At 40.1% G+C, this 64,352-nt stretch overlaps 1 protein-coding gene across 1 annotated transcript; it reads right to left on the bottom strand.

The window, feature by feature from the left end:
• Positions 1–32,482: 32,482 nt before the first annotated feature.
• Positions 32,483–57,113, bottom strand: SMC3 (structural maintenance of chromosomes 3). Its single transcript, XM_059851951.1, has 29 exons — positions 56,952–57,113; positions 53,012–53,087; positions 51,032–51,070; positions 50,154–50,221; positions 49,727–49,798; positions 49,461–49,540; positions 48,823–48,901; positions 47,353–47,470; positions 46,628–46,803; positions 45,958–46,038; positions 45,547–45,711; positions 45,278–45,399; positions 44,750–44,963; positions 43,027–43,130; positions 42,711–42,810; positions 42,101–42,261; positions 40,675–40,816; positions 40,221–40,371; positions 39,051–39,203; positions 37,999–38,150; positions 37,625–37,783; positions 36,829–36,936; positions 36,341–36,449; positions 35,584–35,831; positions 35,250–35,462; positions 34,335–34,526; positions 33,995–34,172; positions 33,353–33,459; positions 32,483–33,044 (listed from the first exon to the last, which is right to left on the bottom strand). Exons 1-29 carry the CDS (start codon positions 56,964–56,966, stop codon positions 32,973–32,975), a joined length of 3,654 nt encoding a protein of 1,217 aa, XP_059707934.1. The 5' UTR covers positions 56,967–57,113; the 3' UTR covers positions 32,483–32,972.
• Positions 57,114–64,352: the final 7,239 nt, after the last annotated feature.

The following is a 64,352-nucleotide window of genomic DNA, read 5'->3' as shown; positions in this document are numbered from 1 at the left end:
GGAATCTCTCTCCAAGAGTGATTGTCATTAAGATATCACAAAACAGGCTTTAGAGTTAAAATCGTACAGGAGATAGACTGCTCCTCACAACCAGCATAGCTACAGATTCCTGTCACCCCCAGAGTCAGGCAGTGCTCATGGCATCTTTGGAGCACTCTGCAGAGGCTGGTGAGACAGCTGCACATCTTTAAACAACCGAGATGGCAAAGAACAAATCTGAACTGCATCATTCATGCAACATCATTCATGCAACTCCACCCTGGTCCTGCTCATTGCCTGTTGAGCTCATCCCCCAACACAGACATGGAGAAAACTAACAACAAATGATCCTCCTTGTAGTTCCTTAGATGCACAAGACAATTGTACCACAAGCTGCATATTCAATATCAGCTAAACTCCCATTTCACAAGTTTGCATACACACACCCAGAAATGCAGCTATCCTGATACAAAGTAACAGTTTGTGCACTCGTACCTACTGATCCTTTAAGAAAACAAGCCTTTGCCCCCTTCCTGCAACAGAATACCCGATGCTTTCATTCCACATTTCTTCTAAATAGGCAAGAGGCATTTGTAAAACGGGCTAGGCTTGAGCTGTCAGAACAGGACAGATATTAAACGTTTCTAAAGCCCAAAGGGAGACGTTTTCTGGTTTCCCCCTCTGTGTCAAGTGACAGCTCCACTGTGATGGGTCATTAGCGTGACAAAGGGAAAGCAGCTGGACATAGAGAGGGGCAGAGGCTAACAGAGCGATTACATCCTTAAATCAACTATAAAATGTTACAAAGGATGAAGAGGAGGAAAAAAGGGAAGAGTATATTCAGGGGAATAAAGTCAGTTTGATAAAGTGTCTAGCTGCAAATCATATGAAATGAATTCATTTAAATAAAAGAAAAAGCAAGACAACTTACTCTTCTGAGAAAGTAGAATCTAATTGAAGGAGCATTTTTAAATGACTGACATTATTATTTCATGCAAATAACCCATTTTTCCCTTCTAAATAAATTTCTACAGTCTCTATGAAGTAAAAAAGTATCTTTGAAGATCTAGTTCCTCCCATTTGATAGCTGCCAGAAAGGACCAGAACTGGTTACTGAGGTTTTCCCCATCTCCATTTTACTTTCCTCCAAATGAGATCAGGAAGATTTTAGCACCATAGCAAAAGCTCAGCAAGTCACACACAACTCTTACTGTTAGGTGCACACAGCTCTGAAAGGACAAGTGATGAATTAAGAGGAAAACTAAAGGAACATATTTTCCAGCCTTCCCATTGACGGGAACAATATATTAAATTTCCAATAAAAAACAACATCCAGGCAACTGAGTTTTACTAAAGAGGACTCCATTCTCATGTGTTGTATTCCAAAAGTCACTTAGTATATTTCTTCTTATAAATTGTGCATTGAGTTTTTGCTAAAGTTGGCATCACTGCTGTTATGTCTCTCTCCACTAAAATTTGACATTTTCGGGCAACTAAGAATTGATTGATAACTGATAATAAAAGTCAGATTACTTGGAAATGTTTGCAGGCAACACATTCCTTCAAAATTCTTTTGTTCTGACCCCTTTCTGCTTTTGTACCTCTGTGCTCTCTCTTCAGTCTTTTTCTTTTGCCTTTCTGCCAGTAAGCTGTTGGGTTTTAAATCAGAGATTAAAGAAAAAATCAACAAAAGAGAACAAACCCAAGTCCCAAACTCCACATTTTCAGTCATTTTTGTTTAAAACAGAGAACCTCCACTTGATTAAGTAATCTTAAACCTTTGGGTCACAGCTGATATAAAGGAGGGGTCATTGTTTTCCATCAAAAAAAGAAAATAAATTTTAAAATAAATAAATAAATAAAAATTAATTACATGACTTGAAGATAATTATAATCACTGATGCTGATTTTGGAAAACAAGTGAACTTTAAAGTGAAGCACCCTCCATTTGTCCCTGTCCCCTCCATTCGCACACACACATTTGTCATTTTAAGTCCTGATTCTAATATCAGGTGAGGTGTAAAAAGAGTCTCAATAATTACACAGCAAGAAGCCAGACAATTCCAGAAAAATGGCATTTTCCCTCACTGCCTGTTTCATAATATACAGAGACAATAAATGGCAAACGCAAGGAGGAGCTTAACAATGTAGGTTTGCTTCCCACATTCCCTGGCGAGTCCCACACCATGCTGCTTTTACAGCTCCTGTCTCTTGTTTTGGTAAAGCTGCTCAGCTAAGACAACTACAGCCCCCTCTGTTTTGTTTTCATCTCCAGTCAGGGCTGTTAGATTTGTTTCAACACAAACTCCATGAGTTTTCAGAGCCCTATGAGGTAGAGAAGAAACTGAGATTTTGGAGATGTACTTTAAAAGGCAAATAAGTATGGAAAGCCTGTATCAATAACAGTAAGAAGAGAAACAGTAAAACCAGTGTTTCTCCTTGTTAAGTATCAGCTTAGCCTTTGCCATTTATGCCAAACTATTTGCCATGACTAATGTATATAATGGGAGTACATTTCATATTTTATCTCTCCTGAGAGACTTTGAGTTGGGGAGGGGAAAAAAAAAAAAGAAAGAAAATGGAAAAAGAAAATCCCACACTACACAAAACAAACAGACACTGATGCAAATAAACCCACATGTTTAACATAATGGGCTAGAGTTAAAAAAATATATATAAACTGGAGGTAATTTTTCTCAGCAAGTTTTCTCCTTTCTGCTACAGGGAAATAAAGGACTCAAAGCACTCAGCACCAGCCTGCTTCCTCCTCTCTGCCCCCAGAACTGGCACAAACTGATGACAACTTGGGCGCAGATGTTGGAAATTCCATCTTCCTTCCAGAGGAGCTCAAAATCTCCAGGGCACAACCCCTTAGGAAAAAAAAATATTAATTTTGCCTTTCCCCCCATTGTTTTAAGGTGCCTTTTATTCAATTTGTAAACCAAACATATATTCCTGTATCAACACAGGGAGTTAAAAACTGCTCTATTTCCACTGAACAGATATGACCCATGACAAATCATTAGAACCAAAAGCATACAAAGAGTTGGATTTCAATACAATGAGGTCTCCTATAATCACAGAGTTTACTCGTGACAAATGTTTTCAGCAAGAACTCATAGAAAACACTCTTCATGCAACATCTCTACAGTTAACCCACAGCCACCACTCACAGTCCTTTCTCTCAGTTATTTCCAGCTTGTTGCTCTGTCAGACTGCAATGAATCACACACCTGGAATTATTAACAGGAGTCTCCACTCTCTCATGCTGCTTAGCCACCCCAGCCAACCTAACAGCAGGTCCTAAAATTCATCACACACTGACCTGTCATTTAAAACTCATAATTTGCAACAGCAAATTATAAACAAACCTTTCAAACCATATAAATTTTCTCATAAGAGCAGACTTACCGAGAGAGGGGGGAAAAGCCCCAAGCCAACAAACAGTTCCAAACACACATTGGTCTTTGCAGAGATATCCAATACGTGTTTCACTTGCTGGCACTACAGACCCTACCCTGCATTTCCTCTCCTTCCGCACAACAGCACCAGAAACCAGTTATGAACACTGGCCAACACCATTACAACGTTCTTCTTCTCAGTCTTCTGCTCTATCTCATACAGAAGGGTATGTGTTTATAAGTCATCCTCTGATGCACGTAAATTCAGGTTTCCTTTTCCCAGCAATTTCTCATTCTCAGCTCTACAGCTTGAGGGCTTTGACTGCAATAAGGCTTTTAGTTTTGGAAAATAAGAAGTATTTTCCCATCAAACATCACAACAAGCTGCATAGATAGAATGCTTTAACTCTGTAAATCTTATCATTGGACCTTTACTATCAACGCAACTGACATCGTCACTCAGGGGGAAAAAGTACAACATGTAGAGAGCATATTTCAATTTATATTTTATTGTAGTTGGATACTATCAGCAGAGAATTTCAAACTAGAGGTTCAGTAATACTTTTATATTAAAATTACATTATAAATGTTAAAGCAGAGGGGCATTTAAAGAATATAGTACATGCTACCTGTGTTGCATGAGTTCGGCCAATGTAGCTGCTAAGACATTTCAGGCCTCCAGTTTCACTAAATTTTAATCCTTGTTCAAAGCTTGGCACTCACAATGAAGTTTTATCCACTGCCCATGTAGGAAGCCATTTTTTAAAATTACGTTGCTCTTCACCTAATATCTGTAAACCTTCCTAACAAAACTACTGAAGGGGAAGAAAGAAGGAATCCAGAGAGATTTCAAAGTTCCAGTGGGATAATGAAAAATGTTTATTTTATAATTAAAGACTTCACACAGGGAGGTTCTTTGTTGAACACCACAGAATATTCTGATCTACTTGGCTCTGAATTAGCATTCTGCAACTGCACATTTGTTTACTGCAGCTCAGAAAGCAAAAATATGGCAATTGTTGAAAAAAGCCAAGAAAAACAAAATGCTCAGAAAACAAGATCAATGTTTTCTTTCCTGTAATGAAACCATTACCTCATTTTGTAGAAGAATCACTGTTTTCATTCCATGGTATTTTACCAGTCATAATACCTAGCGTGTCAGAAATAAATCTGGAAGAGCAATTCTAGATATTCCCTAACATCTCCCTTTCAATTTTTCACTGTATATTCAGTTTAGATTATAAAATACCAAATTATTGTCATAAAAACAAAGAACAATTTGCCTGTATTTCCAATTCAGGGCATTTATTAATTGTCAGGTAAACAGGCGCACACCAAATTACGCCACATGGTTACAAAACTGTAAGATCGAGTTGCAGGACCTTAGATGGAGATGTTCGGTGTTTGCCACCCTACGTCACATTAACATGACAAAGAACACTCAGACTCAGAACATGGCATCTCTCTCAAATCTTTCCATTAAAGGTAGGGTCAAAAGGGAAGCATTTCAAGTTTTCCTATCTCTAATCTACTAGGAAGCATGACTCGCAAGAATGTGATGCCCTCATACCGTAACACACACCACGTGAGAAATACAACTGTGAAGTATCCTCCACAGATCTACCTATCTGACTTGCAATATGCAGCCACATAGTCTTGGTAACTGTGAGAAAATGAGGGTCAACTTTAGAGACTCGTTTTAGTTTAAAATTTAAGATTGATTTTGAGTAAGTGTAAATTACTCTGTGGTTGCAGAATAATTCACATGTAAAACAGCAACAGCCCAGTGGACTTAGGAAGAGACAAGGAGTATTTCAATTTCAGTGTAAGTCTCCAAATCTGTATTTCCAATCAGAAATAAAAATGTAGGTAATAAGAACCTTGAATGTTTTCACGATTAAGCTACAAACCATGATTTAAAAACAGACTAAAAGAAAATAAAGCATCAAATTTATGGACCACATTCTGCAGAAAGCTTGAAAGTCCAGTTATTTACATATTTATAAAAGCTGATGTGATTCCCAACTCAAAATAACGTTCATACGTTAAATTTGCGGTAACATCAACACACTGTACTTCAGTATTTCTGTACATGTGTGTATTTCGCAAACGTGAGAGAACTGAAAGCATTTCCTCCGTTAATTACATTGTTGGGTTTTGTTAAGAAGGTGATAATAGAGATGCCTAAGCCAGCGCCTTTGCTGAAGGAGTTGTTGCAGGAAAGCAGCTCAAGCCCAGCGCCAAGGCCGTGGCAGCTCCTCAGTGCTTTGTCATACTCGCGCTTTGCTTGAGGGCCGCACACGGGCTCAGTCCACTTGGCGGTCTGGGACATGATATCGAAAGCGGTTCTCAACCTTCACCACTGCGCAGCACCCAGTGTCCAGCTCGTCAACTCAAATCTTAAAGTAATAGAAGGCAATTCTAACAGCTCCATAGCCGGGTATTTGTTAGCAGATTAAAAGCCCTTACCTCTTCTAATACGTTATGACTTGGGGAAAAATCAGATACAGTGCACTTAAACACCTTGAATCAGCACAGATCATCAGCTTAGGCCTTACTCATGCTTCACTTACTAGCTACAGAGCATTCGGTTTGTCTTCAAGCTTCTCATTTAGCCAGACAAGTATCACTGGCACCACTGCATCTCTGTAGCAGAAGCGCTTATTCCCCTCTTTCTGGGTGGAAAACGAACAGCAAAATACCACTCGCATCACTGCACTCATTAATAAGACTTCCAAACCCGCACAGGTTACTTTTCCCGTGACAGTTTTGCAGAGATGCGATCGCTTCTGGCACCCCACGAGCCCCTCGCCCCAGGCCTGCCGGGGGGACGGCAGCAGCGGAACGGCGGCCGGGCAGGCGGCACACACCGCCGCGGGGCAAGCGACAGAAACTTCCCCGGCCCAGCTCCCCGGCGCGGAAGACGCGGTGCCGGGGCGAACCCTCGGCAAACCGACACGGGCGGCTTTTCGGGCAGAAAACTTCTGAGGGCAGCGAGGCCACTGCCGGTCTTTAGGGGAGTCCGTGCCCCTAACAGCGGGAACGGGCCCGCCGCCACACGCAGGGCGAAGCGAGGCTCAGCCCCGCGGAGCACCGCTCGGCCACGGCCAGGGCCGGTGCCGGGCCGACCCACCGCCCGCCCGGCTGTCAGTCTGGGAAGGGGGGAGGGAAGGGGGGCACCGCCACCGGGGAGGGAGAACGACCCGCGCCTGCCCGCCCGCCCGCCCTCCCGGCGCGGCGGAACGCGGGGCGGCTCTTACTTGTGGAGGAGCTGGGGCAGGCTGGGCGGCGGCATCCCTCGGCTGGGGGCCCCGCTGCGGGCATCGCTCTCCGGCGGGTCAGCGCCGCGGGGAGCCGGGGCCTGGCTCATGGCAGCGGCGAGGACCATACGGGGCGGCCCCTGCGGCGGGAGGCGCGGGTGTCCGCGCAGCCCTCGGCCGCGGCGGCAGGAGGGAGGGTGGCAGAGAGAAGGGAGGGAGGGGGCAGAGGACCGGCCCTGGAGACAACCGCGGTCCCCCCGCGCCCCCCCGCCGGGCTGGCGACGGCGGGACAGGCAACCCCCTGCGACTGAGCCCGCCCTGCCGGAGGGCTGCGGCCACCGGCGGGGGCGGCCGGTGCTGCGCGGAGCCCCAGAGGCGCTGGCGAGGCCGGAGGGAGGGGCGGGCGGAGCCCCCGGCCCGGCCCCACCTGGGCGCCGGGCCCGTTCCCTCCCTCCTCCGCCCGCACCTGCCCGACGGGAGGGACCCACGCCCCGCGGCAGCCCGACGGCTCTGCCCTGTGTCCTAGCCGGGCCAGGGTGGCTCGGGCGCACCTGTTCGGGGCAGGGTGTCTCTGGCGCACCTGGCCCTGCCCCTGATGGTCCTGGGGGCCGCGCTTGGCAAAGGACGGGCTGTACAGCAGAGTGAGCAGCCCCAGCCCCTTCAGACTCCGGCAATAATTTACAATCATCAGACTTCAAGGGCGAGGGGAAAAGCGTAGGTACTGTTCTAATTTCTAGCTGGTAGCACCTCTGAAGAAATGTAATCAGTCATCAGACATAGGCTCTGTCGGCTGATATAAAACGGGACAGGAGAGTCAATTAATAAGTAATCTCTACAGCAGACCCCCCGTCTGGGCCCAACCACGATGGGCTTTTAATAAAGGATGTCGATTCTGGGCTCTCTGCTTCCAAACGCATACCTTAGCGCGATCAAGACCTACTCAGGAATGCTTTACCTGCTGCTGTAATAACACAGGACTAAGGAGTGGAATTGCTGCCTGATAATACAGTGTGACAAATTAAGTTTTTCCTGCTCACGTTTTGGGAGGAAATTTCAGATGACTGATGGAGCAGAAATTGCACTCTTGCATTAAACAAGTAACACTGAGAATGTTTCTTCCAGCTCTTGCTCCCTTTGTAAGGTCCTGTTTATTAGAGAGGGACAAGTCAAAGACCATTTCAGTACTTGCATTACCTCTGCTTGCCACACAGCCTTCCCCCAGCACGCACACACACACGCCCCCCCCACCCACCCCAAGGAAAGCAGAAACATCCTGGCTTCTTTGAAAAATTAATCCTAATTCAGGAAGACAAATTTGGAAGGGGTCAGGTTCTCCTCCCCTGCACCTGGCACAGTCATTTACAAATATGTAGCCTTCTAAACGGGAACAAAATGCCACCTCCAGTAACTGGAAAATTTTAAGTTAGTTGCATTAATCACGTACTTTGCACTTTGCAGATGGAGATTACCAACCAGGTGCAGGGCAGTGGAGAATTGGGCCAGATTTCAGTTGCAGAGTTACTTAATGGTAATGTAACACCAAATGAACCTTCTAAAAATTAATAGCCATCAGTACTTGTTTAGACACATTGACTTACACTATATTCTGAGAAATACAAAAAATGGAGCTTCACATCCTTTCCCACAAGGAAAAAAATTTACAAATTATGTGTTTTCTGGTTCAGTGAGGGCCAAGAGGCGGTTGACACTGTGTAGCTATGAGATGCCTGATCTTCCAACAAAGGAAAGGTAAGGTCTCACAGACAGGTGAGGCAACTCATGGGAAAAAAAGTTTAACATGTGGGACCATCTCTGCCCAATGTTTAAAGCAAATCCAGGTGTCCACTGATCATCCACAGAAAAGTGGCTTTGTGTGAATTTCCTGAGTAGCAGTGAAAGCCCTTGAGACCAAGCAACAGCCAACTGCTGCCTGTAATTATTTGAGGAAGTGAAAGATGGTGACTCATGGCTCAGAGGGCAACAGGAGCACAGCTATGACACTAATTCACGGCCCTGGATTAGGAGGTGGATAGTCGTAAGAACGTGTTACTTCGCACAGACATATTACATCACTTGTAATAATGGATCAAATGTGTTTTACTAGGCACTACTATTTCTGCAGTTAATACATCCACTGTACAACTCAGCATTCAGTCTCAGCATGGGGTCCTAAAACTCTGCAAAGATTTTCTCCATTCATTTTAACAGTTCTCATCCCTATGTCTGCTTCTCGTCAAGGTTTTTTGGTTTTGTTTTTGCTTTTTGGTTGTGTGGTTTGTTTTGGGGTTTTTTTGTTGGGTGGTGTTTTTTTTTGGGGGGGGGGTTTCTTTTTCTTTTTCTCTCATATTCCAGTGTTTGGCTTGGCATGATCTGGTATGACAAAAGCACTGACCCGTCACCACCAGCTGGTCCCTGCCTTACCCTAAGGCAGTAGTAAAGGCTCACTGAGGTTGTCCTACAGGGAAATAAGTGGGGGTGGGTGTGAGCAGGCACAGACTGACCAATGTTCATGGACTCTCTTATGCAAGAAATCAATATAAGCAGTTTTTTGGCCAAACCTTATAGTATTTCTGGAGCACTGCCATAAGAGAGAAACAACAGTGGCTGGTCCAGAAAACACACTTTTAGGGTCTGGGTTTGGCAGTAGAACTGAACAAGTGCTAACAGCTATACAAGTTCCTGTTCTCCTAATATGGAACATAGTTATGCACATGGAGAAATCAGAACTGTAGGATTTTTCCACCGGGCTAGAGAATATTCTGTGTTTGTGTAACTGTCAGCTAATAGAGATTTTGTTAAAAATATTGGCAAAACACTGACTTTCCTGTTGCTGACTTTGTATGTATTAAATATCTATGATTTTAGATTAAAACTGCTGATTTTTTTTTTAAGTATCTATGCCAGGGTATTAATGAGAGCTCATACAAAAAACACTCCTGGCTAATAATTTCAGCTGAGATTAATATGTTTACTGCATTTCCCAATACAATTATACAATTCCCACCTCTTACAATGCCTTTTTGGAGTTTCCAGTTGTAGCAGTCTGCATGCCAAAACTGAAATCCTGATCTAACTGCTGTTCTAACTTGCATGAGGATAAATCAGATGCAGCTCTCTGGTGTAAATGAACTCACACCGAGAATATTCCATTTTTAGGAGCAGATCAAGAAAGGCACAGGCAGAACCCAGAGAAAAAGAAAGGGATCATAAAGTAGGACAGTGATGGAGCCAGGCACACACAGATACTGTGTCTCCAAATAGTTCAGCATCAAACAACGAAACCAGCAATGATTTCATTGCTTTAAGAGCTTGTTTAACTGTAGAGTTACACAGTACAAGGAAACACATCTAAGAATAAAAGATGTCAATCTGCCTATTAGTCTGACTAAGGCCTTTCATTGGTTCATGCTTAAATCTGTTATTCTGTGACCTGCAATTTAATCCTTGGAGAATTAATTGCCCTAATTTTAATCTTCTGAAAATTAATATATAATCAACTTTTCATTATCAGGGAAAAGAATCAGTTAGAAAAAAAAGAAAGATGGAAAACCTAGATAACGTGAGTACCTCAGGGCCAGGGCTGGCCCAGCTGTGCATGCTCTGGTGCTCTGGTGTAAATGTCCTGCTCACTTAAGCTGCAATGAGCAGCAGCAGTTTAGGTACCACTGTGTGTCTAACGTGGTTTATTCCTGAAGTGGGTAAGGGACCAATACTCAATGGAGGATAAACTCTGGTTTTTACTGTTACTGCTGTGCACAGGTACTTCAATTCATATTTATAAAGTGTGATCTAGATAGCGTTGTGACGGTTCTGCATCAGCAATAGTCATTAAAATACAAACATGATTTCATGTGGAATGAGATGTCATCTCTGAAATAGGACTGAAGTAACATAAGTATCCAGTTGCAGGAATAAAAGACTTCATCTAGGAAGAATGGCAACATCGTACTCCTTAACAGACTGGTAGAGAGAGGTAGAAAAGCACTCTCTTACTCAACTTCCAAAACTAATGAAGGAAAATTCAGGTTAAAAAAATTAAAAACACTTCAGTCCAGTCAGTTTATGGTTATCAATGCATCAGGTTTTCCCAGGTTACCCTGAACCCTGTTTCTGGAGCTTGCTGTACATGTTTTCTTGTTCTCTCCGATCATTGTTTGGATAGAGAAGCTGAAGACTGAAGCAGAAATTTCCAGTGACTGGGTACGTGAAATTCGCCTTCCGGGTAAGTCTCTATTTACTTCTAGCAGCTTCTCCTGAAAAATATTTCAGTCAGCACCACTTTTGACTTTTTTCTTTTCAGTGATTTTCTTTTCACTGGATGTGAATGGCAACAGGTGGCCACAACTGGTAGGTTCTTTTGCAGTTACTCTGGCTTTGCATTTTCCTGCACCTGTGTAGGCTCTGCTGCTCATGACTGCATGTCATTGAAATGGTGGTATTCAGAAACCAGGCTACATTTATAAAAGACCAGGTAAAATTTAGCTCAAGCCTGCAGATTGCTTTATAAGCAAACAAACAAAATTTTCTTTCAAAATTTTTGAAAACAGAAGTTTCCTAATAGTTTGAAAGGAAAATACAGGGGAGATCTAGTCTTTTAGAATTAGGTAGTAATAGAGCAGATGTTTTTGTAGGAAAACAGAATCACCTGAAGAATTTGATTAAACACATTATGTTAGGAGCAAAATAATCATCCCATGAGTAACCAGAAAATGAAGCTTACGAATGATTCACCAAGAGATACAGCCTGGTTCCAGACTTCTGAAGGGTGAAAAACAAAACTCAGGAGCTGGACTGACTGCTGCAGTGTGCAGATCATGTGCTTTCAAGAGTCAAGCAGATCAAGATGCTGAAGGATAACCTTTGGAGATAAGCTATCAGACACTCAATCATGGATAGCTGAGACTTTCAAATACACTGGGACAGCCAGCTAATGAAAGGCAAACATTGATGAATTTTAAGCCTGATGCAGAACGATGTGGAATAAACTAATGATGTCTTTTTGCAGGTACTGTGAGAAGCTGTGTATTCCCTCAGCACCTTGAGCCAGTGACAATATAATCCTCAGTTCACATATTATAAATTTAGAATATATTGGAATGTGCAACTGATCATACCTAGGAGGAATACAGACTCTTTGACCCCAGAATACTGGCTTATGTCATTAATGGCTTGTATCATGCTCTTTTCTAGCTGCAGAAATTGCAAATGTTTACCATTTTAAATATATTAGCCACCTGCTTAAAGAACAGCAGAATGTAATTAAAGAAAACATAATGGCAACAGTAAAAAATGAATGTTAAACTACTCTGAGGAAAAAAATTACTTTTAAAACAACCCTTGATGTTACTCTCATCTCTTCAGATAACTGAAATATGCATGTTAATAACCTGACTTATCTTTCCATGCCTTCACTATTACATACCTCCATTCATATCATGGTGTAACTGGTCTGCTTCCAGTCATCCTCACTTCTGGTTCTCATCCTTCATGGCCCCATAAGCACAAGAGAATTAACAATAATTGCTTATTTATTTGTTTACCCCACTCCTTTCTAATGTATGCGTGGGGAGTTTTTCCTCTCATTGCCGAAGTGGTAGGTAATAACTATCACATTTTCACTATTCATAAAAATACCCATAATTAATATATGTAGTACAGATTTTACTTCAGTAATTTTTAATTTTAAAGACACTATATTAGAAGTAATATCTAGACCTTAAAAAGCTTAATTTGTCAAGCTTTTAAATACTAACTCTTCTTTATGTGTATGCAAGTTCTAAGGGTATATGCACAGCTAGAGGTAAAGTCTAAACTTAATGGTTTCTTTACCCATGGTAAAACACTGATTTTTGCATAACTGCTGAGTATCATTTGATAATGATAAATACTACTGACACACAAAGACAAGCTGAGTATAAATTAGATTACAAAGTAGGGTCTTTTAATATTTTATACGAAGACAAGTGATTTCTGGAAGTCTGCTTAAGTAGAACAGCACCAATACTGCACAATTTACGCCCCTATAAATGATGTTTGGTTATAGTGAGGATATGGCGGTCCCTTCTATGGCAAACAAATCCGTTCCTGGGACCTCTCACTTGTGAAAGATGTTCTGCAGGACCGAGTTTTTGACAGACCACATGTGCGAGCCCCGCCTGCTGGCGTGAGTTGCCGAGGTGCCCTGACTCTGGGAGGCTGCGGAGCTCGGCAGAGCCAAGGCCAGAGCTGCAGTGCCTCCTGACGGAGCGAGGCAGGGCTCCTTCCCCCTTGTCCGCTGACAAATTGCACAGCTGTGGTGTTACATGTCAGCACTTGCAGTGCGGATCTCCGGAGACAAACCAGGAATGTTCTGCATGCCAGACAGTGGCGCTGAGCCATTACATTGAGACAACCTTCTTGAGGGAACCGTGGGCCCTGAGTGAACAAGAGTGTGGAATCCACTGACATTCTGACCTGCAACCATGTAACCATAGGCAGTCTAGTGCAGCGAGGCCATCTCTACAGTTGAAAGAAAAGAAGTCCTGCAAAAGTGTGCCAAATCCGTGTAGCATTTGCTGCATAGATACTACAGTGATCTCAAACAACTCTCATGGCATTTAGATAAGGTAGGTGAGACTATGTGTCCCTGAAGTCTGAGATATGCTTTCATCAACATTCATGGTGAGCCCGAAGTTATTTGATGATGTTTATCATCATCTGGAATTCTTCCAATGGAAAACATGATCTTGCTGATCTGGAATCTAACTCAGCTCCTGCAATCTATATATTCAGGGTAAGAGTCAACAGAGAAATACACATTGACATTTAATGCAGAGAAGCAAAGGACTCTGAAGTTACCTGAAATGATCTGCTCACCTGTTGAGATCATCTTCTAAAATTAGCCTTTCAGTTTAGAACCTACAGTTCTGTTTTGTTTCACTGAACTACCACAGCTGCTAACCTTTCACATGCTCCTTCCCCTTAGAAAATCTACGAGGACTTCTAAAGTCATTTCCCTATTAGGAAGCTGAAGAATAAGCAATATATAGGATTGTAAAATAAATTTTGCAAATAATTATCATAGAGACTGAAAAATAAAACAGCAGTATTGAAAGAAAATTATGGAGGAATAAAACCCCAAAATGTTCTTGTAACCATGGAGGAAAACACATAACTGTTATTACTGTGATGTCAAATTAGTTTATTGAAATGTGCTATCTAGGATAGGGAAATACTAAGAATAAAAAAACCCTTTTGACTTGAGCTCTGGAGGGCTTCTCCTTTGTTACTTCCCACTTTAGTAGTGAGTTTACCTCTTTCTTTATCAGCAACTTGTGAGGAAGGGCATAGAAAACAAACAGCAAAGATAAATACTGGGGTAAAAAAACCCCATGAATTAAAGAGCAATGACTCATGCTCACAGGTAACACAGCAAAAGCTCCACCATCACAGAAAATAATCTTAAAAGAGAACTAGTAGCATACTGTAGATGAGGCTACAAGAAGATGAATGCATGGCTTCCTGGAAACCTTCACTCACAGCTGGTATGAGTAGTCTGCTGTCAAACTAGAAAGGCGTATAATTTGGAAATCTGGAAGGGTTAATTCCTTTTCCTATATTGTTATTTAATGGTCTGGGTAACGGAACAGATCACACATCTGAAATGTGCATGTGGGATAAAGTGCTATAGGCAAATTGGAGCACAGAAAGAGTCTTCAGAACAATTTGGAGAGATCAGAGAAACTGTGAAAAACACAGGATTCAGCTGAGGAAGGACCAGTGTTAAGTCCTGTACTTAGGAAAGGAAAATATTGTCTGGGAAAGTACAGGATGAAGAATGACTAGACAGAAAACATTTGTTCTGAACAAGACTTGGGGGTATTACAGAGGATCACAGCTGAACATGAGTCAACAATATCATGCAAGGAAGGCATCCATCAACCTAAGCTATATAAATAGGAGTTTTGTCTGATGTAATTCCCTTATTTTTCTTGGATGTGATAAGGCCTCAGTAAGAACACTACATGCACTCCAGCAGGGGTACTTTCACCAGGAAAAGGATTGAAAAATTCAAAAGAAAGAATAGGACTAACCGAAAGTCTACAAAAGAAGAGTCACAAAAAAATGGATGATGGAAAGGCATTGCTCAGTCTAGAAATGAAAAGACTGAAAGCAGAAAATAACATTTAAAGAGAATGGAATAAATTGGTTTTGATCCCCAGGATGAAGAAGATTGAGGAAAGTGGATTTGAATCACAGAGAGGTTCAGATTAAATCTGCTAATTGCAAGTAAGAGAATATGTCAAATTTTGAAACACCTCACGTAGCTGCTTTAAAATAGGTTGCACAAACCATCTGTCAGGAATTAGTTAAACATGATCCAACTTTGGGGCAAGAGGAAGGATTAGGTACACCTAGGTGTCCCATTATCCATGATTATTGAAGCAAGCAAACTCTGGAATGGCAATGAAAAATCCATTGGAAAGCAAGAAGTGCAAAAGTTAATATAACTTATGTAGTTTGCAGGTCCAGCAAGTCTTCATAGTCCATACAGGTCCATGGTTCAGGTGGCTTGAAGATGGCCAACACTTTATACTAATAAAAGGCACGACCATGCATCTAACGAGGATCTTGCAAGTGATACAGTCAAAGCAGGGAAGAAGAAAAAGCTGTTTTCTTAGGGAGAGAGAGAGAAGCAGAGATCACACAAGCATTTTGAATGTTTGTGTTTGTTCCTAGTGAAAGGGAAGTCATACAGTGTCTCTAAGGAATGAATGCATCACTCTCCCAGACACAGAAGCCGTTTGCAAACACAGGCCCTCAACAGCAAATAAGGTTTCACACATGGAGTGACCCTTAAATTCAGGCCCATCCAGGAAACCCTGAACCAGAGCCTAAGAAAATCTTAGTTTAACTGATGCTTGTTTAAATCCAAGTTATTAAATATTTTGGCTAATAGGCAGTTCAAGTAAGAGTCTTGAAGAAGACATGTCTCTACATACAAAATATAAAATAAATATGATCATATCAGGATAGCTTGCACTTAAAGAACCATGTCTGAAAAGTCAGATGCTTTAATCCACTCATAAACACAGGCCCTTTTCCCTCCACTGTTAAAAAAAGATGTGTGATGAGACTGGCCAGCAATCCCAGCGTTAAAGAAGTGGCATAAGCCCCACCCATCAGTCACAGTCCACAAAGCTTTTACTTGGACTGCCCTTGGCTGTGATAGCACATCATTACTAATCTTCCAAACATTGCACACATACAATCTGGAATGCAAGGGCTACCATGCAGTCTGCAAACAGACCAAAGCAAAGTCATTTGATTACTTCATGCTCCGGATACAAGCAAAAACAAAAACAGCCTTCAGCCAGAAAAAGGCTAAAGCCTAAAGTCTACCTAAAATCACATATGAAATTAATTCTGCTTTCTGGAAATGCTCATTTCTGGAAACCTCACAGTGGTCTCCTTGAACCAAAGAAGACATAATCCGTCTTAGGCACTGAAACCTCCCTTACCTTTCACAGTTCACAGAGAAATCTATTAGGCTGTAGTTACAATATACCAACTATTCCATTTATTTTTTTTCCTTTAACAGGGCAAAAAGCTATAAAAAAGAAAAAGCAGCTTTTAAAATCTTATCTTTCCTCTTCCTTTTTTCCCTTTTCCACTTGTTTTTTCATAGAGAACTTGACATGTCATACATTTTCCAGTAAGCTGATCAACTGCCAAAAAGTATGTAGCCTCAGACAAACTTTATCAATCAGCTCATGCTGAACTCAGCCCAAGAGAAAAGTAATACTCCTAAAAGAATTACATAATCTGACTTGATTTTTCTCACAAGCACAGTTGTGTCTTTACCCTCTCAGTTTCAAGAGACATTAAAACTCTAAGCAGAGGCACAGACATTACAAGTGAGGTCAATGCTTGAAAGAAGCAACAAAACGTCTCAAGAGCCCTGTAATTTAAAAAAAAAAAAAAAAAAAAGCCCATTGATAAGGACAGGCAGGAGGAAGGTAAGACAGAATCCAAAGGGAAAAATTAAACCTGAGTAGTTCCAGTTCAATAAAATTCTAAGTAATTGAAAATAAATTCTTAGTAAAGAGAAATATCAGGAAAGTTCAAATTCCTCTGCCTTTTCAGAGGATGAGGTTGAGCTGCATGTTCCCATCTCTCCAAAGTTACCTTAATTTCCAGTCTTCTGAGTTTCTAGGACTGGTCTCTTTCTTTTGTATGGAAGCTACTTTAGATAACATAAATACATAAAAGGCAAAGCAATAGGAATTCAGTTCAAATGCAAGTTACCTCTCCCTAATTCTGAGTCTGGTGGAGGTTTCACAAGATCAGTGATTATTTTTCTTTCTCCTTTTTTGGAGTAAACATGTAAACATAAACAAATTCCTTCAATTCTCAAAATATTCACATAAAAGTTGGTTTGGGTTAAGATAAACAAAATGGAATTTGAACAATGATCAGAAGCAGTTACTTGACTGAAATGTTTTCTTCCAGATGAGCTTTTATAATATCTCCAGCTAAACTGTCTGTACTTTCCTAGGATATGATTAGAGGGCAAAGTATTGAAAGTCCAGCTCTCAAGTGAATGGCCCATACAGGGATTGAATCCACAACCTTGGTGTTATTAACACCATGCTCTGACCATCTGAGCTGATCTCATTTCAGATGGCTAAGGCTCCATCCCTCTGAGTACTGCCCAGCTCCTGTGCTTGCAGAGCTTTCTTGACTGCACCAAAACCACTGCTAGAGCTTGTGAAGGGTTAGAGCAGCCAGAAAGATCAAGTTCACTGGGTCTGAAGGGTGCAGAACTCACCCGGAACCTCCATCACCTCAAGGAAATGGCCCCAGTTACACAAGTTACAAACAGCTCTGCCATTCTCCAGGCAGTGAGAACAGATCCCCTTTTGATCTGCATAAAGGCTGGATAATAAAATATGTAAGTGATACAATAAATTGCTTAACAGTAACCTATTCTTCCTTTGAGATATCTGCTTAATTATTCCAGCTGCTGGTGAGTTTGTGCTGGGAAACATGAGGATTGGTGGCCTATGACATTTTATCAAAACCAATCTGACTACAGATGCTGTTTTTTAAATCCTAAATGCTTAACTATAAGCACCACAGGTTAAATAAAAATCTTTTTGTTTTTTTACATTAGCAGCTCATAAGACATTTCTGAAAAGAGTCCTAGTGTGAGGCTGCACAGAGAACCTTTCACACTCTCTTCACTTGGAGCAATCCCATTAAAATATCTGGCCCCCTTTCTGGATATGGCTCTGAATGACTTGCTTTGAGCCATTCAAAAAATTGTGGTAGACCTGGGTGTTGAAAGTAGCTCTCACAAGGGCTGATCCAGAGCTTATTTAAGTCAACAGAAGTCTTTCCAATTGATTTCAATTAACTTCTGAGAAGGTTCTGAATCTCAGGGCACTGCCCTTGCTGTGGCAGCATGCTTTTTATACTGCTCATTCTATACACCTATCATATTTCTTCCAACAATTCTTTCCAAATTAAATTGCCTTAGGGTGCAAGGGAACATTTCAGAGAGATAAGGGACTGTAAGCTATCTTATTCTCATTGAAATCAATGTGACTTGGATACCTATCTGCAATGTGTGCCATTTAAAATTTTCCACTTAATCAGGCCAGACCTTTTTGCAATGCCTTTCCCCATTTTTATCTCTTTTCTTTTCTGTGGATCACTTTTGCAAGTCTTTTTTGATGTATAACAGGAAGATGACAGGAGATCTGAGCACAGATGGACACTAGACATTGCCGAGAGATTGATACATGAGAAATCTTTCTTGGAAAAGTACAGTTACAAAAAAAATATTTATTAAAAATGAATGAAACTGGTTATTAGTTCAGTTAAGAGATGTGATCCTCCAGTTTTATCCTCTGATTCCAGTAGCACACACAAAAAAAAAAAAAGCTGGCCTGCTGCCATAAAATAGGCCTATCATTTTCCAGTGGTTTAAATATGGGTCAAAATATTTAATCAGACAATATTAATTTATTTTAGTATTCCATGGGGAAACCCAGGGTGTCTTTAACACAGAACTCCTTCTAGCTTTTGAAACAAAGAAGAAATGGAAGGACATCCACTGTGATTTATTTTCTCTGGATGATCAGTGGAGAAATTGGATATGCATGACACATTCATTTAGTCCTCACTTCCCTTTGATGATTAGGGCTGAATTTTCATTCTGGTATATGGGGATTTGTGTGTATCACTCCAAACAACAAGTGTCATACATCTAAGTCCAAATGTAACTTTCTAAGAGTGAAGTTCAGAGACAAGAATCTACGGTGTAAGTGGCCAAAATAGAATATTGCAATAGCATGCAAGTAATACTTATGCTCTAACATTGAAGCCTGAGCCTCACAAAGGCTTGACTGAATTTGTAATTAAGATCCTTTCTCTAGCTTTGGTGAAAAAGCACATTGGAAATATGTGCAGCCATCAACCTAATTAAATCTATAAAAATTGATTAGCCATTTCAAAACATCTGTTACTTGGTCCTTTGCACACTATTGCAAATAACCTCAATAATGAGGTGTGACCAATTGCTTTATAGTGGGAGCATTGCAGCCTCAGGCAAGGGAGGCTGAAGAGGTCTAGCTGTAGCTCAGACTGATTGCAGTGAAATGCTGGGTCTGTGTAGTTAGGTGCTGGAATTTCATTTGTCTATAACAATCATTTCTTTATTAATATAACCTTTTAACAGAACATCAGAATTGGATAGAAATGTGAGTAACAGTTTTTCCAACAAAATCCTTTACTATTTGGGATTACTTGGCATTCACCAAAAGAAAGAAATTTTATGGAACTAAGCTAATGGAATGAAGAAAAGAAAGCTATATAATGGATTATAAATGTTTGTAATTGCTTCTTGCAAACCCAGAGGCAATTTGAAAGGCTATTGCTGTGGCATAATATTTTCCAGTTTCCATTCAGTCCCAATGTCAAGTGATACAAGCAATAAAACTCTCCCTACCTTCCCCAGTAAGACTATTCCATACATCACATTGTGAGCAAGTTTTATTTTTGGACTGTGATGAACACCTCACAAGATCAGGCCAGCAGCAAGGCACCAAGCACGTGGTGGTGATGCATCACATGGATTCAAAAACACTGCCTTCCACCACTGCAGCACCAGCTGCACTCATTGAAATGAACACATCATTAAAAACACAGCACAATTGCACTACTATATAAAACCTAAAGAAATCTAATCCTCACTAAATAATCACACTGCACTCAGATACTAAACATCTGGTGGATCTATTTTAAGATCAGACATGAAGCACCCCTGGACAGGTCTCAGCACTAGAGGAGTCAGATGCAAGTGCTCACAACCACACGAACACTGCAAGAATGAGAAAGGCTGACCTTGAATTTGCCAAGCTGCACCCAGCAAAAGAGAGGTGGCAACAGCAAGCAACTCAAACTTTGAGGATGCAGCAGCTGTGCAGTTGCCTCAGCTTCATTTCCAGATAACCATCCTTGACTCAGCTCAGGAGAGGAAGCTGATAAACTCAGTATCTGAAACACCTCAAATCTTCTGTGTACATGTATTTTATGTGTAAATCTGGAGAAGGGAAAATAAAAGCAGCATTAAAAATATAACTTATTGGTATCTAAAGCTTATGTCTTTATGTTTAACAAAACTGAGCAATTTTACTCAGGTGGAAAAATGCCATGGCTTCATTTCAGCTGGGAAGCTTAAAAGAAATTCCTTGAGGGAAGTGAGAGAAAAGCAAAAGTTTTTAATTGTCATGCAGAAGGAGTGAAACAGAGAAAACATTCTCTTCTGTTATTCCTCCTTTTGTAATTCCAGACATTAGTGTTTGAAAACCTTGGCAGTTGAAGCTCCTGTGCCAGCAGGAAGCCCAGACTGCAGTATACTGAGAAAACTTAAGTCTGATAATCCTCACTCAAAATTTCTGTGCTGGGCATTTAATATTGTAATTTCCAGTTCACACAGATAAATCTCGGCTGGAAGAATGAGATAAAACAAACCCATTCTGACTGAATGGGCTGTTTCAGCTCTAATTCTGCATAACAGATTGCATAATACACTCAGGGAAGCTGTTTTCCTCAACATCTTCACCGAATTTTCCACTACAGTGGAAACGGTAGTACTAATAACAGCCTATGCTCAACAGCAAGGGATGGGCAGCCCTACAAACTGATGACAAATGCACTGTGTGGCTGCAGGCCTTCCCCGAGGCTGCTCTCAATCCCTATTTGTCCTCCCACAACCCAGACTATTTTCCTGACAGTCTAAGCAGTGGGCGAGAGGTATTTTCCTCTCACCAGTCCAGCTCAAGGGCTACAGGACAGGACTTCTGCTGTTATAAATGGGACTCCTTTAAATGAGGAACAAATAACTAGCCTTAAAACTTTTTTTGAATGATCCTGATAAGACTTTTCATAAGGGCATAGTTTGTGATGCCGTTATAAGATATCAATTTTGGTGGAAAGAAGGTTAAAGCAAACAGAACACCCAATTCCCAAACCCAGAAAAGCCATCTCAGAAACTGCAATTGGGATCACACCAATGAATATGACTAATGGACACTGGATACTCTTCAAGTCTTGCTGCAAGAAGAACTGTCAGCTTCCATAAGTTTTGTTTGGCTTTAAATGTGTTTTTTAAGGAATTGGGTTTTTAGGTCAGAGCAGATATGCAAATCTGGAAATAATTTTGCTTTTCACACCAGCTATTAATACATTCTACAGAGTGTTATTTTGGATTTTATTCATTTCCCTGCAAATTCTGCAATTAGATGGGTTAAATGGCACATTTTGCATAAATTATTACACTGATAGGGGTTGAAAGCACTTGGCCCACAGGTTTGTATCTCACTGTACACCCAAGGCCTCTGATAATCCTTCACATGCACACTGTGCATCAAATGTTGCTTCATTAGAACCATACTTCAATTTTCTTACCAAAAATCTTTCAAGGCAGCCAATAGCTGTGTGGTAAGCCACAATATTCAGAGGTAGCAAAGGACCAGTAAACTACTCTGGAGAAGATTTCACTGCCAACACTCATCCATGTTTGCCTGCAGCTGATTTTTACTGCAACTACCTTCCCTCTTTGGTTCCTTCCCTAAAAACAAATGACCTAGATCAATGTGTAAGAAATTACAGAAGGGTTGAGCTTCCCACAGAGGTATTTTCATCATCTTACAAAAACAACCATGAAAAATGAGATATTTTTCCAACTCCTTTTTAGGACAGGATTGTTATTTGCGTATTTCATCTGAACGGTTTTAAAGTAAAATTATTTATTTAAATTTAAGAATTAATTTAATTCATTTTCACAGTTAACTATTAAAAAGTCTCCAAAACAAACAAAGGAAAACGAAACACTTAACAGGTGCAGTACAGACAGCAGAAATACCTGACTGTGCATTCCATTAAGTTCAACTTTTATTTCTATTGCAGTTCACAGCTTCATCTTCTATATCCTTATTCAGACATAACGCTGCTCTCTTTTGCAGTAAAGTGACAGGAAAACAGCTGTTAGCTGTTTTCAAACACGTGACAATTCCCAATTAATTTCAAAATTAAATAAGCTCTTTTCCAGTAATTCTTTGATGTCATCTAATTTTCTGCCAGTTGGTAAAGTCTGGGAGACAGAAGTCTCAAAGTAATCTAAATTTTATGGTTCTGAACTTTTCTCCCTTACAAGGAACAAATAATTTTTTGCTTTGGTCTTTGAGGGATTATTAGTACAGAGGAGCTATTCTAACAATAAAGGGAATGTTTGATTTTTATTTCAACTCATAAGTCCATCTCTGTTCTTGAAACTATGATCCCTTATGCTGTGGCATATACTGAGAACTGATAAAAAATTGTCTCAAAGGCTCATTAACACTTCAACACTAGAAAAAGCACCAGGAAAACACATTAAACTTTTTATCAGTCACTCCAGCACCAAACCCCCATTTCCTCACAGTATGGTTACATGCAGTGGATTCATTTTCTCTTCCTCTAGGTCACTCCACAATAACTCCTGGTAAAGTCAGAGAGGGAGACTTCAGAGGTTTTTTTCAAGCTAAATTCTAGCAGGAAAAACCAAGGCTATGTCTGTGCTGCCTGTTACAGAGGGCCAAGGCTCCCTCACAGCAGATCTACTAATTCTCTACAGTGTGGTCCTACAAGTGCCTATGAATGTACACTCTGGGCCACGTGTGAGGGGGTGGCACAGCATCCAGCTTCATGTGCCAAGGCAGGCAGTCATGTGGCCTCACATACCTGTGACTGCTCTAAGACTAACCTTTTAGTGCAGCATAAGCAGTACCTCATCTCAGAGCAGTAATCTCATCTGTTAACAGACAAACACAGCTGAGTCTGGGCAGGCTCTGATCTTTAGAAGAGGCTGGGTGAGAACAGGGGTGAGAACAGCTATTTGTATTTGATTATCAGCCTTCAGCATCAACCTCTTCAGCTACTTCACATCCAGACAGGACTGCTTGGACAAACCTCTGAACATTGCAGCCAACACAGGTGCAAAAACATGTAGTCAAGCTGAAAAAAAAAAAAGGAGAGCTGAAAATTAACAACCCTTTGGAGTTGTTGGGCTAAATGATATTGTGCATAGAATTCATATAGCACTACACATAACTTTTCCTTATCAGAGGTATTCCTGATCTAAAATAACACAAGAATTACTTATTTTCCAGACATGCTACATCTGCTCTGTCATCTACTTGGTACATGTAGGAATTTCCTCCTCTTCCTCATTGCTGGTCAACTTCATTAAACCTCATTCCACCGATCCCTCTGCTAGCTCAGTATCACCTCTTCCAGAGGTGTTAATGTAAATCCACAATGCTCTGTACCATCTTTTAGTCATATTACTGCATGGCAATTTCAGGTTCTGATTGGGAAGTTATTCCTGGCCCTTTTGGGTACATACAACTGCTTTGAAATATGCTTTGCAGGCATCTTTAAAGGCCAAAAGGGAAGCATCAAAGAAAAAGAACCTACAGCCTTCTATTTAAAAACAAAGCCCCATCATTTCCATACACTCTCACTTTTTTTTTAATACTTGACTCATCATCTTGTAACAGCACTGGCAATACTACAAAAGTCACTTCCCTGAGGAGCTGCCCAGGCACTTGTATATCCCTGTGATGGCTGCCAACAGCAGTAAATAAACTTTCCAGTCTTACACTCATACTAAAGATCTAGCTATTTACAGGAAACCTTCCAAAAGATTCCCCAAGTGCTTGCAGACATTTTACTGTTACATAAAGTCTTTTGCATCTACACACTTAATCTAAAGCATAATTAAACTCCATAGAAAAATTCCCATTAATCTCAGAAATCTTTGGATCAAGTTCTAGAGTTACTAGTTTACAAGGGTTGACCTTCATACCTGTTTGGCTGCTGATACTTATATCACTATCATATATTTTTATTTCAGGCAAGGAGCACAATGGGATAAGCCAAGATAATTTTACTTGGCTTTCTATTTTTGTTTCATCAAAGCTTCCCTCTGTCTCAGTATGTTTAAGTGCATCTGCATTTAACATTTTAAGACCTATGTTCAGTTCATTTGGTCAAGTGTCCTCTGCCATTTTAGATGCAAACCAGGAAGTGCCTCATTTATATTTGAAAAACTAGTCCTCTTGTTAACTTTGGGCTTAAATAAAGTACTCTGCAAGCACTGGCTCTGTGCGTGAAGGAAGTTCCTATTATCGCATTCTTAGTGTTACTGTAAACAAATCTCTCCTCCTTGCATGGCATCTCAGGCCAGTGGGTGCATGGCATACTGGAGAATTACCCTGGAAAACTGAGGACTGAGCCCTCAAGGGCTCAGCAGCGAAGGTCACAGACCCAGCCTCCAGACCTTGACCTTGGCTGACTGTGTGACAGTGCCAACATACCAGGCAAGAGGAGAGTGGGGGAGAAGGGTCAGCAGACATTGGAGACAGATGGCCTAATTCATCATACACCAGAAATAAATAATAAAAAAAGCTGTTCCAAGCTTTACATGCACAGCAATGGTTGTAAATTCCACAACTGTGGAGACTTGCCAAGCCATTATACACATACCCATACTGCAGTCACTGGGTATAGCTCCTGAAAGGTGAGCTCAGGAGAAATCGCAAAGCATGAAGTGTGCTGAGATCTCAGGAAATTGGTTCATAAAATGATCAACCAAGCCCTAGAAGAAAAAGAGCATGCAGAATTTTGGGACTGATGTGATATTACAGGTTATTTATAAACAATGCACTTATGCAATGCATAAGTTGTCCATGGATGTGATACTAAGCATTTTATACTTAATAAGCTTCTTTCAGTAATAATTTTTAGAATTTATTTTGCTCTTAATAGTTTCCAAATTGGAGCTATTTGATGGCATGTCCTGCTAAATAAAGTTCTCTTGTCACCAAGCAGTGTACCTCATAGGGACTGGCAAGGCTAGTGATGTCACTTTGGGAGGATGGACTGAAAACCAAAAGAGCTTTTCCCAGATCATGTATTTTGGTTTCTCTGCAGAAAGAGCAATGGAGCATCCTGGATGCTGTCTTTCAAATTTTGGCATCTAGAAATCCACAGAGAGAAGGAAATAGGGTGGCATCAGTAATGGTGCTTGCTGCACAGGCTGACTGCTCAAAGTGGTCTTGTGAGCACAGCTTCCCTACAAAGACAACAGCAGCCATTGAGCTACTGAATGTCAAAAAGCAAGTGCCAGAGAGCTTGACCATGGCCTTCATCCAGCCCTTTAGCTCTCTTTCTGCACAGTCCAACATCTGTGCTCTACACAACAGCGAGTTATTAATACAACCTCCACACTCAGCCAGTGTGAAAACCCACACACAGATCCGAGGGCTCCATTCAGGGGTTCCTTAGGAGCACATGGTATGGATAACTTTGCAAATTCTTGTCACTAATCTGAAACTGCAACCCATGGAGCAGCCTTTCCTTTTGCTGCCAAGTGACCTTGGAGGGATCAGACAGGAGAAGGAATTCCTTTCTGTACAAGTAGGTTCCACCAGAAAAATGCATTTAACAGTTCAAGTATCCCTATCTGACTGCCAGTCTCCAAGTTGGTGGTTCTGGGTTGGTCTCCTAGAAGCTGGTGCTGAGTCAGAGAACAAGCACAACACACCCCCTGCTACCTCAGAGCCACCACAGACACTTCTCTGGAGCTGTTACACAGTCAAGATAAAAACCACCCTGAAAACCTGGCTGTCTCCTTTTATCACACCAGCTGTATGCATCCATACTTTTCCTTTGTCTCACTGCACATTCCAGAAACAAGCCCAAGCTGCATCACTCAGCAACTCAAACAGAGGAATTAGACAATGAAGCCTGGGTGTAGTGTGCTGAATATCACCAGCGATCCCATTCTGACAAGGGAACATTTTATTCAGTGAAGAACTGCTCTACATCCAGGAAGTACCCCAGCTTCCTGAGGAAGAGGGATGAGGAACTACAAGACAAAAGCAGGCGAATATTCTCTGGTTTTCCCTTTTACTCTATCTATCCACCAGATTATTTCTTAATGAAAACAAATCCTTCTCCTCCATTCAGCTTGTGATCTCTGCTTTACCCTTACATTCAACACTGAGGGAATATTTATGTGATCAACCTTGACATCTAATCTAGGAATGGTTCTCTTATGGCTTGGACCCTTGATGTCTTATGTAGCAGATTAAGATGTCTCCCCAGGACACGACACCAAATGGGTCGTTTTGGATTCAGGTGCCTCACACTAATACAACGCCAGTTGTTTTATTTCCCCTCCCTCTTTTGAAGAAGCACAATTATAGGGGTTCCCCCTCTCTTTTTCACCTCAAATTTGCAAGAGGCCTTTTACTAGATTTGCAAGACACCTTTCATCTAGATACACAGACCATTGTTCCTGAAAGCTTTGAGATATATCCTGAAAGTACAGTTGTGAACACACCTTTTTGAGTGTCCCTTATTAAACAAGGGATTTAAATGTTGCCATACTTCCAAGTTGTGCATGAATCTACTCAGGTACCCATCTGAAACTTTTTTTTAGCATCAAAGACATCTTACTAGCTTCAGCATAAATATCGTTGTGGGGTAAGAGGATTCATGAAGGCAACGAGACTGAGTAATTTAAAACTTGGTCTCACAAGCACTGCCTTGTCCTCCAGAGTATTCTTCTGTTGGAAATTTGTTCTCTGAATGAGCCACAGAACAGGACCAGTCAAGTAACATCAGCTTGAACCTCATCCCCAGCATGTGTCTGGCATGGCTCACGCAAAACTACTAAGGATCAAAAATCCTGGAGCACTGACTAGAAGGTGGTCAAAGAATTGTCATGCATAAAAGAAAGAGGCTTGACAAAAGATTGTTTGAAAGGGGCTGTAGCCATAATAATGATTGAGTTTCTTGGTATCCTTTCAAGAGAAATAATCCACACTATAACTCCTCAAATATCCCCAAAGTTGTTATCTAGGGGCAAATATACATGATACTATTGTAGGAAACACAACTGGGAAATAAGTGTTCAAACCCAGAACTGACATGGCACATGTCTTTTTGAGCCTTCTTAAATAAAAAGTGCTTTTTAAAGTAGGTCAGAGATATCACCACTGTGCATCGTGAGAACTGCGTGAATGCCTCCTCTGCATTAGAGTGCTTTTACCATCTAAGCACACAAACCCTATGCTGTTCTGTCCAAATTCAGACAAAATTTTGAATACAGCTGTAGGCTAAACTTCAGAAGACTATTTCCTAACTATGTCTTTATGTATTCTAGATGTTTATATATATGTTATTTATACCTTTTAATATTACATATTTTATAACTTATATATATTATAAAATTTAATCGCAGTTATGGAAGCAACATAGAGTAACCCCAGCAGTTTTTTGTATCTGTACTGTCAGAGACTGAATGTAATTACAAAGCAGTGAGAATGCAATTTATTCCCAAGTAACCAGAGCTGCAAACTACAGCTGTACTTGAGAGATCCCAGCTACTCAATATTTACAAGTGTGAATTCTTAAACTGGCCCGAAATTCATTCACAAGCTGACTTCCCCCAGTTTAAGCAAGGGGGGGTTTTCCTCTCCACTGTGAGGGCCTGCATCCAGCTGGCCAGATCTGAACACCGAAGGTCACGGATGCATTTTTATCCTTCTAAATGTAAGCAGAAAAACCTGTGAAGGAACAGAGGCAGATTGTCATTGTGCTCAAAGCTCCAGCAGCATCTGCCTACAACCTTTAATGATATCAACAGCAATTAGATGTACTTCTGACTCAAACACATGCTCTGTCTGGAATGCCTCCTATTTAAAGCCCAGTACACGCAGATTCTATATCATTGACATCCCGTAACCCAACAAACATCTAATAGGCATAGCTGCAGAAGTGAGGTCTAAATGCTCATCCCACCCGATGTAAATCTCATTTCTAGAATGGTGGGAACTGTCAGGCATCAGAACCTGAGAACCTGCATGTCATTTCTCATCATTACATTTCCCCACAGAGGAATTAAGCCATCCCAAATGCACGCCATGACTACACTAAGAAATTACAAGCTCTTATCTGTATTAGCAAACAGAAGTTTGAGATACTTAATAAAAAAATAAAAATAATGTCAAGGACAACTGAACAATTATTTTTGCTCTTCACTATTGCTGCATTATGTAAGAAACATTTGCCTGAGACAAAATACATAGGCAGAAAACTAAAATCAAAAAGCTGAACTCAAGGCAGTCAAGGTGACTAAATCCAAGAATTGTCTTCTTGTGACTGCAGCCAAAGTATGGGGAACTAAAGAGATTGAGAAGGAAAGAGTAAAAATGACACTAAAGGATGAAAAATGCAGAGTAACTCAAAATAAGGATCTCAGCCTAATTTGACTTCCCTCTACACTTCAGTTGACTGTAAGAGGGAGAAGAGGGATGCAATGCCAGGACTGAGGTGAGAAATACCTCCAACTAAAATAGTCCCCAAATACATTTATAATTGCACTTGAAGGAAGTGGCTACATATTTGCTTTTCTGTAAAACCAAATTCTCTCTTTCATAACCCTCCTGGAAGTTAAAATGCTATCACTGGTGAAGTGAACTTTAGCACACGTGAAAAAATATTTTCATCTTGTTACTGGGAATATTTTTATTGGCTATTAGTGAGACTGTAAAAGCATCCATTGTGCCCAAGGAAGAAAGCAAGCAGATGCTGGAAAAGAAGATCAATGTCTGAAGACTCTCAGCTTGCAGAATCAACAGCTATTTCCCCCCAGATGAAGAACTGTTATCCATCAGAACCTGGTGCTCCAAGCACAGAGCAGCTGTTCTTTGGCTATGCTCTTGTGTGCCTATGGAAAAATACACTCAAAGAGGAGCAGCTGAGAGGATCCTAGCAGTTATTGACTTCAACAGTCAGGGTAACTAATTTCATACCTCAAATTTGACAGAAGAACTTTAACAGGAGCAGCCCACCCCCTCTGATCATCTCTGCCTTGGGAATCAGCATCTCCCATACTCACAAGCTCATCTGCATGAAGAGAACAAGGATCTCATTCACTAGAAAAAAATTATTAGTAATTTCTCACAGAGGAACCAGAATCATGTACCTTTGTGATATTTTTTCCAATTTTTACTTTATTTGAACAATGTTTATTTTTACATAAATTTATATATACTTTTTTCTAGATTGGCAAAATTCTACCCAATAAGGACATTTTAGCAAATTACTAAAATGTTAACGGCTTTTATAAATTTTTAAAGCAAAAACACTGAATTATTTCCTTTTTCTTACATTCATGTCTATGTAAAACTATCTTTAACTAGTATTTCTCAATTTGTTCAGAATCCTCACAACAGCTGTAAGAGTCTCTGGAATTCCAAAAATCCTCAGGAAAGCTATGATTTAACCCTCAACTTTAACGATAAAGCAAACTCCCATTTTGCATTTAGTCCAGTTTGGCTCCATCTCCTGCTCAAAGTTACAAACTACATATTGTAACATTTAGATAAGCTTAAAAATATGAACCTCAAAGGTGTTAATCTTACAAAGCACTTGAAGAATGTTTGCTAGAGATGAAAACTATCCTAAGATATTAGAAGTGATCAGTGACTCAGGTGTTAAGTTTCACATATTGATAATTAAGAAAAAGAACAACTGAACACCTGTATTGGTGAAACAAGCGGCACTCTGGATATCTACAATTCCTGAGATGTCCTATATTTAAAAGCAAATGTGTAGCTTCACTGAATTCTGCCTTTAAAAATTACAGGTGGAAATAACAGGACACTGAAGAAACTCAGGGATGCAGTAACTCTCAACAAAGCTTATTTTTAAAACTCTAGAAAATTTAAAGCACTGACAGGCTGAAAAGGCAACCTGTAAATTCTGATATTGTATGGAGCAGATATGAACCATCACAAAGAGAACACAGGACCATCCACCTTGGAAGCATTACTCCAGTCACTGCATTCCACAGCAATCTGAAGCAAACAGAAAGGAAAACTTCTCTGCTACTCCTGATATTAACAACAGTCTGGGGGAAAAAACTTCCTTTACGTTATATGTACTGTTATTTTTTTCACAACAATACTTCCACTTTCGTGTAAGAACTTTCCTTAAAAAAGTCAGTAACAAATGAGGTTCTACTTTTTCTACTTTCATGCAGTTCTCTCCCATGCAATTAATTTTTCAAGACAGTGGGCTGATGTGGATTTTGCTACATAATCTGCCTGACTTCATTCCTGTCTGAGGCTCTTTAATTCTAACTGCAGTTTCTAACTTAGCAACCCAAGCTCACTGCAGGGCATTCACAGCACTTCAGAGGCTGTACTTTGACATCTTGAGGAGATGCTGTCATTTCAGCCTTTCCCATTCCAGTCCCCTGCGTAAGAACATTACTGCCACACACTCAGTACACCCAATGAAACAACTGGTGACATCATGTTTTTTCACATTGGCTACACAACAGAGAAGTAGCACAGCATTAAGAAGGAGCATGTGGGAAGGAGCATGCTCACAGGGCAACAAAGTGTCAACTTAGAAAGTAGCCTCTAAAAATCCCTATTCAAGTACAGAATGAAGTTTAGCAGCAATTAAACAAAAAAAGCCCACCCCCCCTCCAAACTTACCTTGAAGATGGATCCTGAAAATCTTGATAAATCTCCCAAATTTTGTGCAAGTAGTCCAAACCTGATTCTTTAGCAGATGAGAAACTGAATGATAGCTAAAGAACTACTTTTCCTCTGCGCTGTTACGAGTATAGTGTTCCGTTGTTTCCATCAGATTGCTGGTTACCCATTTTCCTACCGTGCTTGTTAACCCAACTTAATGCTACACCCAATCCAAAGATCTCCTGACAGAGCTGAAGTTGTTCAAGTTACTAAGCTGTATTTAGGCTTCTCTAGGCTGAGCATTGTAGAAAAAAAACAATATCACCAAAACAAAACCCCTTGCTCTAATCTACTTCCACTTTAATGAGATTATATGATAAAATTCATGATCACTCTTAGATGGATTTAGTATGACACTTCTTAATAAACACAGCAATTAGCTTCATGGCATGTGAACTACTTCTCTCTTCCAAAATTCAAACAACCATTGTACTGATATCGTAGCACTAGCAAGCCTAATCAGTTAGCTGAGAACAGAGCTTGCTACTACTACAGCAAGTATCTGGTGGGCATGGATTAGACACCTCAAGTATGTCCTAACAAACACTGGACCAAACGCCACCAAATCAGTAATCTGAGGTGTCAACGTGTGGCCATATTCTTTGGGTCCTTCTCTGAAGTCACTAGCTTCACCTGTGAGTAATTCAGGAACACTGGTCTGCAGCAGACACCCTAATGTTCATATTGAGAGCTCTGTATGAAGAGGACAAAATTTCAGATTCTTCAGGGTTCTCAAATATAGTCTCTTTCCATGCTAGAAATTTTGGGGGCATTTGGGACACTTTGTTTCACATTTTGTACTTCTCTCTTCACTGAGAGGAGTCTTCTCTGCAGCTATTGAGTCCCTGGAACTACAGAAAGCTTTATTTCACAACATCCTCCTGCTCCTCCTGGCTTAAGATCTACTGCAGATAGTAATTTCCCACATGTCCATCACTACCTGGCAAAGTTGCTCCATATCAGCTTCAGTACTCTTCCCTCACCCTACCTTGGGATGCAAGGATAAGCACTCCTGAGCCCAGCCATCAGTTCATGCTCTCCTTTCCTGCACTTCCTGAAGTTCTCAGTGGGGAGCAAGAGTGTGTGCAGATCAAAACCTATCAGAGAGTTTTATTCTTCTGCTTTGTTGAACGTGCCCTACACAGAATAAATGCAACATACAAATTCACTGTTTCTCACTGTACTACCGAAAGTCACATTAGCTATTCTTTAAGGTTATTATGTTTTTATAGGTGTACTATTTTAACATCAATGGATTCTCTTTTTACAACTGCTTTGGTCCCTACAAAATTCATGGTTTGTGGTAAATCCTTAAGTGTTTCAGGAGAACAAATCAAACTATTCAATATCCATTTGCCAAAACTGTAGACAACAGGAAAAGATTTCACTTTTTGACTGGGGACTGTCACTTGGCTCAAGTTATAGTGTTCTTGTAATGGGATGTAATGGAAGGGTTGTTACATGGGACAATGTGCAGGAGAAGAAGGGGGCTGTGATTTGTTTTGACACAGTTCTAGGGTCTTTTCAGGATTCTCTGATACTTACTTTTTTTCAGTTCAATAACCAGAACACTATGGATTTGGACAAGCATAGATTTGGGGCAGTTTTCTTCTGGCACTGGCAATGTGCAGAAGAGGGGAAGAAAGAAGAGCAGCTTGGGAAAATTGCTTTGTCTCATTCTGAAACATGCCACTTCAATATGACTGAAGTGTTTATTCCATCTCGGTGAATTCCCCTTCAGAAAGACAATATAACCCCAAAAACTTAATATATACAAGTTACAGCCATAAACCCAACCATTTTAATTGAAGCCATTAAAAAAAAAAAGTGTGAGGCAATAAAAATGATGAAACTCTACTTAAGAAGAAATAGCTAGCACTTTCTGAAGAGCTGTAAAACAGCAACAAACACTTTACAAAAGATTTGAAGGAAGAGAATATAATTTCCAAACTACAGGTATTGTATAAAGGTAACATTAGGTAACATCTTATAAAATACAGCAACAGAGACAAAATGGATATTCAAGCTCATTTGAAATTAAGCCTTCTGGGGTCTTGGTTAAAATGTGTGTTCAAAAACTATTTTAAACAAGGACTAAATACTTCATCTTTTAAATGTACAGGTCCCTGGCATTAACATAGCACTATACACATCTTCCAAATAAGCAGTAATTACAAGTTCCTTTAACCATGCGTGGTGTCATCTTCTACGAAGTCTTTGGCCATTTCTGCTGTGATCACATCAATATGACTGACCTGGTGGAACAAACAATCATTCAGTTATTACAATACCTCCTGCAGAATAAGACAGACATTTCTGAAGGCTCCAGGACTCAGCAACAGGTCTATGATCAATTTATAATCCCTTTAAAGAACGTGACATGGGACATCAGCAGGTATTTAAATTCTCTTTCAAGATCGAGAGAACTTTTTCTAGAAGACTGTGTCACAACAGAAATTTATGAACTGAAGTGAGTCTGATTCACTCTGAACTCTTGCTAAGTCTCAAATGCACAACTTATTTTAATTATGGTGTTTACTGAGAAGCCTATCATACTACTTACCTTGTTTCTGAATTTTACACCATAGAACTTGTCAGCTGACTCAAGCAGTTCCGGCCTAAAAGTTGTTGTAATAAACTGAGCATGTTCAGCTAGTTCCATAATCATATCTAAAAGGGACACAAAAATTCTTTATTAATGTAGCATTTTCAATAAAGTGAGACAGACAAAAATAGCAAACTCTTTCCCTTATTCAAAATGAGATTTTGGTTAATGAAGCAAAAATCCCATAAATCAAGGAATTATCTATACTAGTTTTATTTCCCAGATAATACACATATAAGTATTCTTATTAATTCCAGTATGAACTCTGACAAGTCCAGCCACTCAGCAAACCTAGTATGATATTAAACTTCTATGATGAAAAACAGCGTAAGCACTTTTCTATTCATTTTTAAAATCAAAATAGACTTCAAAACAGGACTGTTTTTTAACACATTGAAGTGCACTAAGGAGATCCTTTAGATGCAATAACAGAACAGAGATTCTACATAAAACCAACTTCATGAAAACTTCCCCCAAACATGCACTGGGCTTTTCAAAAATGTGTTTTTATGATCAAAAGCTTTATTCTTAAACATCAGGGAAGAGAAGACAAACGATTACCCTCAACCAAAATGAAGATTATAAAAGGCAGACAAGTACCTGACACAGCTTTTCTATGCTGGGCATCCAAGGCTTGGTCAATTTCATCAAATAAGTAAAACGGAGCTGGATCACATTTCTGGATGGCAAATATTAGGGCCAGGGCCACTAAAGATTTCTGTCCACCTGAAAGTTGCTGCATTTCTCTCATTTCACCCTGCTTTCCTGTGAACGATACCTAAGAAAACAACATAACAGCAAGATGATTTCAAAACACTAAACCACAGCATCACTTGCTATTAAACAAACAGGATAGACTAAATGCTGTCTTTTTAAAATATAGTTAAAAGACAACCCAAACAAACATTCAAAGGACTAAAAACCAAATATTATTCTTTACCCTTATGCCAACTCCAGTGAACTGATCTACAGATGGAACACTGCTCTGAGATCCAGATCCCCTTTCGTTTTCAGTACTGCCTTCACCTTCATCCTGGGACTGACTGCCTTCCACATCTCCTTTCTTCATCACCAATGTGGCCTTGCCACCAGGTACTAGCTTTTGGAATACTTCACTGAAATTTTTTGACACCTGAAAAAGGAAGTAATTTTTACCTACTCATCTTTACAAAGTGAAACCTACTCATTTTTACAGAGTGAAATCAAATGCAGACAAGTGCTTTTGCATGAACACAGAAAGTATCTGCTTCAAAGAAGAGATTCATGCTCTTAAGCAGAAGTGAGAAATGCAGGCTGTACAAAGCTTGGCTTAAAACAAGAGTCAAAACAACTGTTTTTGTAGTATGAGAATTTTCAAAATTTTTTTCAATAAAATGGTACAATTAAAACATAGACCTGTAGCAAAAGTAAGATTTACTTAGTAACCTTCAGTTAAGTAAAAAGCTTTTAAAGAGAACATTCACACATTTTGTAGTTAAGATTTTTTTGTTAACACTAGAATTAAATTCACTAAATCTGAATCCTGATAGCCTCAAGGAGAAGGGATTTGGTACAGTTTTTTTGCCACAGTTCCCAGAAAGGTTTGTACGTAAGTATATAGGAACTCACTTGAGAGAAAGTATTTAAGACGTTTAAAGCAAAGCTAGAGTTGTATTGGAGACGGGCACATATTGAAAATGGTAGCCTTATTTACTTTTCAGTATTTAAAAAACCCACAAGCCTCAAGTTACATGACACAGCCTTCTCCTAGTACAGATTTATTTAGTATTCTCTTCTTCTCATATTGCTGCTACACCATGGGACAAGTTGATTGATTTCAGCACCAGTGTCTTTATAATTGTTCCTATTTTGTTACCTGTTTGAAAGTCAGCTGAATAGCCTCATATTTCCTGAGCTCAAGGACATTCATCAGCTCCATGATGGATTTGTAGCCCCTGTCCAGTTCCTCTTGTCTTTTTATCAATTTTTCCTTCTGCTCTGAGAAATTCACAAACTGATCTAAAGCTTTTTTATTAACGTGACTGTATTTCTTCAGTTCAGTATTGCACTGCTCCAGCTTGCGGAATAACTGTAAACAGAAAGCATGAACACATCAAAGTGACTTGCAATTCCAGCCACACTTGACACACAAGATGCAGGTGACGCTAATGTTTCAGGTCATAAAACATGAAATCAAGCACACCAGTTACCTGCTTTAAACTTAAAGTCTGATACTTTTCAAAAGCCTCCTGTGGAAGTGAACCCAGCTCTCGTATTTTCTTCATGCATTCCTCTTTCTTCTTGAGGAGCATGCCTTGCCTGTTTGTCATTTTTTCAAGTTCTTTTGTATCATGGTTAATAGCATCCATATGCTCCTTTTCCATGTTCTTCCAGCGTTCCATGCTCTTCTGAAGTTCTTTAATCCCTGCTTCTGTTTTGTCAATAGAGTTATCCAGATCTGCAATATTGAGCAAGAGTACAAAACCCAAAGCTGTAAGTTTTACACACCTCTATAAGATCAGCAATTATCCAATAAAGTATTTATGAAACAAGACGATAGACTAAAGAAGATCTATTAAGAAAAAGAAAGTTAAAGTTCAGGTAGAAGGCTGAAAATCCCTCTTTTCGTCCCCATGAGTATAAGGCTTAAAAAAACCCCATACAAATGTATTACAGTCATATTGTTCAAGTCTAGAAAGAGAAGCAAAGGAAGTTTCAAGCCAAACAGATGTGATGGCCTATTTGACAGCAGCTGAGTTTTAAACAGGTTAGACAAAATTCAGGAACAATTATACAAGATCTTGCTTGTATGGCTAAATTGCCTTTCAAGTACCACACCCTCAAGTCGGAAGCCCATTACCACCAACACAAGTTAATTACATTGGGATCTATTTCTGAATCAAATGTGGTATGTGTGAACTTTCAAAACCCTGGAGAGTTTTCTTTCCAAAACATGATGTTACCAACCATCTGACCGTGCCAGTGTATCCTTCACTCGTTTGTTGATAGCCTCAAGTTCTGATGTTGTGGCAGTAAGGACTGTGCCACCTTCTGTCTCTCGAAGCTCATTCAGTTCCTATGGGATAAATAAATGCCACCAGGCTTCAGCATGAATGGGAACATAAGCCAGACAAGCTATCTTCTGCTACTCTACATATAACTATTACATACATATACTATTCAATACTTTCATAATGATCTAAGAGAATAGTTAGATTTTCAAACAAATCTGTCATTATGATAGTCCTATTGATACATAGGCCATATATTCACAGTAGCTTTTGTTAAAAACTTGCTGAAATTCAAATGAATACTTAACTCAGTTTATACATAGGGGAGCAAACCCCACCACAGATAAAGCAGTGTAACAAATAAGTATTTATGATTTACATGTGTTAGCCCTAGAAATAAACCAAACCCCAACTGCAAAAGCACATTTAAAAGAAAACCCTTACTTGCTCCACTTGGTCCAAGCGTTTTCTCAGATTCTCATTGAGGTATGTTTCAACTCTTGTGATAATGCCTTCTAATTTAATCCTCTCATTCAAAAGCTGTCTGTTTTCCTGAAGAAAGTAGAGAAGTATATTAATTGCCTTACCTGACTAGGACTATTTTTACCTTGTTATAGAAAAAAAATTATTACAACAACAACAACAAAAAAACTCTCTTCACACAATTCTGTGTATTAAAATCCCACAGTTCTCTGGACTGTTCCTCTAATTTTAACTGACAGAAAAAAAAAATTCAAAGTTGTCTAGTATAAAAGTCAACTGTACAGATCAGTTTATTAATCTTTATTTGTATCAGAATCCAATTCTTAAACCCAGAAATGCCTTAGAAAGTATATTAAGAAGCAGTATTTTTCCAGCAACGTGTGTCAATCAAAAGGTTAGTTTTGTCTCCCTACCACTCACATTTAGAAATTTTCCTTTCTCATACTGTGCATCCTCCCTTCACATGATATCTATTTGTATTTATTGTTGCAAAGTCAATAGCAAGAGCAAGAATATTGTGATGATTCCAACAAATAGCCTTAATCTCACACAATCAACTGGCAAAATTCACCTCCTGTTTGAGAAATACTTGCAAATGCCCTTTGCAAATGACAGAACTTTAAAGACACCTACCTACTACTGACAAAGCACTAGTTCACTGACACTATATTCATAAGTGACTTTTCATACAAAAGGACAAAAGTTTATTGCTAAGAAAGGTATCACATTTAATGGCAAGATATTTTTATTTTCTTACTTGCTGTAGTTGTCGAATTTCATCATTAAGAGCATCCACACGTTTCTGATCTTCAAGGCTGAGCTGAGACAACAAATCTGTGCCCAGTTCTGCTTTTAATGATTCTCTAGTGGACTCCATGGCATGTAAACTTGCCTCCAGGCTCTGCAAGCTACGTTGCTGTGGGACAGATAGACAGAATCACTCTCCAAAGCAATCCCTAGATTTATATGAATTTCATCTCTTCATATCAACATATTTTTGTGACATATCTCTAATTATCTCTTAATATTTCATATTATGATGGTAACCAGAAGGGAATGCAAGTTTATCAGTAACATTAATGAAACAATTAAAATAAACTAAATAACAGCTCTCAATATCCCCATACCAACCTTAGGCATAAATGTCTTTTCAGACTGCTGCCTTTTTTCCTTCAGCATTTTCATCTCTGACAAAATACTGTCTCGAGAGGCTTTGAATTTTCTCTGCTGTGTCTCAATTTGCTGCATTTGGTTCATTAGTTGGTCAATCTCATTATTAATCCATACTGTGGGCTAAGGAAAATTCTGTCCTTGTTTTAAAAATAATTTTATTCCTACTAGTACCTTCAATTTTTTTCTATCTGACATATTCATCTTTCATCAAAATAGCAAACAAATCAAAACTCCACCAAACCATAATGATCACATGTAGAGGAAAAAATCAAGAATCATCAACAAAAATAACTTGAGCAGCTAATCAACTTATCAAGTAACTTATCAATACCAAGAACTAAGCTAAATGAAGATTTCCTTGCTTGTTTTACTACATGACATTCGGAAGAACACAGGGATACATCTGAACAAGCAACAAAAGCTCAGATCTTATAAAATACAGAACAGATATCTCTAATACACTGATGCAAATCAAAAAGCAAAGGAGTTCAGTTTGAAGGACAGAATGATTTGAGTGACGTGTAAGAAAAATGTACAAACCTCCCTTACCCTCGAAATGTAGATATTGGATCTCAACAGTGCAAAGAGACTGGAAAGACCAAATTGTCAAGCAACTCAGCTTATGACAACACAACGCTCTCCCACCTCCCCTCCACAGCATAAGTGGACCATGTAACACATCAATTCAGGACACAAGTACTAAAAATATAGACTGAGTCAGAAGAAGCAGTGAAGATTAACACAGATAACAAGAATATCTGGTTATGGCAGTTACTACAACAGACTCTAACAGGAATAGAAAGCCTCACAATCTAGGGTTTAACCTCACCTCTAAGCTTTAAAGATCAATATCAAATACAGTAACACAGAGAACCAGGCTGCACACAAAACAGTCAAAACAAATGCCACAGATAATATGTAATAAGTCAGTCTCCTGTTTTCTGTTACTGTAACCACAAAAGAAAAGCTTTGTCATCACACAACCTTTCCCATTAACAACAAAAGGATATTTTCAATGTTTCTACGTAAGTTTTCATTGAGCTTTGCTTCGAGTTCACCAAGTTCCTCTTCTGCTTTTCTAACATCTTTTTGCAATTCAAGCCGAGACTTCCGGGTGTCATAATAACCTCCAGTCAAAGCACCTCGATGGCTGACTTGATCACCTAAGAGCAGAACAGAATGAGATGTAAAATGCACACTACACACTTGCCATAAAGCCCAGCACAGTTTCCACAGCGCAACTGAGCAGGTTATCCAGAACATTTCACCTAAGCTACAAAAGCACTGTATGTCTCAGCAATCATGTATGTTTACAGTAATTATGAATGTTTATTTCTCTATTCAATTTAAGTGCTATTTCCTTTCTCAATATCATCACAGACTGCTAGGATTTCCTTTAAGCATTGGCTTTTTTTTTGTTGTTGTTGTTTTAATTAACTTCTGAAACCATGTAGCTTGAAGGAAAAAAAAAAACTTACATTAAGGGGAAAATGCAAATGCCTAGCATTACCAGTTTGAAAAAAAAATCTCAAGTCTTCTATGAGGAAATAAAGAAATTAAGCAATTAGCAGCATCTGTGGTTTATAGAGTATGCTGATACTGAAAAATTAGTAATTTCTTCCTCAGACACCCTTAGGAATTTTTTCAGATTGACTTTAAGAACAAAGAGACAACAATAAGCCTGCAGGCAATTAACAAAAACTAGAGATTATTTCAGAGAACGTAAGATGTAAATATATCTGTTGCACAGAAGAATTCACATTGTCTTTATAAGGAATTAAGGAATGGCCTTAAGGAATTACGGCTATCCATTCACATCCTAAACACTGGTTTGAGCTTAGGGAAAACACCATAAACACGGCAGGAAAACAAATGCCTGTTAAACTGGATTAAAAAAACTGTATGAATGCAAACCTAATCTGCTTTGCAATTCTCAGGATGGAGATACATTGCTACAAAAATTTAGAGCGTAAGAAAATTCCATACCTTGTCAAGAAATCATGGTTTTTTAAGCACTGTACTTAACCAAGTGCAACCTTGAACATACATCTCAGTCAAGTATAATATTATTTTTAATAATCTTATTTCAACAGCACTAAACAGACCATGTTTAATGAGCCCCATGTTCCCAGCAATCCTATTTTTGCAATAAATAACCTATAAAGAATTGCAGTATTTACCTTCCAGAGTGATACAATCCATTGTGAAAGCTCTAGCCAGCTGGGTAGACACTTCCATGCTACGACAAATTAAAGTCTTCCCAAAAACATGTTTGAAAGCTTTATCAAATCTTGGATTGTATCTCAGTTTACTGATCATAGGAATAGCATCCTAAAGTGAGAGAATTACAATTCAGCAATTGAGGTAAATCTTAATATCAGGTTACAATAAAACTCTACTTATTAGTATTGCTTTTTCACTTGTAAAGTGCAGTTAATAAGGAGCAGATACCTTGTAGAAAAATGTTTTTCTATTGAATAGTGTTTTTTATGTTCAGAACTATACATTTGAAGTAGTATTTAACTGCAGACAAACAGAAAAGCAAGTGGTGGGCAATAAGCAATGTACACAGTTCAAAACATGAGGTTTTGTAGTTATGAAGCAAAAATAGGTCCAAAAGTAATTCTAACTCACATTAGTCTCAGGATAAGCAGTATCTCTAACATCCAGCTTGTTCAGAGGGAGGAATGTAACTTCTCCAGGAAGGTTCATTTTGTTAAATTCCATGAGGATCTTTGTACTGACCTCATCAGAATCCACAATGTGATAGAACAACCTAACAAGCCAAACAAGTAGGCAAAACTTTACTATACTAAAAGGACAAATGTATTTGTATACAGACAATATTCATGCAGATACCATTCCATAACACATCACTATAAAGTTGCAATGCGTTTCCAATTCCATAGCTTAGAAAAAGCAAGTGGATACTCTTTTCACTTTAGTTAAAATAGGATTAGCAAACAACTTTACATTCCACTGTCCAGCCAGGAGCAGCTCAGTATGTGTACAGTGCCACTGTGTCCACACCTAGGTCCTGCATTTCCATCACATAACATTCAGCCCCCCTCTCTGTATGGATCTCCAAAGTTTGTTTCTGCTGCCTCTATACACCACACACAGAGACAGAGACCCCATCTCCCTGTGCACTATGAGGGACTGAAATAAGAGATTTTTCCTTTGCAAGTTGAACTACTGCTGCTTGTTACAGTGTTTCCCAAACTATGGGGCACCGGATTCAGAGAGAACTGGGAAGTGCTTGGAAGAGACACCCTTGTTCACACTGACACGAGTTTAAGAAGAGACTGCATTTCCAATCCCAGTAGCATCAACATTTCTATGTGACACTTTGCAAGATCATGTCACCTCTGTCCTCTTTCCTGCTCTTATGCCATTATCTACCCTTCATTACAACAAGAACTGTTATGAGTACTCATGAGTTGGAATAGGGACTGATGACACAAAAAGATTATCTTAATTAAATTTGAAGTGTTAGATATTGCAGCAAGAGGTGGATCGCCCAGAAAGCAATTACTTCTTCTAGAAAACATTTTACACAGACTCATTAACACTCAGCATCTTTTCAGATAACTTTTAGACAGCAGTTTTTGACAGTTTAGAGACCATTCTCAACCATTACAATTTCTAGTACAAGTGAAATAATTCCTACTATTATTGAAATATCAGCCTTGCTACTATAGAATTCTCCACACTGGAAGATGCTGTCCATTTTATTCAATATAATTCAGTCTCACCACCAATGCCCCTGGCAAGTATCAGGAGTGTGGGTCTAGGGCCTCTAGGGCCTTTTTTTTTTTTCCCCTCTCTGGTTTTGTTTAAGGTTTTTTTAGACAAAGTCAGGAGCAGCTAGGATTATCATTTAAATAGTCAGAATTCTTCTTAGTTCCTTCACAAAGAAATAACAGTTTGATCATGCTATACCGAAGGCACTTTGACAAAAAAAAGGCAAGATATCAAGTTCAAAAGAATAAAATTTCAGTAGAAGCTGTCAGCAACAACTAAAATGTGACACTGCACAAAATAGCACATAATAAATTACCTGTTCCCTGCAGTGACTTCAACACAGGTGTAGAATGCTGGCTCACATTCAAAGTTATTCATCACGATTCCATGATAGCCATTCAGAACATGCTGGTTTATGCCTTTCCGACGGAAGTGCTCCAAAACTTTGTTTATGCTGTCTATACCATTCAAAATGGCCTGTTAAAATACAGTTAATTACTGTACTGCAGTTAAAATGTGTAAGCATAATATTCATTCTAGCTTTAACTTTGTGACAGGTGTAACCTCCTTTATGCCAAACTCCTGTTAACTAACCTACATCTCTAACAGAAGATACCTAAATAAGAGACCATCACTTTTCAGTTTTGTTTGGGGTTTTTTTAATCAAAATGATATCAGAAGAAATTTTTAAAATATCCCATTTCTGCCTAGTCTCCTCATATCAACTACCTTGAGCTCATAAAACTCATTTTCAAGTAGTGCTAGAGCTATAAATATTTGAAAAATTCAGCCCAGAATATAATTTGTCCATCTAAATTATGACAGAAAGACCATAATTCTAAAAGTAACTATCATATCTTTCAGATAAGACTTGTCCTTTAAGAATGAGATTCCACAAGGAATTATCAAGAGTGAGGTTATATTACCTTTCCTGTTGCTGCTCTGAGAAGCTGCTGTTTCTTTTCTAGATCCTCCCTCTTTGCAGCAAGAGCTTGTTGTTCTGCATTCTCTTCTCTCCATAGGTAACTACATAACAAAACCAACAAAATTTTTTAAGTGTGAAGGCAATCTGAATGTTTTATTATTATTTTCTTAAAGATTGCTAATCTAATGGGAAGGCAAAGTGCAGAAGTTCATACATGGCCATATTTAAAAAACATACCTACATGCCATGTTAACAACTACACAGTTGGGGTCCTTCACATTAAGTGAGATTGAGACATATTTCAATTAATTACTAACTTTCTTTCACTCTGTAGTTCATCCTTTTTATTTTTCACTTCATAGTATTTTCTGTCCAATTCTTCAACACGAGCCTTCACTTCATTAAGATCCTGGTCCAGTTTCTAAAAAAAAGAACAGTAAGAAATTACAGCTCTCTATATTAAAAAAAAAAAAAAAACACCTTTATTTTATTCAATACAGAACTACTAAAAATTCAGAAAATTCCTACAAACATTTTAACCAGCTTACAACAAACTGCAAAAGCACTAAGAACAAAAACAGCTTTGTAAAGAAGCAGCAACAAGGTGTAGGTGCCACACAGATGGCAAGGCAGGCACTGAGTTTAACTCTGCCTCTGGGCATTAAAGTGAAATGGATCCCCCTAAGTCACAGCAAGAACAGAAATCAAAACAGTAACTAACATACATATAACTTCTGTGTAATCATACTCTGAAATGACATTTGTGATAAGTACAACTAATCTTGTGTACCATGTCAACCTGCTATTAGTCAAAAGCCTTAGCCTGCTCTCCAGCAGTACTAGACTTTAAAGACAGCTGCTGTCAACAGTGTGCTGTTTAAGCCAATGCACAGACATCCCCCCTTTGCTCACTTAACACCTGCCATTTTCAAAGCAGTTCAGGGCTAGCACTCGATAGTGTTTACGTATTTACATGTGTATGAGGAGGAGTAACTGTGTTCTAAAAACACAGCCAGCTTGTTCCAAACTAACCTTGCAAGTTCTCAATCACATTCACCCAAGAGGCCTTCTCTTTGAACAACAAAAAGCTATACAACTTTTCACCAAAGCATAAATCAACCTTCCTTGAGGAGGAAAAGGAAACCAAGACACGTTTATAGAAAGGAATCAAAATCCACAGAAAATTTAACCCCTTCAATTCTACAGAATTACCATTGAGCAGTATAGCACAATTGCAGTCAGCCAGTGATAAATGCTATTTTCTTGATTCACAAACTCAGAGAATCACAACTTTGCTAATGTGGATTCCAATCAAGCAGTATTTTAGCAGAACACCATCATCTTTGTACAACTACACTCCCGCATGGTGTCAGACTGACCCTCAATTTCGGTAGGTATATCACACAAATACCAAGAAGACCATCAGCATTGGCACTCTCTGTTCTCTCAATATAAAAGCAAGGTTTTCACAGCTAGAGCTCCTAGCAGGAAGACTATCTTTGGATTATTTTGCTGTACTTGCACTGTAAGAGCCGTTTCAGAATGGAAATGAAAATCTAAGTTATTCAAGTAACAGATTAATCTTCTAATACGCCTATGGATGTAACTTCTAACCAGCTGCAACCATGTTACAAGGGTGCAGTGCCTGCTTCATAGTCAAAAAGACCCTGTTGCTTGGGGAAAATGAGGGAAGTCAAAACAACCAACACACACTTCCATAAGAGTGTAACAAATTATTTTCTATGACATGGCTATGTTCAACATAGACAAGAGCAAGGCAGATAGAAGATTATTCCTGATAACTCAGGCCAAACACATTGCGGAAAGTGCAAGAAGACAAAGCCAACATATAGAGTGAAGACAGTGCAATGCTAAAGGAGTTTAAAGTTTATCTGTAGATGTCTTTAATAAGCATTTTTCAAAGCCAACACCCAACCAGAAAGTCACATCTTCCTTATAAATAGGCATTGAAGTCTGACTGTCCAAGATTGAGTATTTAACCCTTCTCTCAAAAAGACTGAGAATAAGCTGCAAACTTACACTGTACTGTTCCAAGTTTTTCTCCTTGTTTGCCTCAGTATCCTCTAAGTCCTTGTGTATAGCTGCAATCTGCCGCTTCTTGTCATTGATGGCTTGATCTAAAGACTTCAGTTCTTTCTTTATCCACTTATCCCTTTCCTCTTTGGAAGTAAACTGGCTCCCTCGACCTTGCTTTGCATAGAGATCTGTTCTTTCTTGCGTAGCCTGTGCAAGTCTGTTTTGAGAAGGAAAAGACATGCTGTATTATAAAGAAATCTTGAATTTATTAAGAGCAAGCATTAAGAATTACTATTGGAATTTTCAAGAAGTGCCATACCAGGCCCTCAAATTCGAGCACCAAACCAGTAACAAAAAGAAAAGGATCATGTATAAACAATAAAATCATCCACAAGAAGTGGTTAAGCTTAGAAAATAATTTTGCCAAATACTGTTCCCACACCAACATAAAGCAGGCTTTTTACAGACCATCTCCAAGTTGTTAACTGCAGATGGATAGCACTGATAAAACTTGCATAAAATGCCACAGACCTAGCAATTCCCCTCTCTTCTTTTTCTTTTACGCTGTTAAATTTTGGCTCTGTTTCGGCCAATTCCTTCTGCTTTTCCTCAATTTTCTCAAGAAGTTTTTGCCTCTCTTTTAGCAGTCTTTTCTGAAAGTCAAACAAAGCAGTATTTAAAGTTAGTATTTAATAAACCTTACAAAATAGTGACAGGCTCCAGTCTAAAACCAAAATTTAAGTGTACATGAACACTTCCTTGTGCCAATGGCATTTTAAGACTTCACTGGTGTTACATACCCTTTGCTCACTGTTGCCAGCTAATTCATCCTGTAGATCTTTTGCCTTCAACTCTAATTTAGTCCTCTGTTTAATTTGCTCCTGTCTTTCAGCACTAAGTTGCTCCTTCTCTTCTTTCATTGCAGAAATCTTTGTCTTCAGTTCTCGAACTTGCCGTTCTATTTCCTATGCAGATTTAAATATGCATTATCTTAAACACTGAATGAACATTTCACAAGATCATTATTCTGTAGATCACCATACCTTAGATGTGTGAAAAACCCCAAGCTTCCAAACAGGATGAAAGCATTCAACTCAATTTAATATAGACACAACCAGCCCTCATCCTCTCCCTCCCCACCTCCTCCAAAAAATCCCCAAAACCACAAAGCAAAACACACCGCTGGAGAGCCCTTTTTAAAGTATTTTTACCTCCATTTTATCTCTAGCATCTTGCTGTGCATCTCTTAGCTGCCTCGATTTTTCTCCACTTGTCTCTCGTTTAGCAGAAAGCTGTATGGAAATATCACCAATAGCTTAAGTAGCCCGATTCTGCTTTAGTAGAGGTTCCAAAAAGCAAATAATTTATTTAGTGAAGAACAGTGATGCTGAGGAGTACATACAGTGCAGGTAGTTCGGTGTGCAGCTGCAGATTGCTGCAGATTGAGTTCTGGGTGGTGGAAGCCACAGGCAAGAGAACTAATGTCCCTTTGCAAAACAAAGGGCATGGGAACCTGTGGCACTCAGAGCTCAGAGACACAGCAGCAACAGAAGCCCCATTGCTTCTAATGTGATGGGATAAAAATCCATTTTCCTTTGCTGGGATCCCACCTTCCTTTGTTATTTAGTTATTGCACCAGGACATCTGAGACTCTGCTATGGGAAACCCGGTCTGACTGTGAGTGTCAAGCGAAGCACCTGCGCTGGGAAGGGGTTTCAGTCCTAGTTCAGGTGGTGCAGTTCTGACTGCCAGAGTGGCCCCTGGATGGCTGGACAGGAAAGTTTCCTTAACACTGTCAGGATACCATCATGGATCACACGGACATGGTAGTAAAAGCAAACCAACAGCTCATTACATTTTGTACTAGCCAAGATATTTTACCTCATCAAGCTTAGCTCGGGTTTCATTCAGTTCCTGATTATAAATGGTGTATTCCAATGCTCTCCTCATTTTATCCCATTTCTGGTACTGTGCCAGCTCCTCTTTCTCCTCTTCTAGAGTATGCAGTCGCTCCTCAATGTATTTCAACAACTCGTTGATTTTCTCTCGCTTGCCCTCTTTAGAAAACATGACACAATTGAAATTCAGTTAAACATTGTAACACAATCCCCCATCTTTACAGCCACTGAATCTACTCCAGTGATTCACAATTTGTCAACATACACGAAATGTAAAAACACCTCATGTCCAAAAGTTCTCCAAAAAAACATCCCAACAGCAGAACTGTTGATACTTGTTATGTAAGATAACACAAGCATGTACTCTCTTTGCTCACACACTTAATACAGACTGTACAACATGAACTTTAGTGTTTGCACAGCAGTAGGTATCCTGATTTCTGGATCACTGCCAGCTGACATCACTCATATGTTTTGAGTAGTAAATCTACCTGTATTAGCTTAGCTAAAAGGTTTTATTACTAAAAGCACACAGAAAGTAACTTATTAAACCTTTTGAGATATTGGAAATTCAAGGAAGAAATATGACAGGCTCAGCATTGTTTAACATACCACAAATAACATCTATCTAGCTTTACTGAAAAAGCCTGAAGTTTTAGAATAAATTGAATTAGCATGGCATAAAGCTGTAGTTTCTTCAAGTTTTACCTGTTTCTTTCATTAGTGAAATACTCTCCTCTTTACGTTCATCATACACTCTGGTACCAGCTACTTCTCTTAGCAACTTCAATCTTTGAGAGTCAGGAGCTGTGGCCATCTGGTTGATCTGAAAATTCAAGATCTATGATTTCAATAACCTGCTCTGGATGTATGGCTAACCACAACAGAGCAAAGATTGCACTCTTTTGCTCTGCCTGCTTGCCTGAGGTGTTGGCAAGAAGATTCAGATACATAGCATACACCACACTGCTTTCCTTCTGAGACAATTATTTCAGGACAGCAATTATTCTGCTTATAATGAAATTTGTTGTTTTTCAAATGTTGCCATTTCTTGCTAAAACTCAGGATACAAGTACTATGTACACTGAAAAAATCACAAATCACTCAAAATTATATTTAGAGAAACTCAAGCTTGTGCTTTTAAGTCCTGGTGCTAAATCAAATAGTTTAAATGCCTCCATAAAACCACGCTAAAATGCAGGGGTTATAAATCTTAGAATAATTCACATCATGAAACACTCATTAATATGACATCAAATCAGTCATACAATTACACCCAACATAAAACTCACTTCCTTACAATAGAACTTTAGTGGCCGCATGCTTTTCTAAGAAGGTAACTGTTTCTAATTTGTCTTATTTTAAAACCAGTTTGTGTATTTTGGCTGTTAAGTACTGTGCACCAATCCCCACTATAAGTGACTTTCCAGCTCAAGCTGTTTCTTTCAAATGCACACATTCAACTGTATAGGAAAATTTATGGTGATAAACATCTGGCAGACTGCATAATGGGTTAGCATTCCTGACATCAAGTGCTCCTCAAGTCTTCTCCACTTGCATTCCTCTCCAAGTATGCCTTCCAGCAACCTTTGGAGGTTACAGCTCCCAGGCTCTTTGCTGATCCATCCTGTGAGCCATTACAAATAGTCTGCTTTGTCTCCAGATGTGGGTGTCCTTTGAAAGCTCTAGAAAGCTGCAGGGTCTTGAAGACCAGTTAAGACAGCCCATGCGACGAGCCCTTTTCCTAATGTGCGCTCACTTCTGGTACTTCTGCATTTTCCACTCATTCCCCATTGACAGTATTTTAAACCTCTTAAATTTTCAACCATTACTTTGCTGCCTTATCTACAGGCCCAGAAATCTTTGAATTTATACTGAACTATTTCATACGAATCAGGTTTGTTTTGTATTTAAATACACAGAAAAAAAACCTGATTGTAAAGATCACTATGATAAAAAACTCTCTGCTAAATAGCAACATTTACAGACATGATTTTTTTATTTTTTTAAATCAACATAAAGTACTGAAACAATAATATCTGCCAAAGAAGCATTGACATACAAGAACTATTTCAAACTGAGGTAGATTTAGGTTTTGGTTTACTTCTGAAATAAGTGAACTAAGTTTGGCATCCAGGAAACATGATACCCTTGAAAAAGGGTTAAAAAGAATCTTACCTTTCCTTGTTTGACAATATAGTAGGGATTACTGCGAGAAAATCCAGCACTTTCAAGAAGATTCATGACATCATTTTTCCTGAAATGTTATTATGAATCCATTAAAAACTTACAGTAAAAGTGAGAGCTATAAAAATGTATTACAGTAGCACAACTATGTATCACATAATATCACCGTTTGCAATGCATCCTCTGTTTGAACAACCATCTTTATATGAAAATGGCTAATTCTAAAATGAAATGAGAGAATAAAAATGGTAAATATCTAAAATACTATAGAATTGGAAAGAGATTAAGAAATAAGAACCTTGAAGCACAGAGGAGGGAAATACAGACAAGAATATCACAAGGAAGGATATAAAACCACTGAGAGTGTGGTAATTCTTCTATTAAAAAAAAAAAACTGAAAGAAATACTATGCAAGCAGTTAAACACCACATCAATGGATGGATTAAACTGCAAATTCAAAGTCTGCTGTCTATTGTACAAGGACTGATGTTCCAGCTATCAAACTACTGGCAGTCAGTACTACACAACAGAAATAAATTATTTCATGCTAGGGATGCGAGTGTTGGGTTTGAATAGAATGTCACAGAAATACTACTGCTCTCATTCAGATAAGGAAAAGAAGTACCTACGTCACCATTTTCTTGTCTAAGAAATATTGGTCCTTCTTGGCTCCAATGACTCTGCGAAGTGAGACCTCCTCTTTATCAATCTTAAGAAAACAAAACCCAGTAAATACATATACCTACTGCAAGCAGCTGTAACAAACCCAGAACGTTTATGACACCTTTTAGCAGACATGACTCAAAAGCAGGTACCGTGCTGAAGCCTTCCATAAGACTGAGATCACTTGAGTCTGAAATGGTAATCTATGTCCAAAGCAGTTCACTGAACTTACCGGTAACCTGTTGTCGGAATTGTCAAATATAATCTCCACAAATGCCGAAATAACACGAGGACCTGTACCTTCCTAAGAGAAGAGATGTTCTGGTTAGACAGCTGCCAATTTTGAACTCATTCTTCTCCTCTTTTCCCTGACGACCCCACTTCCCCTTTCCTCTCAAGGACTTGAGATGCAAGAGCATCTACACAATTTCCAGCACACACTTTTATTTCTGATAATCTCGGCTACACATTCACTGGTGTGCATTAGCAACATAACGTAGTACTGTGTAATAAATTCCCTTTTGCTAACTGAAACAAAGAACACTACTTTTGAAATAATTGGTTTAAAACATCCACAGCCCAGCAATTTAACTTTTTTTTTGTACTATTCAAATGCATTAGTTTATTCTTTAGTTTTGCTGCTATATACATTCACTTACATGCAACAAAGCCAGTCTCTGCTCTGGGCGAAGATGACTAAACTCATCACTGAGGACAAACTGAATTGCTGTAATAAAATAGGAAAGAAACAGAAAATTTATTCTTTCCTTCAGGGAGATGTGTAACATTTTCATTAACTCAAAACACACTGGTTTACTGTTGTATAATACAATCAAGCTATTGCTAAAATCTTACAATATTTCTTCATTAAAAACCTTAATCTGCTGGATCTTTATTACTCAACCTGCTGTACTGCAGGATTTATCTGAACAAGTAATTGTTGCCACATTACTGTTCACTGCATAATCATTAACAATTCTGAACAATTAGGGATTCATGAGCTTCCTTCTACATATACACAGCACACAGGCTAGGCTAAAAATATTGCTAAAATACTTAGCATTAAACAATTTATAAACACAACTGTCACAAAGCCTACTAACACCTTTAATTAGCATCTACTCCTCCATTAATGCTCCCACCTCACAAAATCCCCCTCATAACCTTATATTAAAACAATGTCTAAGCTGTGCCAAACTGCTATTGAGTAGAATTTAGCCACTGATGTCTAAAACAACAGCAAATATCATAATAACCTTTCATGGAGGGCAACTTTTAGAATCAGTTTCCTCCTGTAAATACATTTGCCAGCTTAAAGTCTTAGAAGGCCCTTAGTAAGAGAAGCTGAATTCTAGATAAAAACCTGGACTAAGTATTAAACAAGTGCATTGAGATCTGCCTTTCATCACTGTCAAGTTATCTCCAATCTGCCACTCCTTATTGAGGAGGATCATTTGTTAAACCAAGTTCTAGCAAAAACAAGCAAAGAAACCTGGTATCTTCAGCATCCCTCAGCTAGTAAGAAATCCATGCTTACCATAAAAAAAGTTGCTTTTTCCAGATCCATTTCTTCCCACTGAAAATTAAAACACAAAGTATGACATAAGTTACAGCTGACATAGGCTAACATTGCAACGTACCTTAAATGTGACGCAAAAATATCCAAGAGCAGAACCCAAATATAACACTGCCTGATGAAATCTCCAGGGACTGAGATGAACTTGGTAGATGGATCACTTGAGTACAAGACAGTAGCCTTTTGCCCACTGAAACACATTACCTTGACTTACAAACTCCAAAACTACTCCACAATGAAAATAATAACTAAACCAATCCTATTTATTGCCATCTTTTTGGTTCTTATACTGATAATCTGATGGATAAGAACAGTAAACCTAAGTCAAATTCTCTTGGCTCCAGAACATCTATCCAGAGGAAACCACGTGCCTATACATTCAGGTTGACTGTATGAACTTCATGTGGCACATTAACTTCTTAACACTCCACTCATTAATCATAAAAGACTGGAATAAGTACTACTTCTATATAGAAAACTAAAGGTGTAAGAACACAGCACTACATCAATATAATCACAATATTTATACCGCAGTGTTTCAGCAAGGCCCAGTGTCTTCTCTTTAAGATCAGCACCTGCTGGATCAGTTTCAAATCCACTTGTCTTCCAGCAGCAATGAACATCCCAGGCTTTTCAGCTCTGCCTGCCTACATAGCATTCAGACTCACCTCATTGCAAAAACTATTATGAAGTCTTTAAAAAAATGCTAAAAACTCTCAGTGAAAAGAGATTTTTTAGTGTATTTTAAAAACATTAATACCTGGATAAAGTTTTAGCCCCTGCTGTAATAACATTACTAAGCAAGACATCTATGCATGTCATATGCATGGTTTTTTTTCTCATGCCAGAGTTAAATCCTGGCTACTATGATTTTATGTCCAAAATTGACTGCTTGCTATTGGGGTCAGCAGTCTCAAAAGCTGCTGCACAATCACTGAAATCAATGCAAACAAAAAAGGCAGAGCCAGGCATCCATAGGCAGAAAGAGAAGAGGTGAGAGAATGGTGGACAACATGCTATTAAAATAGGAATTATTCACATAACTGCACTTCAAAACTTGAACTTTTTGACAGTCTATGTGGTATTCACATGCCCTCTGAACAGAGAGAAACTATGACACAAGCAGAGAAGAAGGAAAACACAATTCTTACCTCGCTTGCTGTGCCTATGTTGTGCTAAAGTAGAATGCAATATAGAGATTGTTTACCCAAAGTAAAGATATTTTGTTCCCTTGGCCTATCAGGGCCAAGAAGTGTGTGTGTGTGAGACTGTCATGGGACAGTAACGAGAAAATCAGAGAGGAGTGCAGCTCTGTGCAGTTGTGAGCAAGAGTGAGTACCTAACAAATTCAGTTTAGATGAAATGTACATAGTATAGTATAATAAAGTAATTCATTAGCCTTTTGATCATAGAGTCAGATGCATCATTCTCTCTCCCCTTCGTCAGAGTCTCCGTTGATTTACAATAAGTCTACAGTCCAGAAATTAATCCTTTAAAACTGCAAGAAAGACGATCTTCTTTCTCTGCAGGAGTTTATAATTGCTGGTGTGCTTATTTATAGAAATGATGACACTCGCACAGACCAAAAAAATTAGAATCCCATACAAATTCTCTGCTGCTGCTCCTCCAAGGACAACCTTTAAAGGAGGTCTGGCTGATAGAGAGATGTGCACCCAGGAAGGAGTTTATGAACCTCACTCAGTTTCTGAAGACTCTTTTCTGTAGCTTTGTCCCAGCAAAGTGAACGTTAATAATTGTTTGCTGTAAGTGGAACACATGCTGTGGGACATTATAGACAGCTGTACAGAAGTTACCAAAACAGAAAATATAATCATCAAATGTAACCAGAATATTAAAAACTATAAAGGAGACTAACATGAATATTATCTGAAATAAAAGTGCAATTTTAACTAGTGATAAAAGACAAGTACCAGAACTTACCAATGACATTGTGTTTAGAGCTGAATGGGTCCACAATGGTTTGGTCCCTGTAGCTTCGAAAGCCCTGAATGATTACCTGGTGAGAAGAGAGAATTATTTTAACCAAGTTCTCTCAGATTTTCTACTATAAGGTTCGACAGAAAATTTATATCAATTAATATATGCCTACCGTTCCTGCACACACTCAACTTTCCAGTTTAAGCAGAAACTTACATCAAATTTGCGCCCCCACCTACGCATCGATTTAGGGACAGATTTCTCCCCTAGTAAGAGATGCTGGTATTTGTGCAGGCCAAAGCACGGCAAGCAAGAGAGTTTCAAGAGAGTTTTTTGTAACAAACTAGACAAAAAAAAGTATTTGCTTAAAGTATCATATACTTAGTTTTCTTTCCTGCATAATAAGCACTTATTTTCAATTGTTATAATGCAATCTACTTACAGCATGAGAATTTTATTGGCAAATTCTCCAAGCAGTGCCATTGCAGGCTGCAAAAACTGTACTAAACCACCTATTTCACATGCAATAGTCTCATTTTACTATGCAATCTAAAGGGAAGCATAAAAAAGCAAGCTTGTCTTGGCTCCAATTCACAGCCTAAAGAGACAAAAACATACGCAAATAACTTCAAGAGCTATGCAGCAGTTATCTGAAAGCAGCACATGAAATTTCCAACCCTTTAATTTCAGCAGCATTTTGAGGTTTGCCAGGCCTAGCAATATATCAGGTACAGAGTTACAATATCCTAAAACTTCAGCTCTGCATAGCAACAAAACTAATCCACCTTCCGGCACCAAGCAACCTGTTCCACACACCAAAGCCATGGTGAAAGCACAGCAGCTTTGCTCTGCTCAGTATGACAGAAAGGCAGCAGCCACCTGAAGGTCTGACATCTGCAGATCTTTCAGCAAGAACACTTGAGACAGGACTACAGTTCTCGTTTAATAGCTGTGTTCTTTGCCCAGCTCTTCCCCAACAGAAACAGGATACAGTTAAAGCAGTGACTGTGTTTCACTAGGATACACTAAAAATTACTTCTTAAGAAGACACAAAACCAGCTTGCAAGATACTTCCCAATATTATTAGTGCTGAAGCTTAAGATAAAAAATTACTTAGATTTTTTGTTTGTAAGGTCTACAGTGCTATCACCATTTTCTATTTGTCTGAACATGTTGTTCCTTCTCTCACACCTTCAAGTATTAAAGGAGCCCATATTCCAAAAACTGAGCATAATATTTTTTATTCAAGAAGCACATACAAAACTTTAGCAAAAAGCCCAGAAGTAGTACTGCAAACATTTAAACAAGCCTTTCCTCAATACTACAAAGGCCTCTATTAAGTGTACATCTCAGCACCTCAGGAAAAAACTACCTTCAGAACTGCATCCATATTCTGTCATATTCTGGTAGCACTAAACAGTGGGGGAAAAAATCCTGTCCACAAAAAGTACTGGACAAAAGACTGGGAGAAGAAAATGCCCATATTTATTAATGTCAAGTTTGATCTTCAGTCTTTCTCCGATTATGTGGCAGGTCACTATCAAGTATTGTTGTGGAAAACTCCTCATCACCTGTTTGTACTTTAAAAAAGTACTATTAAAACCATCTCACTAATATTGAATGAAAATGCCATGCCAGACAGCAAATCAAACACTGGAATTTATAAAAATCAAAATGAAATAAAACTTTATGGCATTAACTAACTTTTAGTCAGAACTCAAGAGCCCTTCTCTTCCCAGGCACTATGGCTTTCTGGTCAAATTTTCTATGCAAAATTATTTCATTTCTCAAATCTGAAACTAAGAATACAGGTAGGCAGCAAATTACTAATCCTTGACCATCAAACATCAGAGTGAAGCAGAAACTATTTTGGAAAAGGAACAGGGTTCCAATACAGCTCCTTCAATACTCTGCCTACCTAAACCTCTTCTGAACTGCAGTTGTCTGTGCTCCCTCTCCTTGGGCCAGATACAGTTTTCTTCAACCACCTGCAGTGTATTCAGATCACTGCACTGGAAGCAATCAAGGATTTCAGAATTTAATGGACCAAGCCACAGAAAGCAAGTTTAAGACAATGTAGGGACTGAAGACTACCTGTGGCTGGGAACACAAACACCCGACCTCCCCTAAAAAACCAGTCTCCCTCATCTGCCAGATGCAGACTTTAGCAGCAAGCTCAGTGCCAGCAGCAGCTTTCAAAGGAAAAGCAGGAACAGAATATCTTAATCAGGTCTTGCCAACGACCCTAGGCCACAGCAACTAAATTCATTCATTTTGATTTAACATATTTAACAATAAAAAATATTTTTAAAAACCCAAACATTTTGAGACAGTACTGATTCCAAACTCACTAGATTTCAAGGGGAAGGGAGAAATTAAAAAATGGGCAAAAAAGTTGGTCTCTACTACTTTTTATTTTTTCACATAATAGATAAAGAACATCGAATTGGAATAATTAACGTTACTTGATTCTCATAAGAACCTGACAGTCTCTACAAAACGATAAAACCAACCAATTATTATTTCTTGAATATTGCTACAGAAGCACAAACTTTTACCACCCACACACTTGGGCACCATGGGAGTGGGATACAGGCAGGCTCTGAATACCATCATCTTCTCCCCAAGGCTTTCCCTAGATGGTTTACCATTTCATCCATTCTACATATTCTGAAACCTCATGACTTCTTCATTGTCTTGTATCAAGTCAGATTAAGACTTAAACATTTTTAATGTTCAAACTCCAGGAACAACTTCTGAAAGCAAAAAATAGGATACTGATGGAATCAAATTAATTCTCATCCTTTTTATTCTCATACCCACACATAGTTAGACACTCTTCTATAGCCCCTATAACAGTATGCTATTGGCCACATAAATTTCCTTCTTTTTGTCTTCCTCAAAATGAAACGTTTCCCAGGTTCTGAGCTAATTTAGACTCAGTCTATAGACCTCCACTACGGTCTGCTTTCAAGTAATTCAAATCTGGAGAACAAAAATTCTTATTCAAAGTCTTTAAAACAATGTGCCCATCTATGATGAATAATCAGGAGTGATTTACACAAGTACAATGGAAAGGCGTTTGAAACACTGCCCAGTCAGCCAAACAGTAGATGAACACCTGGTATCTATGTAGAATATACACCTTCAACGCTAACAAAGTACTCTTCTTAAGAAAAACACCCGCAGGGTGTGAGAAACAGGTCAATTTTGAGTCCACCAGGAAATGAGAATCCTGGTCGGCTTTATATCAACTCACATTTGCAGCAACACGAAAGCAGTAATAAAAATCTGCTCCTAAAGCAGCTGCAGGGAAATTGCAGAAGTAATATAATGATGACCTCAAAAACTATTTGAAAAAGATGCATACTAGGATCTTTTTAACTGAGCATCAGCCACAGATCTTTTGGCAAGGGTGAAGCATAACAGGTGAAATGGTTCATGCCCGGGGGCCTGAGACAGCACCCCAAGACAGAGACCCTACAATCTGAACAGCTGAAAGATGCCTCTGACAGCTGAGCAGAGCAGAGCCCTTTTGTTTGGGTAAGAGCCTTCCACGGCCGGGACACCGGAGCTGGCGTACAAAGGGGCCCCGCGAACAAGTCTCGGGTCCATGAAAGAGACCCCAGCACCACTTCACACCTGCAATGAATGAAAGGGGAGCATAGAAGGAGAGCCGCCAGTCCAGCCGGCGGTAGGACCTGACCCGTGGCCAGGCCGGGGGCACCTCCCTCAGCCTGGACCTCGATCCGCCCCCCGGGACAGAAAAGATAGAAGCGAAGGCCTCCGAACTCGCCGCAAGCCTGCGGGACTCCTGCTGCGGGCCGGGCAGATGTGTAGTTGCAGAGCCCCCATCCTCGGAGAGGGGCGGGCTGGGCCAACCCCCTAGGCCAGGCACAGGCCGCACCGCACACTGCGGGCGGCGCAAATCCCGCCGGCTCACCTGCTTGATGTACATGTTTGCCGAGGATGCGGTAGGCCCGCCAGGCTGTGGTTCAGCCCGCCCTCGCCGTCTCTTTCCGGTCCGAGCGCTCGGCTTGACCGCGGGTCTCCGCCGCCGCTTCCCGCCCCTTCAGCCGCCCCCCGCTTCCCGCACAGAGCCCGCTCACCCCTCACGCAAACAAAATGGCGGCAGACCCTCCCCGTCCCGCCCTGGCGTGAACCATTCAGCGCCACTGGGAGGGAGAACTGTGGAGCAGAGAATGCGCTCCTATACCGCCGAAGAAGAGACACCACTCGGAGCAGCGAGAATTTCCTTTTTCCGATCTTCTAAAGTGCCTCGGTGGTCTTTTGGAGGGCGCTGCGTGGCGGGGAATGCAGGTCACTATGCCTCCCGGGCGCCGGTGTCCCCCCGGGGAGCTAGGAGAAATGGTTTCTCCTGTCGAGGGGCGGATTGGGCGCCAAAGGCAAGTTGAGACTAGCGGAGCGAGTGGCGGCGCTTGCCTCTAGGGGGCGCTGTCAGGGCCGCCCTGAGGGGCCGCTTCCGCGGGAGGTCAAATAAAGGCTCTGAGGACCCGGCTTCCGCTCGAGGATCTAAAAATTATTTTTAAAAACAAAAACGATAATAAAAAATAGGCATCTGCAGCCTTAGGGCTGCGCAGACGCGCCCCTTGCCCCAGGGCACCCGTTCCCTCAGCCAGCTCCTCCCGGCTGTGTAGGGCGGGGAGCCGGGCTCCGCATCCACAGGGAAAGTCTGGGCGAAGCCGAACAGGTGCCCGGGGTGAGCTGGGCGAACAGCGATGGTGCGAAACATCCTCAGGAAAACAGCTTGGCTGAGGCCGTGCCTGCTCCTTTACCTCGCCGAGACACTATCCAGCTCCCCGGAGGAGCTGTCAAACACACAAAAATAAGCTAAGTGGTGGGAGAGAAGCATTAATTTTCACCTAATCTCTTCCACTTGTGGTGATTTCAGCTGTTGTTGTGAGAGCAGTGGGGGTGCGGCATCTCAGAGAAAATGCAATTTTCGATTGGACAGTGCTCCTTCAAAACAGCAGCTGTAGCCAGCACTTCTAGACATGCAATAGCATTCCTCCTCTGAGCCTCTTAGCACTAATAAAAACTAGATTTAAACAGAAAGGCCTAGTTTCTACCTCTCCTAGAATAGTAGATGGATGAATTACCTCTCTTCTCTAATGGGAAAATCTCACCAGTCCCAGACATTCTTAAGTGCCATGTAATTAAATGGTCTTACTAACAGCCCTTCAAGTGGCTATTGTAACAGATTTTACCAGCGCCTATAAAGAAATGGTCCATTGTTTCTTCGGAAAACAGAGCTTAAAAAACTAAAAGTGTTTAATGGTTGCTCCTCAAACAAATTCAAAATGAAAATTTCCTGCGTGTCTTATTTGGCTTTTAAATAGCTTAGTTCAATGTGACTGAGGGAAAAAATATTTTCTCTATTTGCATTTTCAAAATCCTTTTCATTTTAGGATTTCAGGGAATTTTAAATCCTCAAATAAGTCTCACAGCATCTTTCTGGGATTAGTTTGTGATACTGAATTTACTCTTCTTCGCTTTTTCTGGGGTGAAATGAGTTAGAGATGCTGGTAGTTCAGGTTCCCAGATGCCTGGCCCATCCAAGGAGACTCTTTAAGAAAAAAACGAAAGTCAGATCCCCCGCTTTTCCTTACTACACAATTAAACAATCTTGTAAGAATTAAACGAATTATTTACATCTATTTTTGTGTTAACATTTTTATGTTAACCAAGTCTTCTTGAAAACCCTGTGCCAGGATATCTCCTCGCTAACAGTCTTCTCCAGCTAAAGACACAGGTGGATGTGGACAGACCAACCCTGTTTCTCAAGGCAGTAATAGGCATGGAAATGTTCTTAAATTGGCAGGTTCTAAAGTTTATTCCTCTTTTCTTCGCTTTTAGAGGTACAGGATGTCTTGAGTCATGTTTTAGAGATTTCCTTTGTTGTTCAGAAGCTTATTTTCACTTAATCATAGACTCCCAGAGCAAGGAATTAATCCTCCTGCCCTAAAGAATGGGTTCAGAGAAACCAGCGGAGGAAAATTTGCCTTTTCTTTTGACTGCTGCAATGACATTGTTGTGCCTGAATACACCAAGTCTTCTTGAAAACTCTGTGTCAAGCCAAACAACCCACATCTGGTGCTCCAGACAGTTTCCTGTTGTTGAGGTGCACCAAGAAGCGCATCACTATTATGAACAAGCACAAGCAAGGACCTGGGATCTCTTTTATCCCCAGGTGTTCATTCTCTCTCGAGGACTTTGGATATACAGCACACTCTGGCAGTTTGGAGAGGGCTTGTGTGCATACAAATGTGCACAGACACCACATTATATTTATTCATAAGAATAAAATCACATCCCACTGATATTCCATCAACAAACATTCTCACCAGTGTGATGTGCTTGCAAAAATAGCAACTGTATTCATTAAGGATTAAGTGGCAAATGATTGTCTGGTTCAATGACTGTTTCAAATACTCAAATAAGGCCCCTGCACACAGGTTTTGCCACGTAGCTTTTAGAGATTGTACTTGAGGGAGTGGAGTGGTGGGGTAGGTATTATATTTTCTGATACTCTTTCAGTTTTGTAGTACTTGCTGAAAATATGCTTCCAACCCAAGTGTGATGCATGTAATTTTTATTCTGTCAAGCTTCTGCGGCTGTAGGAGTGCAGAAAGCTGGCAGTTTGTGAAACAGCGCTCTATATTCAGAATCTGCAAACATATAATCAGTGCTTGCTACGCGAGGAGTTCACCTTGCTTCAGTAGGTGCTGCAGAGATTTTTTTCCATAGCCCTGCTTTATAAGCAGAGCTTTTGTATAAATATGCTTGAATTAGACATTAGCATCAGAAAGGCGGAAGTGGGAACACTGCTTTAATTTCATCTAGTCTTCATCAGCATAAAAATATGTCAAGCGTTTCCTTCATGAAACTTAATGGGAACATATAGATAGGATTTCAGTTCTGTAGAATTTTTTTCTCTCATCTCAAATACTAGAATTTCTCTCAGAAAAAAATGTTAAACCTATTGTAGGGAGGGACAAAGCACTTTAAGTGTTATTAACCTCTTCTATTACCACTTTCAGTTGAGAACCAACACATGTATAGGCTGCTTTCATTCATGAAAGGCTGCAATCACTGAGGTATTTACTGCCTTTTTCAAATGCCTGTAGAAATCAGTAGGTTCACTGCAATATCAGTCTCTTGTGCTCCATCGTGTGAAATCATTACGGGAGGCAGAACTTCTGGAGACAGTCTTCTTAGTGCTGGTGTTGCAGCAGAATCTCAGGAGCAAACTTGGATTTTGGTTGACACTTTGATTAGACCCTGCAGAAACCAGTGTCCAATGGCACTTTGAACTCACAAACAGGTATTCTGACGTTCTACTTCCAGGCTGGGGAACAAAGGCAGTGAGAAAGTATCTTGCCCAAAGTCAAGCAGGGTAACAGTGGGACAGCCAAGAACACCCAAACCTGAATCCTAAGGAAGCAGGGCCATAATGCATCTTTCTCTCACCTCTGAACTCACTAGAGATTCCAGCAGGCGAAGTGAGAGAAACTGGTGTGCTCTTGGCAGACCCTGGCACATGCATCCATCTCAGTGCAGACAACCCACCAGCTTTTGAAGGACAAGGAGCCCTACTGGTGAAAAGAATGCAAGCAAACCACACATGGGCTCCCTTTCCAACAATTTCTTTTTGTCTTGAACAAATTACTGAGCTCTGTTGCTCTCAAACCCTGTAGTGACCCATGCCTTGCAAGGCACAGTCTGACCCCTCAGCAGTACCTGCAGAAATATCTGTAATTTTGACAGTGAGCTTGCCACAAAACTTAGAAGTGGGAGCCCTAAGCCTGCAAGAGCCTTAAAAGAATCTCAGTTTGATAAGGTGTGGATGTAATTACAGGTTCAGATGCTGGCTGCACAGCATTAGCTAGTGACATCTCTGTTCCATGGTGGGTACCTGTTTCCACCACCCACAGACCCTTTTCTTGCTCTTTTTTGTCTCCTGCTCCCTGCCCCTACCACAGTGTGCCCTGAGGGGTGCCAGGGTGATCAGGAGAATTGGCTGGGAGGCATCTATATGAAAAAATATGCATGAAAAGCACCAGAGGGTGTTTTTTTTTTTTTTTTTTTTTTTTTTTTTTTTTTTTTTTGCTTCTCCTTTTCTGTTTCTAGTCACTTTAAACAACTCAAAACAATCAGCCTCTTTTTAAAAATTAAAAAGTTTCTCTGGATCACTATGATCCTTTGAATGTGTAAAGTTAAATAATTTTTGTTTATGGTTAAGTATTCATCCACAAACCCTTTAATCCAACATTTTAGGAAAGCTAACATGTTTGTCAAGAAAAGAGTGGTGGGGTAAAACATCGGCATAGAATGAACAGAGAAAAGCTTCTTTTTGAAAAGAGCATAGGTTATTTCAAATGAATCTGCTGCAGGTTTACTAAGGAAAACAGTTGTTTTGCTCATCGTCTTTCAGCCGAGTGTCTCTGTGAATAAAATGTGGTTGTGGTTGAATGAATTTCCCAGTTTAATAACCGGTTTATGAAACGCCGGCATTGTGCACACGCGGGCGGGCGCCGCGCCGGGAGCGCTGCCGGCAGGTGGCGGGGGCCGACCCGGGTCACATCCTGCCCCGGGGGAAACCAGCCGTGCTTTCCTTTGCTGCGATGCAAAAAAAGCTTTGTTGCATTTGGAAATGTTGTGAGAGAAAGCATTGCTCTCTGTTTTTTCTATTTTAAACTCCGGAGAAGGGAAGGGACCTGCATTGAGCTGTTTATGGGGTCGGCTGTGCTGGAGGGCAACCATAGATGCAACTTCCCACCTGGTTTTGGATAGATAAATATGAAGGAGAAGCGAGTCAGGGACGCTGGATCCCACAGATCTGTTGCACCCAAGCAGCTGCCCTAGCAGTGAGAGTGGCAGCCCACAGCATCCCTTGGCTTCAGTAGGGGCTTCCTGAAGAGAGCCTGAGTTGGCACCAGCTCACAGGCATCAGGGCAAAGGGTGGCTTCTTTCAGGGTGCTGTGTGACATTCCTGAGGCCAGCACCTGCCCATCCATCAGTAGGGCTGAGGGACAGCCCACAGAGGACAAGATCAACTGGTTCTCATCAAAATAAATCATAAACAAAGGTAGAAATCTAAAAACCTGTTTAGTCCCAAGCTGCAGGCGAAGGATGGCCAGCTCAGACAGCAGTGCAAGACTAGGAAATAGGGAGGTGAATTAAAAGCAGTCAATTTTACTTCCAAGAAGTCTCCTAACGTTCAAGTGAGCATTAAATGCGATGCCAACAGTCGAAGAGCCACGCAGACATAAATACACGTCCCCCCATCCGCAGGACTGGCTGCTTGCTCTGAAGGTGTGCCTGCAGGGGGACTGATTCTTGCCCTCACACAAGAGGAGGTGAGGAACCAAGGGGAAGCAGCGGTGCCTGTCTTGGCCCTGGAGATGTTGCTGGTTTGATGACATAATTGACCAAAGGGATATTTTTCAACTGTTCCCAGCAGTGGTAGGACAGAGTCTGACTGAGGGCCATGGAAAATCCTTGCAGAAACAGGGGGTTGGATGCAGAGAAATCTCTGAATGTCTGCACTCAGCACATGTGATGAGCCAGACAGCAGGGCAGAGGCAGAAAGAGCTTGTGTAGGTCTGTGACCGAGACTGCCTCATTTAGGGTCAGCTTTTTCAGTCTTTGTGGCCGATACAAACAAAATTATGCCTGACAGAGATGCCAGACTGGATATCTGACTTCCACAGAGCATCCTGAAATTCTGAAAAAAACCCTTTCCCCTTGCCTCTGCTCCTAATTAGCACCCTGGAAGAAGGTGGCTGCAGTAAATTTGTAATTAGGTTAGAACAAAAATAGTTATTTAGGCTAGCCACATCCATTCAACAAAGTAATACATTTCTGAAGTGATCAGAATCACACTGCCTGGGCTTTACTCCCTCTTTAAGCCATCCGTCTACATCCTCGGGACCCACAAACAAATGTGATTTTTTAACCAGAGAACCAAAACGAGCCACTCTTAAAGGCAGCCTCCTTTCTGCAAGGCATTTTCACACTAAGGCAGGTCAGTTGCTGACCTTATGTCATCTGACTGACTTTAACAAGCTGCAGCAACTTCACCTGACACCGGGTGGCCTCCCCTAAGTGTGAAATTTCCCCCTGTGCTTTGAAGATCAAAGGAAAACTAAGATAACTTCCAATTTTGTCATGGAAACTGAAACCACTGCCCCAGGGACTATCTTGGGACTCACTCCCCATTAGCGCTCAGCATTTCTCAGGCTCTTCCCAGGCAGAGCCTGGGGACACAGCAGGACATTGTCCTATCACACCCAAGCTGGTGGGCTTCACCGGTGCAATTTTCACCCTTCGGTCGGGATAACAGGCATCTTTATTATCTTTTCCAGCCCTCCAAGGAAGTGTCTTGCTGTTTATTCTACACGATCTCTCCCAGCCCTGGCCTGCTGTGCCAGATGCCTCTTCTTGTACCCCCAGCTCCCTCACAGAGGGAGGATGAAGAAGGAAATGAGAAGAGAAACCAAGATGGGCACACTGTCTGAAGCCTCTTGGCAGCCTCCTGTGCTGTCTGCAGACATTTCCCACGTGTCCCGACAACCTTTCCCCAGGATCCCACAAGCCACAGCTCTGAGTATGGCAGTAGCTGGCTATGCAGAAGTCTTCTGCTTCCCCTTCTTCATGGCTGAAGTGTATCCCCACCAGATCTCACAGACAAGTCCAGAAAAACTCCTCTCAGCTGGGTTTAGTAATCAGAACTGCCAGGAGCCGCTTTAACACTGAGTAGCACAGGGAACAACTTACCCTCCCCTTCTCTCCACTGGTGGTCCCTGATCAATTCTCTCGAGCGTATCTGCCTGCCTCTGTCATGCTGACTGCCAGAAAACCAGCTGCTCTTCACAGCTGGATTTAGTAAACTGAACCATGTCAATGCTTTAGCACTCAGTAGCACACAGATTTCTTGCCACCCACCCAGGGCTCCCATCGCCTGTCAGAGTGGCTGTCGTGGCTGTCTGAAAGTGCTCCACAATTGGTTTTGTTTTTAACTAAATACTACATTATATCCTGGGGGAAAAGAACAAAAAACCCACCAAAAAAAAAAAAAAAAAAAAAAAAAAAGCAAAAGGCCACAACAAACTCTCTCTTCTAATAAGGAACATATGGACTTACAAGCACAGCACAATAAATAATACAAGCACAGCACAAAAAATACATTTGTGCTTAGGAGAGTCTTTGTCATGGGTCTAATATGCGTTGCAAACATATGAAAAATGCTTTATGCCTTTCTCAGAATGAGATTGATATCATTATCCCTGATGCAAGACAGGATCCAGAGACATACAGATAA

Source organism: Haemorhous mexicanus, chromosome 7, assembly GCF_027477595.1.
Source record: "Haemorhous mexicanus isolate bHaeMex1 chromosome 7, bHaeMex1.pri, whole genome shotgun sequence".
NCBI classification, from domain to species: domain Eukaryota; kingdom Metazoa; phylum Chordata; class Aves; order Passeriformes; family Fringillidae; genus Haemorhous; species Haemorhous mexicanus.
This window is presented reverse-complemented; position numbering and strand designations above follow the sequence as displayed.

Coding starts and splice junctions, on each gene's coding strand:
- SMC3 (XM_059851951.1), bottom strand. Junction 42,262..42,710: donor TCAGAGCAGCAACAGGAAAG/GTAATATAACCT, acceptor GTATTTTAACAG/GCCATTTTGAATGGTATAGA. Junction 34,173..34,334: donor TCACTGGAGTTGGCATAAGG/GTAAAGAATAAT, acceptor TTGTTTTCTTAG/GTATCGTTCACAGGAAAGCA.